Here is a 72089-nt window from a genome sequence, read left to right on the forward strand (position 1 = left end):
AATGGGGTTGAGCCCCATGGTGGGCGCCAAAAATGTGTGCAGGAAAAGTGGGTCAATGAAACTTAAAATGTGAAAAATGAAGCTCAAAGGGACTTATCCACACACCCACAGGAGTTCTTGGTGCAAGCTATGGAGTCATGAGGGATGACTCAACTTCCCAAGGTTGGTTCCATGGTTCTCTATCTCACAAGGTCCCTCAAACCAATGTCTTTGGTCTCATATTACTAAGCAAAGTGGTTTAGGGATGACAAATGCAAGAACGAGGGATGCTTTGGTTGATTTTAACATGACAATGCATCCTATCTATGCATGATTCTATAAATGCAACAAACTAGATTATAAGATGACAAGATTAGTATAAATACTATCCTAACATGCTATATTAGTTGTATGATTTAAGCTAATGATAAAGGAATTATTCTAAGATGTTTATTAGATTAATTTCTATTGTAAAGAGAGAGTAGATGTGCTAAAATTGAGCATAAGTATGATACTAAAAGCTTGCATGGATCCTTAAAATGGAGGAGGGAGAGCTCTATTTATAGTGAAAATAGGGCAATGGATGACCAGGATTGAAAGAGTTTATCAAAGGTCAAGCTTGAAAGTTTATCAATCCATGTTTGCAATTTGCACCAATGAAATGGTGACAATTGTCAACATAAGACTGGTTGAGAGGGGAGGGTGGAAATATTAAATGCCTGAGAAGACCTCATGGTTACCCTAGGTGGTAAGGGTTAAGGTTAGGTTAGGATTATCCAATGGATAAAGCTTTTACCCAAAGGATAAACTCTTGTGCAAGGGTTAAAGGGATAACTATGGTCAAAGCAATGAATGCTTGATGAGACCCTTGGGTTAGATGAGGGTTAAGTTAGTCAAAAAGTCTCTAACCATGCAAGAGGGTTGAGTTAACCATTAATGGTTTGGAAGACTTTCAAAGTTAAGTTGTTGAAGCCTTTAATGGTTTTCAAAGACTTTGAGGGTTTGAGAAGTGACTTCCCCTTGCTTAGGGATGTGACAATATTTAGGAGATGGGTTAGGCTAATTTAGAAGTGATTAGAAGAATCTAGAAGGGGGTTAGGAAGAGGGTTTGATGCAAGTGGGAGATGTAGGATTTTGCAAGTGGATGAGGAATAAAAGGATTTAATTAAAATAAAATATTTTATTTCAATTTGGTTGCAATTTGGGAAATTGAATAAATTAGATTTATTCAATTTGGGGTAAACTTTTAATTAAATATAAATTTAGTTAAAAGTAGAGAGAAGGAGTTTAATTGAATAGATGATTTATTCAATTTAAATGGCATAAGTGAATTTAACTAAGTAAATTGAATAATTTACTTAATAAAATAGAAGAATGTAGGTAATTTAATTAAATTAAATTTAACTAAATAGAGGAATTAACATAAAACATTCATTTAGGAATATGGTCATTTTTATACGTCTACACTAATCAATAAAAAAATCTAGAAGAAAGTTAAGAGCTTTTAGTTCACATTCTATTAGATTGCATGGCAAGATATATTGGTCTCTCTATTTTTTTCTTTTCGTTTTCCTTTTTTTTTTTCATCAATATATACAGTTCATCTCTTGGTTGAGATGTGGGTAATGAATGGAGAGGAAACACCAGTTTTTCTATGTCTCACATATGTTTTTACATGCATCAGGCAAGGTTCTTGTTTTCATATTCAAAACTAGTAAAATTGTGGTGATGACATCTTATTTGGGTCATAAATTTCTCTAGAGATTATTTATTAATTTCTACGAATAGGAAAAAATATTGGTGCACTACTTTTCTTCAATGTCTTTCTCTTTACATTGGTGAAATGGATTGAATCTAGATCTACCAATCTAGAATTTGATGGTTACCCCTACCTATCATATCAATTGTTTATGACAGTTTAGTCCTTTCAATACCTTTCATTTGACATTTTGAGAAAATATTGAATGTCAAAAAAGTATCCACAAATTTTTCTATCAATTCTATTCAAAATTTCCTTTTACTTGTACTTTTTCCTAATTTACTAAATAAATGTTTAAATTCATAAGGAAAATCTTGTTTACAAATATTATATTTTGAAAAGATTCTAAAATAATACATATTTATAATAAACATTGTACAATCTTGGATTAATATATATTATATATTAATATTAAATGATAATTGTTTCATGCTAAATGGGAAATAAGGAAATCATGAAATCCTTAACTATTAAGCATTCCTAAACATAAAATCAATGAAAATGAATGCATAAATGAGAGAATTAAACAAAGACACATAAAAACTCCCTCAAAGGCATTGTAGCTTCCATTGTTCTTCTTATCTTTGTGGTATGGAGCTCTCAAATATCGCGTTGATAACCTGCAAATGGCACAAAGATTTGAAGTTCATGATTATGTGATTCTAGGAAAATTGATGTGAAATGAGGTTAAATTTATAGATTTTTGAGACAGATTGGGTGAGAAATTGAACTAAAGTGTTGATTGAGAGTTGAACTGATTTGATTGATCAGTCAACTCATTTTGATTGATTTATTAACTTATTTGATTGAAGAGACAACTCAATTGATTGGCTAGTGAACTGGATAGATTGGCTACTTAACTAAATTGATTGAGGAGATGACAGATTTGACTAGTTAGTCAAAAAAAGGTGATTGGGAGTGAAAAGGGGAGATTGGAGACTTAATCAAGTTAACTAATTAGTTAACTAATTTGATCAATTAGTTATGATTTTTAACATGTGTTATAAGATTTTGAATTTGAAATTCAATTTCATGTCTATTTGGATTTGAATTTTGATTTTCGAATATTGAAATACACATGAAATTTATTGAAATGGGATGAAATTCAAATTTGGGAAATTGGAATTAGATGAAATGAGTTGAAATTCGAATTTGGGGAATTGGAAGAATAAGTTAATTAATTAAATAATTTAAATGAAATTATTTAATAGGTGGAAATGGAATTGATTAAATAATAAAGATTATTTAATTAAAGAATAAAATTACAATTAATTAAATAATTAAGATGTGAGTAAAGACATTTGGGGAGAATGAATGGGAAGTGTTTAGATGTGTTGTGTTTAACGAGAACATGGCGCCTTTCAAAAGACTGATTGAATCCGTGGATTGGTGGCTTCCTGAGCAATCCACCCGCAATGCCATCAATATAGGTGAATATGCGGTTGTGATATACCAAGCAATTGGTGGACACATGTAACTAACTTGTTGGCTAAATGTCTCTGTTTTAATTTGTGAAGTGCCTGGTTATAAGGCAGCCTAGCTTAGGTGTCTAAAGTCGTGGCTAACATGCATAGGCTAGTCTAGTATGATGCTTGAAACTATATGTAATCTTCTTTTTCCAGCAATGTAGGGAGCTATTCCCATTAATGATAGCACTTACCTTTAATATATATATATATATATATATATATATATATATATATATATATTTAAGATTTAAGAAAGGGGTAAATGATGAATTGATTAAAGGATAGAAATAGAATAATTAGTAAGATAGATGATGATGATTAGATTAGATTAGTTCAGAAGAATAAGAATAATTAGATTAATTAAATATTTTTTTAACTAATAGGATGAATAATTAGTATGTGATCAATGAGACATTTTTAGGTGTCTACATTTGCCCCTCTTTGAGAAAATATCGAAATGACGTTGTTTCAAAGAAAATGAAAAAAAAATTTGCCCTGGTATGCCCCGACAATATTAGGGTATAGTGCCCCCTCGAGAGATTGTTTGAGCATTGAAGGCATGGATGATCTCTCGAAAGAAGAAGGATGTTAGATGAAAGATGGAAGAATGGTTAACTTGATGACATGAATGAGTTTGATTGGATCACGGGGGCTTCATTTCGTGAATCTGGGTTATAGCATGTGCGTTCATAGCATACTAAAGAATCCTCCTATTTTAAAATAATATTTCCTTGAACTCCTTTTTTGTCATCCCCTCCCAATACACAGCCTGAATTAAAAGCCCCCTTATTTTCGCCAAATAATGTATTTTTTCATAGCCCAAATTTAAACCCCTATTTTCACTAATAGGCAATACATTGTACCCTCATTTTTGGGATATAAACCCCCCAAATATGAATGCATGTGATATAATATTGCCTATCCAATGAAGCCCCCATGGATTGGATACCAGAGATGGTTGGAATGATTTGTACATTAATTGATTGATCGATTAGATTGATTTCATTGATAAGATTGATATAATTGATTTGATTGATAAGATAAAGATCAAGTCTAGTTTCAGGAAGGACACATCCTGTATAAGACAAATGATAGATGAAATGAAGAATGGTTAGTAAGAAGTAAAGAATGTTAGGAAATAGAATTGATAAATTTGATAGAATTGTTGATGTGAGAAAAAGATTTGAGATGGAATTATAGATGAAAAGATTGGAAAGACTTGAAAAGGTTGATCCAAGAAAAGATGCTTGATGAAAGAATGATCTTGATTGATACAATCAAAGTGCTAAGATTGATGATTGATACACGAACTTTTGTGCCTTTATTCATAGCGTAATATATATTAATCATTGAGCCTTATTGTGTAACAATGAAACTGCATACATCGACGTATAAGGAACCAAGATGTAAATATATCTCATTGCAAAGAACAAACACATAACAGACAAGGAGTGAACCCTCCATTCTGGGAATAATGCTAGGGGTCGAGGTATGTGCGGTAGTCACAAGCATAGATATCCCTGACTTAAATTTTTGCATAGGATACTTGCTGAATGAATGTACCAATCACATACTCCCACTGGAACTATTGCCCCAGGACTTCATTGGTTCACACCACAAACAACAAACAAAGAAAAAGACCATGCCCATCACAACTCCTCTAGTCACTTGTGGACATCCTTGAGTAGCATAGTGACGTGAACTATCACCAATTGATAAAAAGATAAATACCGACTAGGACAAAATATCTGGTAGCCTTGTTGATCTGTGTCTTTGTTTTGATTGCTTGATGTGATTGTTGATAATGTCTGGTTTTAGAAAGTTTGGACCCTGTTTAAGATTGACCTATCTGGTTTCGAGTGTATCCTCTTTTGTTTAAGAAAAAATAATGATCACTTGATATGGATAGTTGATACGATTCAGAAGATAGTTTGATTAGTTTAGTTGCAGATGTTGATTAGATAGTTTTTATCTTTTGTGAACTTCGTGTGAAGTGTTTACTAGATATCTGCTAGGGTGTTTGATTCTTGCCAGACATTTTATTGCAAGTTTTTGATGTTTTTGATTTTTAGTTCAAATGTTTTCAATTTTTCTGATGTTTTTGGTTTTTCTAGGATCGTTTTTGAATGTTTTTTATTTTTTTCTTTTTTCAGGATTGTTTTTCAAATGTTTTTTATTTTTGCTTTTTTTATTTTTAGGATTCTTTTTAGGACTTTTTTAGATTTTTAGGATTTTTTTCAAGACTTTATCTATTTTTTAGGATTTATTTTTTTAGGACTTTATCTTCTTTTTAGGATTTTTCCAGCTATGCCCCCAATATACAGACCTATATGACATGATGATCTAGGCAATGCATATGCAAACAATGAATTTAGGCATGAATTATGCTAATGCAGTATGCAAGATGAAGATGCATTTTCTAAGGATGATTGCATGTGTTTTTCACTTTGTAATGCATTAATTGGATTAAAGGTGCGAAACATTTCAGAGATAAGAGTTCAATCCATTCTTAGAAGACCTAGGACCATCCAACTTAACACACTATGTAACCAAGATTTATGAATGGAGGCGCAGAAAACTTATCCATCAATTCTTGAAACTTTGATCTTCTTTCACCTGTGTGTGTGTAATTGATTTTATTCCAACTCTTATAACCATTAGAGACCTTTGGAATCCTATGTGACTAGCAATGTGAGTTATTGTGACTTGAAAAGCAACATGGACAGAGCCTCATTGCCAGGGACATCTATAGCCTCGACAAGATTATACACTATAATCTATTGAATATTGCTCCATTACCAGTAGGTGTCCATAGCCCTAATGGAGTTACTCGCATGTTTCCATAGTCAAGCTTTTATTGCACTTTTATGCATGATATTTCAGTTATATATATTTGCTCTTTTTGCCATGATGTTTTGATATTGATTTTGACATAGCACTTTTTTCTTTTATTTTCTTGCCTTGAATTGTAAGTAATGAAACTTACTTGGGTATGATGATTACAATGGCGCTAAAGCATAATATTGGATTTTTCACTAGCCACGTGACCAACTAGGTATCTATAATGACTTAGAGCATTTGATTAATGTGTGAGATATAGCAATTGATAGATTTTGGGTAAGAAGGCTCAATAGTGAAACCTCTACACAACCATGGATAAAGACCAATCACAAGGTGACATTGAAGATGAATCATTGAAGACCTCCTAAAAACTTCATGTACCATTATCTAGGAAATGAGATAACCTTCGCTCCTCTCCGTGCAAACAGGTAAATGACTCAGACAATCTCCTTTATTTATTGATGCAACGACATGAGAGAGAAATAATGATATGCAAGCAACTATGATGCACTCTGAAATGGAGATATGCGATGCAATGTAGTGAAGAAATATGCAAATGTAGTACTAAAAATTAAAATGAACCCATCCCTTAGATGTAATATCTTTTTAGGTGCATGTTCTTCATCAGGTCAAGGAGTTTTGTGTTTGTAGTTCATTGGTCTGTGCTTGAAGAGTTGGATAAACCTTTCTTTTTCAATAGGATATTCAACTGGGTGTATTTCATGTACAATTCCTTCTATAGCCTCATTATTTTTAAACCAATCTAGTTGTGGTGGATCTTCTTGCTCCTAGTCTTTCAAGTGCAGGTGTATGAGACAAAGATTTCTATCCTCATCAAAATTAGGGATTATTGATATCATGCAAGCTTGATTATCATATTGGTCTTTCAATGAATTTGGATCTATTTCCTTATCTTCATAAGCGATTTCATCATCTACTGGTGTGAGATGGTCATAAGATCTATCTATGTTTGATGTGTTGTTGCTGTGAAGAGATAGGAATTCATAGTCATGCAAATCAGTTATTGATCCTATTTTGGTTATTGAGATATTATTCATTCCTTGGATAAGATATTTTGGTCTTGTAGTTGTGACATTAGCGGGTGTTATATTTGTTTTTTTTATGCACTTGAAGAGGATGATGAATCGAACTAGGAGTTGATCTCATTAACTGGTGCTATGCTTGTTTCTATCACTTCATTGGCATTTGATGATGACACACATACAATTATTGACAATTTGCACTGTGTAGTATGATCTGGATTGGTGATTTCATTGATAAGGGGTTTATGAACAACTTGTGTAGAGGCTTTGGGATCATGAGGGGGACTAGGAGAAATGGTAGGTTCATTTGGTGAGAGGATTTTTTGTGAGGGACATGGAGGATTATGACATGAAGATGAAGGGATGGAGGGATCTTGATAAGGATCTGGAGAAATAATGGGATGTTGTTTAGGACATGAAGGTGAAGGGATACTTTGATCTTGACTTGGAAAGGGATTATTAGGAATGATGGAAGGGATGTTCAGATCTTTCTTAGGAGGTAGATGTTGGATGGGACTTGAAAGGATACTTTTTTCTTGAGATAAAAGGATATCATTATGAGTGGAATAGAAAATAATGAGAGGATCATCATAGGATTCTTGATAGGTGGGATCTTGATCAAAAATTGGGTAGGATGAAAGGGTTTGTTCTTGATTTTAATTTATTTCATGACTCATTTCTTCTAGTTTTGGATTATCCTCTTGACATGGGGAAGGAGTTTGGAAATGTGTGGGAGATTTTTGGAAGGTTTCAACACTTTGTCCCAATGAGAAAGGATTTTGAATGAAACTCTCTGAAGTGGGTTTTCTTGGAAATGGAATATATGGTGGCATCGGATCTTGAATTTCTGAAGCATGAAAAGGACTAGCATCATGACTTAGATTACATTGGATTTGTGCTATGGGTAGCCTTTGGGAGATTGTGTTATTAGATAGAGATCATGTGGACTGCTCTTGTGTTATTTCAGGGGATAATGAAATGGTGGATAGATATGGTTGATTTGGACTTTGGTTGAAAGGGGTTTGATTTTGGTTGAAAGGGGTTTTAATGTTGGGTTGATGTGTTTGATATTATTGATATGTTGGGTTGAAAGAAAAAGAAGGTTGACCCGACTCTAATGTTGGTTGAAGTGAAGTAGGAATGATTTTGTTGGAGAATGAAGGTTGGAATGGTTGAATGATCTCACAAGAGAAGTAATATTGGCACGATAATGATTCTCTTTTGATTAGAGATACCGTAGTTGTTACTTCCCTCATCATTTTTTCTAACCAATCCCTATGGTTGTTAGGACTAGTCATGTCTCTCATTTGTTGTTACAAAGTCTTAATTTATTGAGCTAAAATTTCTATGGATGACGATGGAATAGGAATGGAAGGGATGAATTCTTCACCTTCCCTACGAAATGCATAACGTTGTTCCATGATGCTTGCTTGATTGGTTTGGACTAAGATCGAGAATGTTTAAGACTATGATGATGATTAATTTATATATGACCTTGATACGTGGATATGGAGACACAAGAGGGTAAATAATGAGACTCGAAGACGAGATGATACAAATACATCTATGGGTGGTTTGGGTACTTGTTTTGATGTCCATTGTTGTACTTGTTCTAATGAGGAAAAAATATGGACCTAAGATCACAATAGATGAGATGTTTTCTCCATTTCTCTAAAAGTGGCAATTTTGTTTGAGTTGTTGGTTGTTGTTGACACTGGATGTTGCAATGTTTTTCCTTTGAGCTCTCAAATTGTGTTTGTGGTTGGAATATTTCTCACAGTACTTGATTGTGTTTAACAATTTTTCTGACTTTGTTTTGGCTATGTTTTAGATGTTTGATAGTTGAAAATATTGTACAAGACACAACAACAAGTAAAAAAAAAGTTTGAAATAATCCAAAAATAGTTGTTTAAAGGAACTTTTCAAATCCTAATTGTTGTTGGGGTCTTTTCAAATCTCATTTGTTTTTGATAAATTTTGGCCATACGATCACAAAACAATTAGGCTCTTCTAAGGTCAAAAGATCATGAATAATACCACAACCCACATCTTGATACTCTGTCATCTCAAACAACCCTATCACACCCTAGGGTGTGCTTATTTTTTTGCCTTTTTCCAGAAGTTGAACCAAAGAGAATTGCTTCTCAATTGGCTCATTTTCCTAGGAGATATATGGTGAGTGTCTTGGGGGCAGATTCTTCCCCACCCTTGCACTGTGGTATTACAAGTGTCTGGTTGCTGACTCAACTTGGCCACTAATTCCTAAAGATTTTAATGAGGATTTTGTTTGGTGCATCTGTAACGTCATAAATTGTACGCACTTGCTAAAGTAGTACAATTTCACACCTAGTTTAGCACCCGCCTTGGCGCAATTGCATTTTGCATTGCATTTCCCCTTTAGCACTTAATTAATCAAATTAATTAGGTCTAAAGGTTCTATTTCATCATTTTCCACATCATAAAGTCGGGCCCTTTCATTAAAGCGTGCCCCTTTCATTTTATTCTTCCAATACACTACTTAATTAAAAACCCTAATTAGGCCCTATTCTGAGCTTGGGGGCTTGATTTCGGGGGTCAAAACATCTCGAAATCACCTGTAACTTCGGGATTCTCTCTAAAACCATCATATCTGACGGCCCTGAAAATTTGGTGAAAAGTTGTCAGGACCGTGGCGCCCGGAATGCACACGGTCCTAGACATTTTTCCCAAAATTTTAGGAGCGCGATCCAATCATAAAATAAAGCCTAACCCCAAGAAATTGGTGGGATATTCAATCTCTAGGTCGGCCAAAAGATGAAATTACGACCTAGGGTTTCATACATAAGAGCTCTCTTTCTTCATTTGAAGGGATCCGAATTTTGTTTTCAGGAACCTCATATGCAGTGAAAGAGCAGATCTTTGAAGACTTCAACAACATTCAGCATCCCTCTATCAAGCATTTGTCAAATCCATTCATCCATTTAGGGCTTGGAAGACATTGAAGAACAATAGGAGATCACCGACTAAAGATTGGCTTGTACCTCTCCCTTGGGGGTTGGGTATGGTTTCATGTTGTTTTCATGTCTTTGCATGAGCTTCAATATATCATTTATCCATGCTTTAGATCACTTTGCATCTTGATTTAGAGCATTTACATTATCATTAACAAGCAATTAGGGTTTACTTTCTAGGTTGCTCTAGTTTGCTTACTTGCATTTTAGATCTTGCACACACACAAGGTCTGCACACACATTACTTTTACAATACAACTTGGCTATTCGTGGAGGTGGAAATCACCGAAGCGGGGGTTTGACTAAGGCAAAACCCTATATAGCCGCCCAAACATCCTTTTTTAGATATAAGTGCAGGTTTCGAGACTTGGACGACGCCGCAGGTTGCAGATCCGGAAGAAGCAGGTCGAGACAGCACCCCACATCAAATTGCAGAGCAAGATACCAGGACAGGGGCGTGGGGCACCCTGGTCCTGCCAGGACAGGGGCGCTGGGTGCCCTGGTCCCTGGGACAGAGGCGCTGGGCCCCCTGGTCCTCCTGACAGACAACATTTCAGACAGTTTCCAGAGTGCAAAATAGCAGTTTCAGGTGCAGTTTTAGGTGCAGAATCAGGACAGTGGTGCCCGCGCCCCCATCCCAAACATTTCCACTCAGATTTTGAATCTAGGTATGCATTTGCATTCTTGTGTTATCCTTGTGTTTATAGCTTTCCATTGTTTAAGTTCAATTCTGCAATCTTGTTGTTAGCTCATACTTGCATTCTAGGGTTAGGAATTGAACTTGCATAATCTTACCTTTCAATTACAACAAATGAATAGAAATCCTCATAGGTAGCTCGTGGCTCTCTCTTTCACAAAAAGAAGTAGCCAATTGTGTGATACCTCTAGGCTCTTTCGTATTTCGTAATGTGTGACAAAAGGTAGGATTAGGGCATGATAACCTAGTCTCACTTTTTCCCCCACACAGCATCAAAGATAAACTCCCCGAGGAGGCTTCCCAACCTTTAGAACAAAGTCTTTTTGCATCTTAAATATATTGGGGGAAGGCTATCAATGCAAAACTACTGTTGAACATGATTTTCATCACATCCACATTTGATTATAGTGGGTTGGATTCACTTAGGTGATTTCCCTCTCACCGACCTTATTGGCTTTGGCCTTAAAGGCTCCTCGAGAAGGCAGGCCTACTAACGGTTTTACCCTATTGCAAAATGACAGAAAACATATATGATGAGTCTAGATTTTTGGTCACTCAATTAAGGGGAGACAATATTCCTATCACCTTTGAGACACAGAAAACAAGATGGTTCTTTTTAACCCTTCACTACAATTATTTTCTAACAACTATTTGGAGGTGTTGCTCCAACAAGAATGATGTTCATTTTAATCCACAAATAAATGATGAACAACTTGCAATGAAGCAGATTCGTTTTGTTCTTTTTAAATAACACGAAAGGAAGTGTGAGTTAAACTAGGTCTGATTGTACCTGCATTGTTGAATATCATTGGCATATGATGAACCGGCATGTTGATATGATGATAATGTATGTTGTCATTGATGTCAATAAGTTCAATTGAACTGATATGAAGAGGTATGAGGAGATGTAGTGAACCGGTGTCAAGGTTTCACTAAGTGTGACTACTCGTTGGTAGTCTCCGCTCTAGGGTTATCGGTTTGGTGATCCAGCATGTGCGATGCAACCGATGATACTCTATGATGAGTTAGCTAAGAGATGTGAATGAGATCAAGGTGTCATGTCAACTTTGTGCATGTGAAGGATTTCCTTGAGGATCTTGCATGAGAAGATTGGCCGTGTTTGAAGTCTTCCTCAGGAATGATAATTCTTCTTAACGGTATGAGAAGAGAGCGTGATGGGTTATTGATTCCCATGTGTGGTGATGAATGAATGATGTAGATCATCTTGTGATCTGTTTGAAATTGTAATGCTCTATGCAATGTGTTTGGATGGTCAGGGTTGGACCACTTGTGCTGTAAACCTAAGATGCTTAGGGTTTAGGGTTTATGCTACCAACCTAAATGTTACCTATAAGGTCGATGATGTTTGTTATTGTAAATTTGTTGGCAAATGTTGTGTGTGTGTGTATTTGAGTGATGAGATACTTGCCACACCAATAAGAGGAAAGTTGTAGAGTGTGATTGCAGAGTAGAGGAAATGAAAAGGATCTGCCTTGGCATGTGGTGTTGTTATCAGATCAGAGTTTTACTTGTTGTCTTCGAATCATTTCAACAGTTAGAAAATCCCTTTACCGAGTAGCTTTTACAGGCTTATTGTAAAACCTATAATCGGGTGACTCAAGATCATTAAGTTCTTCAAATCCTCTAGCGAGGTAACCTTTAACAGGGTATATAACCATCCCTTCACCGGGTAATCTCTAACATGATCGGTTCCTAGTAGAACCTATTGTAAAGTCTTTAACCAGACTAGGCTCCTAACAGGGCGAGCTTCAAAAGAGTTCAAAAACAAGCTTGTGGGTATTCATCCCCACCGTGGTTTTTCCCATTTGGGTTTCCATGTGAAAAAAATGTGTGTTATGTGTTATGCATTTTTCATGTGATGTTTATGAATTATTTGATTGAAAGATTATGCATGCAGAGTTAATGGGTTATGGTATTACTAGTATACCACATGCATATGTTTATGGGTGAAGTTGATATCAAGTATTGATCATATTTGAAGTGTTCAGACTTATCAATTTATGGTGTTTTATGTTTTACTATGTTTAACCAGTATTGTCATGGTTAAGTTCAGTAATGGTGATAACCAGTTGTTATTGCTTTAACTAGATAAGTTGTTAAGAAATTTTTTGCCTGTACTGATTCACCCCCCCTCTTAGTACCGGTTGGGGTATTTGTTGTTCATCATTACTCATCATGCAAAACCCTATGAAAGCGTTATTTTGTATTATGGGCTCACAAGCCTAAGTTTTTTCCTTCGGTTACAGAAATCTACTTCACTATTTGTTGATGATCTGCTAGAAAATAGAATACTAAAAGACCAGAATATCAAAGGAAATGACAGAACATAGAATTTTAACAACATTCACCGAATCTGAATCAACCTCAAGTCAATTGTGAATTTCTATAAGATCGAATGCAATTTTTTGTTATAGCAAATGCGGCTCCCTGTCTGAGCAAATGTGACGCAATGTCAGGTTGAATGCAATGCATTGTCAAGTCAAATGTGGTGCATTAAAACAAATAAATAAAAGACAGAAGAGGAATCTGCACGATAGAGGATTAACTCATAATGATGTTAGCTATTACTTCGATCTCATCAAATATGTTATACTTCATCAAGTATTTATGCACAATGAAATAGTATTTGGATATAGCAATTTGGTCCTTTAGGTCTTGGATTTTTTTCTTTGCTTTGAGTATCCGCTGGTAAGCTCTCTATTGTCTTATGTCTTCTGATCTCCTTCTGGCACCTAAAATATTGAAGGTTACCTTTCCTGCCATGGGGTTAGACACATTTTATGCAAAAAAGTAACATTTCTACAATTTAAAAATAACGATGGGTGAGAAGCGCAACTAAATGAAATACAAAAGCGACAAAATAAATTTATCATGTAACTAATGCTTGTGAATGTGAATAATCTTCTAGACAAATGTGAACTAGGATACAGGCGATTGCGAATTTCTATCATAAATGAATGCGTAGCGTTATGAGCAAATGCAAATTTTTGCATGCGAATGCGTAGCATTCTCTTGTGCGTTCATACATATCCATACAAGACAGAAAATCAGATAAGAAAGGTTAAAAGTTGTGTTCACATCAGCTTCACCATTTGTTTCTTGCTTAAAATCATCATGTTGAATAAGAAATGAGGAAATCATGAAATCTTTAACTATTAAGCATTCCTAAACATAAAATCAATGAAAATGAATGCATAAATGAGAGAATTAAACAAAGACACATAAAAACTCCCTCAAAGGCATAGCTTCCATTGTTCTTCTCATCTTTGTGGTATGGTGGCTCTCAGATGTTGCATTGATAACTTGCAAGTGGCACAAAGATTCGAAGTTCATGATTCTATGATTCTAGGAAAATTGATGTGAAATGAGGTTGAATTTGTAGATTTTTGAGAGATTGGGTGAGAAATTGAACTGAAGAGTTGATTGAGAGTTGAACTAATTTGATTGATCAGTCAACTCATTTTGATTGATCTATTAACTTATTTGATTGAAGAGACAACTCAATTGATTGGCTAGTCAACTAGATAGATTGGCTAGTTAACTGCATTGATTGAGGAGATGACTGGTTTGACTAGTTAGTTAGAAAAAGGTGATTGGGAGTGAAAAGGGAAGATTGGAGAGTTAACTGATTTGATCAATCAGTTATGATTTTCAACATGTGTGGTAGGATTTTGAATTTGAAACTCAATTCCATGTCTATTTGGATTTGAATTTTGATTTTCAAATATTGAAACAAGATGAAATTCAAATTTGGTTAAATTCAAATTTGGGAAATTGGAATTAGATGAAACGAATTGAAATTCAAATTTGGGGAATTGAAAGAATAAGTTAATTAATTAAATAATTTAAATGAAATTATTTAATCATTGGAAATGGAATTAATTAAATAATAAAGATTATTTAATTAAGGAATAAAATCATAACTAATTAGATAATTAATATTTAAGAAAGGGGTAAATGATGAATTGATTAAAGGATAAAAAATAGAATAATTAGTAAGATAGATGATGATGATTAGATTAGTTAACAAGAGTAAGAATAATTAGATTAATTAAAGAATTAAAGAATTACTTAACTAACAGACGAATAATTAGTACATGATCAATAAGACATTTTTAGGTGTAATTACTAATTTATTACATGTCAATATCTTAAATATTAGATAATAATATATTATAACAAGTTTCTAAATATATATTTAAGACAATCTTATAAAAAATAAAATTAACTAAGAAAATAGAAACTATTTTAAAAATTAGAAACAATTGTATTATATAATTTCAATTATGAGAAGTTTTTGAATTGATATTTAAGGCAATCTTATTAAAAATATTTTTAAAAATAAATTGACTAAGTTTCTAAATTCATATAAAAAAATAGAAACAATTATATTCCACCATTTTAAAATATTCTAAATAAATTTATATTTTTATAATAAACATTCTAAAATAATATATATCAATATTAAATTAAAATATTATTTAATATATATTATCTATTATAGTTTATTGCGATTTACTAATAATTTAAAATGTCATATATATGTTTTTAAAAAAAAGAACATGTCAATACATATGGTCCAATAATTTTTTGAGTTGTCATATACATCATCCAAAAGTGAAAAAAAACGACCATATTAACTGTCAAATTCCAAGCCTACTACCCACAAGGTGAAATGTGATAAGCATGACAAGTGTTGACAATGTGAGAAATGATCTCTAGTTCTTTGGTTCAAAAGATGACCACCTTGAACTCAATGTTGATGTAATGTATGGACTCAAAAAAATTCAAAGAATCTATGCGTCAATGTTTTAGATATTTAGTTCTCGTCTAATCAAATTTAGTTCTTTATTTTCTTTTGTAATACACAAGATGAAGGTGAATATGATAGTCATGGGATAGTATACTAGAGCTCACAGGCTATGACTTTTACACTACTTCAGTTGTTCTTCCATGATTTTATTTGGAAACTAAAATATGTTCTTATTGGAGATTGATACAAAATCCTTATAATAAGAGTCATCAAGGCATAAGTATATTCCTATGATTGTATCTTCAAAAAATGTGGAGTCTTGAAACAAGTAAGATATGTTAGCATTCTCAAAGTACTTAGTCTTCCATCGTAGTAAATCAACATATTCCAAATGCCTCACCAAGCACCTAAATTTGGTGTTTTATTGTGAATTTATACATGAATTGAGACGTCATATTGTTTATTTTTCTTGTTGGAAAAAAATAACCCTATTCATAAACATGGTTCATAATTTCCCATCCTTCCCGCTCCTACCCCCACCTCTCCCCCCCCCTTAGCCGCCCTCTATTGGATAGATGGTTCTCTCCTCTTGCTAACCAAAGCCAAAATGATCTACTCTGCTCTTACTGATTCTATGGATATCCTTGATCACCTTAACTCCACCTAGAACCTTTCCTGGGACTCCAAACAATGGCATTCTACCCTCTCGAGATTCTGGTCTTATCCGACTGAACCAAAGAAGAATTTTTTTGTTTGGAGACTCCTTCTTCATAAACCACCACTAAAGGACAACAACGGAGACTCCCTTCTATGTAAACTTTGTCGTATCCCTGAATTTGTATACCACATCTTTTTTGGTTTTCATTTTGCTAGAGAAGTCTAGAATTTATTTGGTATCTCACTTAATAGCAATTGTTTTACTGTTGAAGATATGGCATTTGGTTATATTAGAGGTGGCAAGAAACATGCTAATCTTTTCTGGTCTGCTCTCTTTTTGGAAATTATGTGGATCATTTGGAAATATAGGAATGATGATGTGTTTAATGGAAAGAGTAAGAACCTCACTGAGTCTCTTAGGAGACTCATCTGCTACCTTGTTGCTATGCAAGTCACAGTGGTACTAAGACTGGAGGAAGACAAATTTGACAGGTGGCTAAAGAATGGATCTACTCTAGTTTTTATAAGAGAACTATCACATGGTTTCACATGGGACTGCATGGGAAGCAATAAGACTCATTTTGAACAAGCGCTGATGAGGTTCATGCAAGAGTTGGAGGCACGACAGTAGAGGGAAGACTTCATCAAGCTAGAGCTAGAAGGACTACCCTCCCATCCCTACAGAGATCAATTTGCCAAAGGGAATGTGTTGGTTTGGTGCGAAGGGGAGCTAGGTTGGACTGCATGGCTCCCTCCAGTGGGCGACAACAACGACCCTGTTTCCTCCTTTGTGTTTAGTTAGCTATACACCCCGTGATGATTGAACACATCTATCATTTTGTGTAATTTTGTAATTCAGCTCCTATGTAAATGATCGTATATCATGTATTGAGCTCCTGCCTGATATAGCTCCTGCAACTTATGTTTTAACTCTTTAGTTGGTTGCAAGGTTTCCAACCCAAACTCTCAAATTTTATAACTGTTGTTTATATGATGCTTAATACAAAAAAAAAACATGGTTCATAATTCAATTAATATTTCTATTTTATGAACAGGTATTTGTCAGTGGGTGTAAAAATTCATATTGAAGCTTGTAAAGTTATCAAATGTTCAGACCCTCGAATCTCACATGCTCCATTTTAGTTCATCTTCTAGCAAACAATAAAGGATCCCTTTGAATAAAAAGAAAAAGCATGTTTGGAAGCATTTCTCAAAAATTAAAGAAGAAACCCAAATTTAGTGAACAAGAAGTCCCCTTGAGCCAAGACTAAATTATTTAAATATTTATATTTTGTAAGAATGTTAATTATTTGGTATTCTTTTTTAGAGAAATATTCTAATGATTAATTATTTATGTAGGACCTTTTAGTTCATACAATAATTTGTGAATAATCATAAGATGAATACTTATTTACTTCAAGAAAGTCTTTTAAATATTGTTTACCTAATATAGGACAAAGAAACTGAGCCTGATCATAAGAGATTCTTTTTGTTGAAGAGAAGCATATTGGTCTAAAATGTAAAAGTCAAACAACTTAGGAACTCTTAATAACTTTTGAAGGTTGAGAGAAGGAAGAAACTACAAAGTAAAGAAATTATCATTGATAAGATTGAAGATAGTTTATGACACCTATTTTCCAAATATCCCTCAATTTAACAAGAAAGTTGTTTACCACATGTTTTTTATTAAAAAGCAGCATTAACTAGGCCGTCAACCCTTTAACATAGTCAGAGACTATCCATAAATTTTTTAATAGCAACCAACAAGGGCATACCCCAAGTACCAAAAACAAGGGAGAAAGTCCCAAACAAACAAGGTCAGACAAGAGAAAGAAAAAATTGCCTAACCATCAACAACCCAGACCCCACTCAAGGAGGGGTAGCACCCAAGCCTTGACAAGGAGGGGTTTGGGGGGCAGGGGCAGGGAGGACTTCCCCTTCCGCCTGCGACAAACAACTACCCAAGAGATACCGGTATTAGGATCACTAAGGGAACGATCAAGCGGCAAGGGTCCCTCTTGGACACCATCAGTAGATCCAACAGAGTGCTACAACGGGACAACAGTCGATTGTTGTAGAACATCAGGGGGCTATTGCAGAACAACAACAGGCTGCTGCACAGGAGCAATGATAGGCATAGATCTAGTAGGTGAAGAGAAGAGATGCAAATCAGAGGCGATAGAAGTTGATTCCACCAAGGCATGATGAGCCATACCAATGGAATCAACAGAGGAGCCATCTGAATCATAATCAACAACATGGATGGTCAAATTATCAATAGTAGCATCCTTTCACCAAGTAGAAGCACCCTTGTGGCGTGAAATAAAGCAGTCTGAAAAATATGACTCTTAGAGAAGCATTTTTTACAGTGAAAAGGGACCCCCTCAATATCCAATGGTTGAGTCTAAGGCCAATCCCTAACCATAAGAACCACATCTCCCAAAAGAGGCAAGGAAATGTCAATATCAACTAAGATGTGAGCAAAGGTGGTGTGGTCCATTGAAGACGTAGCATCATCGACCTTTAAAAAACATCCAATAGAGTTGTCGATAGCCTCATAGAAAGAATACTCCCAAAAATGAAGAGGGAGATTTGGAAGGCAAACCCAATCTGGACACACATTAACCAGTTCAGCAAGAGGGTTAAAAGAGGTTGTCCAAGGCTTAACAGAGAGTGAGTGCACTCCCCAAGCCCACTTGTTGATAAAAATGATGCATATAATTATTATTGACTATTTGATTCTTCAAAAATATAATATATTTAACTAGGGTGATCTATCACTGTCGAACTTAATCAATCAACCATAAATAACAATTTTGTCTTTTACATCCTCTCCTTGACTCTCCATTGAATTTTAATTAGCCAAATCTTCTTACCCACATCTAATGGTTAAGCTTCGCCCCAATACTGGTATAAAAATATGGATATAATTGAAATTTTGAAAAAATTGCATCACATAAAATGTGTTTGTATTGCATGGTTTTTCTTTTATATTGTGACATGAGCAACAACATACACAACAAATAACTATTTAAAATAATTTGGAACAAAATAAAAAATGTTACATGAAATATAAAAATGGAAGTTTTGGACATAATTAAATGAGGATAACACATATTAATAAATTAAAGAAATAAAATGAAGATAATTAATTTCAAAGGAATTTTTTATTTTAATTAATAAGTGAAAGGGTATTTGTAATGAAATATTTAAAAAATAGATTGTATTTATAATGAATAGATCAACATAATACATTTTATCAAAGAAAATTGTGTGGAAATGCATGTTAAGATCCCATTAAAGTTTATAAATTTTAGTATTGTATTTGTTCGCCTTACATGGTTTGCTTAGGTAAGAGTATTTAAACTAAAAATCTATTAGGGGAGAGGACCCAATAGTTGAACACCCTAACTTCACACTTCTCAAAGTTCTAAATGGAAATTTCAAATCACTCCCATTTTTTTACAACAGCTTAATTGGCAAGTCCCCTCTTAATAACTAAGGGTTCAGGGCCACATCATCAAATATGATGTCACATTAGTGTTCTTTTTGTCAAGGTGTCCAAAATAGCCCAAAAAAAGGGTGAGACCAATAGTTGTGTAAAAAGGTCCCCCATACTTGTGCAGTTGATGTGGCATCACATGATTTTTTAGCTTTTTACAACTAAGGATACATTTCATTCAATTATGGTTGTCATCATCATCATCATCAATCTTTTTAATTTTTTGAAATTCTTTAATAAAATATTTTTTTAGCTTTTCTCTGTCTTGTGGGGTCATCCCCATACAAGTCGCCAAATATTAAATAAATGAGTAAAAATTATTTAGGGCATGGGAAAATATCATAGTTAAAGTTCAAACAATACATTTCTCAATGTTGAGATAAAAAATTCACACTTTTAAAAATAGATATCGTGAAGGTTTTTAACATAGATTTTTTAAATACAAATATGCTAGTTTTAATTAGAAATGAACTTTTGATCAATAAAAACAAATATTGATAAAACCTTCTTTTAAAACTTAAGACTTCTATCTTTATTGGGGAAAAAAAATTGAATGCTTAATTTAAAATTTATATTATACCATTTCCAAACTTTAAAAAAAAAATACAGATAAAACAACCCTATAATAACTCCTATTTTCTAAAATTAAATTATTTTTTATTCTTTTAAAAATTTGCCTACTATCATTAAGCTTTAGTTAGCGTTTATTTGAAGTTAAAGTTAGTGTTTTAACGATAGATCACCTCCTCATTCAGTTGCATGAGAATCGCATGTTTGACGTGTCCCTCGCCAACTTGCTGTAAACACGCTTTTTCTTAAAAAAGTTTGTAGATTAGTTTGTAGTTTGGATATGATCAAATTGCATGGCTTGTCGATCTATACAGATCTTTATACCAAATACAGAGCCTTATATAGGGTTCGACCCTTGTTTTTTCTTCACAATTTTCTTGATTTGTCCTCGCCTGTTTTAGGGTATGGATTTTTGGATTTTTCATTAGGTATCACTGCAAATGTTTTAAAAATGATAGATTTTTTTTCTATCTGTTTAAAGAATGATAGATTTGCTTGAACATAAATAGTAGATTTTGAATTGGAGCAAATTACTGTAGATCTATGAATTGATTTTGAATTGGAGCAAAATCTGTAGATCTATGAATTGATTTAGGTATCACTGTGTTGTGAATTGAATTTAAAGGATCATTGAATATTGTTTTAAAGTTATGATGATTTGCATGATAGATTTTGGAGTGAAGCAAAGTAATTTCTAGATTAAAGTATCACATTGCATGAACTTAATAATGTATGTATTTGTAATCTCTAGATTTATGAATTGAATTTAGATATATGATTGCAGATGTGAATATGGTAGTTGGGTTGGCGATTAATATGCTAGTTGATTTTATTTTTTCTTTCCATTAAGTATTTATAGGATGCAGTAATGATCTGTTTTAAATTGGATTGCATGTAATGTTTGAATAAATGTATGCTGGGGTTTTACATTGTTAGTAAATGGGTTGATTTTAGGGTTGCAAAATGATTTATCGATTATTCCTTTGCATGTGAGAGTGTTCTAATTTTTCTTCAATTTGTTGGTCCAAGGTTTTCTTCAGCTAAAATATTCAGTATCTGACCTGTCTGTTACTGTTCGAAATTTTGTTGGTCTACAGGAATCAGTGTGAATTAAGGTTAAATCGTAAGTAAACAATGGAAGCTGCACCCAAGAGAGTTTTGACCCCAGCCTTGCCCAAGGAGATAATCAGTTCTGAGGGTGGGCGTTATCAAGTATGGCTGAGCTCAGATTTGAGTCTGCTGTCTGAAGGAAGAATTGGAGCAGCCAAACTCATTCTCAACTACCTCGGCTTTTCCTTGCCAAAGTACTCGGACTCTTCTAAGGTCTGTTATGTGCTTGGAGGTATGTATCTAGTTTCCAATCTTCCTTTTTTTTTTTCGACAAAGAGATACCATTTGTGTCAATTGAGGCTGTAACAAATTATATTGTAAGGCAAGAAACAAATCAGTAATTATATATTGCATTTAATGCAAGCCCTCTTTAGGTTTAGGATCAACTGAATGCAAGGCCTATTATTAATATGTTTTAAGGCTCTAGATCTACGGGAAAAAGAAAATCAGGGCAATTACAAATTCTATAAGAATAATATGTGTGATCAATGATAAAATATTGTTGGTTTAGATCAACATTTTCAAATATTTTTTCTGAAGTAAAAAACCTAAAATGGACTGTGACAGAAAAAAGTGCAATCCGTTTATCACCAAAATTTCAAGGATTCATATAGGGTTGCTTGTTTTACATATCTTAATTTTCTTCTTAGTATAATTTACCAGTACTAGTATTTGACATGCAACAGCACCCTCATGCAACGTAAAATGGACTGTGACAGAAAAAAGTGCAATCCGTTTATTACCAAAATTCCAAGGATTCATATAGGGTTGCTTGTTTTACATATCTTAATTTTTTTCTTAGTATAATTTACCAGTACTAGTATTTGACATGCAACAGCACCCTCATGCCTCTCAATTTTCTGTTAAAGGGTATTTTCAGGTAATGTGTATGTACTAATCTCACTCCATGGTTATTACATGCAGGATCAGGAATTTGTGGCATAGTTCTGCCTGAGGCAGACTCAGAACGGGTGGTCAAGGTTAAGAGAGGAGATGCTATTGCAGTTCCCTTTGGAGTGGTGAGCTGGTGGTTTAATGACAACTCCTCAGAGGAGCTGGAGGTCCTCTTCCTTGGGGATACATCAAAAGCCCACCGAACAGGGGAGTTCACGGTATGTGTTCTTAAACCATGACCAAGAATCATTCCATTCCATTCTAATCATTTCTGTTAATGACCCTCTACATATATCTTTGCAGGATTTTGATCTCATTGGTGGCATTTCATTCCATTCTAGTCATTTCTGTTAATGACCCTCTACATATATCTTTGCAGGATTTTGATCTCATTGGTGGCTCAAATGGGATGTACCGTGGATTTAGCAAAAGATTTATGTGCAGAGCGTGGGATCTGAATGAAAGTGAGCTCAACCGTGTTATGAGTAGCCAATCTGGAAGTGGAATTGTTAAATTAGAGGAAGGAACAAGCATGCCCACCCCTGAAGCCGAAGCAGGGGACAATCTAACACTGGTTTTCAATTGTGAGGAAGCCAAACCGGACATTGATATTGACAATGGAGGCCGTGTAGTGGTGCTCACTAGTAATTATTTGCCAATCTTGAAGGAATTAGGGTTGGGAGCAGACCTTGTTAAAATCGATAAGGTAATCTCCCATTTTAATAATACAATGTTTCTCACTAAAATAGTTCTATTGAGAATGGTACTTTTGCTAGCAGTATATTTGATTTGATTGGTGAATGTAATATTATCAGTATGCAATGTGTTCACCTGGGCATTCATCGGATTCAGCATTCCAAGTGACATATATAATTAAAGGCAGCGGAAGGGTTGAGGTTGTGGGCATGGATGGGGAGAAGGTGCTGGAGTTTGATTTACAGGCTGGTTATCTGTTCATTGTTCCCCGATTCTATATTGTTTCCAAGATTGCTGGAGATGAAGGGATGCAATGGTTCTCTATCATTACTACACCCGAGTAAGTGCCATAATAATTTTCTGTTCAACTGTTCAATTAAATTGATTTAATTCTCAGTAAGATTCCTTCTTCTAACACCAAATGTCTCTGTTGGGTATAGTCCCGTGTTTCTTAATCATGCAGGTAAGACTGGTGTGTTGAAGGCCCTATCAAAGGAGATTTTTGCAGCCACCTTCAATGTAGATGAGGAGACTGAGGCTCTGTTTCGCTCTAAACGAACCCAGGATGCTGTTTTTTTCCCTCCCACCAAAAATGAGTGACATTTTGGGGGCATTGTAGGCCCTCAATATGATATGCATTTCCATTGGTTTGGATCTTGTTTTTAATTTGTAAGAATCCTCCATTTTCCTGTTCCGACATCCCATAATTTGGACCTTGTGTGCTTTTCTATTCTGAATCTCCCAAATTCTTGTTTTGGTTGATATTCCATAATGGAAGACAATAAATGACTGTATGATTTAATTGGATAGAGTTTTGATGCTCTTTGGTCCTTGGTGTTTCTTTGGCATGTTGATTGCATGTGCATTGATTATATTGATTGCATGTGCATTGATTATATTGCTTGGATTGAGAAAATGATTTTTTTGTGCAATTCTCTAGCAGACGATCAAATAATTTTCAAATATCATTCTTATGTTGGATGAAAACAATTTATTCTGAGAATTTATAATATTGTAGCTTACACAATAGAATTGTCATTTCATATTTTGTTATGAGAAAAATAGTCTATAGAAATTAAGTATATGATTAACATACTTCAATGCCTAGAAATTATAAAATAGCATTATTAAAATTTCTACTATAAATATACATTAGTAGTTATATAACAAGAACTGCAAGCAGCGTAGTTCCTGCCAAGCACTGGCAGGCAGGAAATGTGATGTTTGGTGTGGCAAAGCAGAAGAGATGAAATCTATTTTATTATTATTATTTTGATTTAATCAAAAGTAGATTTCAGATAATTATAAATGCAACTATCAAAGTCATTCAGATAATTGCAAGATGAAATCTATTTTATTATTATTTTGATTTAGTTATAAGTAGATTTCAGATAATTATAAATGCAACTGTCAAAGTCATTCAGATAATTGTAAATGCAACTATCAAAGCCATTAGGAAAGAAGAGATATATTAGTATATGCAATATCCGCCTAACAAGTATAAGAAAGAATATATATATGTATACTAAATGTGTCGGTTTGCATTCCTTTCTGATCACATTGTCAACTGATTTAACATTAGCACACCAATACAGAGTGGAAGAAGAAGTTATATATTGGCATATATAACTGTAGGTTGGTTCTTGCAAGCAATGCGGAAGGTGGATTTTTGTCAGGTATTCTTGGAAATGCTCTGGTAGATGTGTGTGGAAAATGTAGAAGCACGGACAAGGCATGTGGACTGTTTGCCAGAATGTGTCAAAGAGATGTCATCTCATGCAATGCAGTTATTGTAGGATATGTAAACAATGAATTTGTTGAGAAGGGTTTAGAAACTTTCAAAAAATTGAATATACAGGTTCAAAGCCGAAATTTTTGCCAGCATCCTCTCTGCCTGTGCGAAAATGACAGCTTTGGAACAGGGGATATAGGTTTATCAAAGCATAATGATGGGGCGGGGCGATTGTTGTCAATCATTATAGTTAAAATGAGGTAGAGATAAATGCAAAACGTAAATCACAAACAAAGTACCCGAACAGTTTGACAGAATGCATTAAACAGCTGTCATCTCATGGAATGTAATGATAGCAGGATATGCACAGAATTGATTTTGCAAGGAAGGTCTCAAAATATTTGAATTAATGATGCACTCTGGAACATGACCAAACATTGTAAGCTTTGTTCATGTTCTAGGTGGAAGCAATAATACATGCTTAGTGGATGAGGGCTGTAATTATTTCTATCACATTAGTAACCTTGTTTGAAACATTCAATTCAAGATTTCATAAAAGAAACACAAAATCTTCTTGTGCAAAGGAAAAGCAACCATTTACTAGTGTAAATTGATTGAAGAAACTAGATGCATGTGATAAACATTACAGGGAATCCTTGCTAATTGTCACATGGAGGAACAAATAAGGGAATACAAATTTCAAAGGGAAATCTAGAAATAGCTAAAGCACATCAAAGGATCAGATCTAAAAGATGTTATTGTGTGAAGCAAAGCATAACATACAGAAAGGAATTTGAGGCATATGGCATTACCTTGAGAGGAAGCATTTGTCTAGGCAAAATCTTCTTTAATGTAGCAATTTATCTTCATACAGTCTGCAATTTTTAGAATATAATTTTAAAGTCATGCTTTTAACAAATTATGATAATAAAAAAGATTGGGTTTGAGTGTGTTACATCATTGTCTTCTTTTGCAACGTCAATAATGGAATTGTTCATTGCAATTGTGAATTATATTCATTAGCAGTGTTTAAGGCATCATGACAGCAGCCACAAAGAACAAAGGGGAAGACTAAAGGCTGCCGCACCACTTTAGCATTGGAACGCAACATTCTTTAGTTCTTTTAACATTTTTTAGTTCTTTTAAGAGCCATGGGTCCCAATTATCTGTGGAGAGCATCTATGATTCTTCAATCACTAACAACTACATTCATATAGATGTACAATAAAATTGTTTTGTTAATATTTGGGAAGTTGTTGGTTTATTGATCGAAGGGTTGCACCAGTATCACAAATATTCACTATAAAAAACATCTGATTTATTGAAGTTCAATAGCGTAGTTCTGAGATTGTATTTATGATCAGAAGTAAATTTGAAAACATTTTCATATTTTTTTTCTAGTTTTTCTACATGTTAGTAATTGGTGTTTTTGAAGGCCTTCGGGGCATTTTCAGCACTTGAAACTTGACCTGTCTTTTAGAGCATTGTCACACCTCCAACTCTTGGAGACCTTTCCAACGAGTTAAATGGATCGCGATTTCGAGTCCTGAGTAGAAAGTTATGTCTAGTTAAAGTTAGGACAAAATTTTGTATAGTTTTTTTGAAAATTTTGTAGTTTTGGATTTTATTATGTAAATAAACAAATATGACTTTTGGGTTTCGATTCTCAAGGGGTTTTGGTGACCCTTGGAATCTCATGAACTGATATATGTTGGATTTTCGAATTGAATAGATGGCTTTTTGGCTTGCTTCAATTTTGTGTTTACCTTGTTCATGTAAACAAATCCACAATAGCGCAGGTTCTCACTCAGGTGTCCGAATCCATAATTCGGATTAGTGGTATCAGAGCAAGTTCACTCTTGTATGTCATATCACATGCGGTCAACATATCAAAGATTGGGATTGGAAAAAAGAAATCCTTCAGACTACCTTCCTTTGAGGCGCACACGATCGCAGATGGCTAAGTTGCAGACCGATGATGACATTAAAGTGTCGGTTGTAGATGCATTAACAAAACAATGTGAAGAAATGATGGAGCAGTTCAAGCAAATGTTGGAAAGTCGTGGGTCACAAGCAAACCCACCATTCAAGATGTAAGTGAATTTCGATATACCCACGTTTCAAGGAAAGATTGATGCGGATGTTGTTGACGATTGGGTTTCAAAACTAGAAAGGTATTTCTCTGTCAACCAGTTTTTAGATGAAGAGAAAACAACTTTCGCTCTTCTCAAAGCTAAAAATCATGTGAAAGATTTGTGGGAAGAAAAGTTAGCAACCAAGGCAGCCGAAAATGGCAGTAATAGTGGCTTGTAAAAAGACAATCTCTGCAGAGGACACTGCAAAGATTTTCTTTGAAAACATTTGGGTTCATTTTGGTTTGCCAAATACCATTATTTCAAATAGGAACAACGAGTTTCTTAGTAAGTTCTGGTCTACATTATGGGAGAAGATGGACACAAAATTAACAAAGTCTACTGCTTTCCATCCTCAAATAGATGGCCAAATAGAGGTAGTGAATCAAATGATCATTCATATCCTATGCATGTATCACTCAAAACATCCTAGCACATGGGATGAAAGTCTTCCATATGTTCAGCATAGCTACAATAGGGCAATTCACAATTCGACTAGTCATAGCCCATTTGAAGTTTGTCTTGGTTATCAACCACTTGCACCCATGGATGTTGCCATACCACTTATTCAACCCAATCTGGTTCCACGTGTTGGTAAGGAGGAAGATAAGGCAGCACAGTTCATTGATAGAATTCATCATCTGCAATAACAAGTTCATGAAATCTTGGAGCATACCAATAAGAAGTATAAGGAGAGACATGATGAGTATCATACTCCTCATAATTTTGAAGTCGAGGACAAGGTGTGGTTGCATATTCAGAAGGAACGATAGCAGGGTGTTGATAGGAAGCTTGGTCCTCTAAGTTATGGGCCATACACAATCATCAAGCAAGTTGGTGATAATGCTTTTGAGCTCAATTTACCTCCATTTCTAGGTCTTCATCCTGTCTTCAATGTGGAACTCTTGAAGTCATATTTTCCTCCACTATTAGATGTTGCAGATGTGGCATAAACAATTTCCACTACAAAATTGAATCCAGATGCAACTTCTCTATTCCAATGTGATCGGATTGTGGACACCATGGTGAAAACACTCAAACTACAACAAATCTATCTATACAAAGTGGTTCGAGCAGGGCAAACTGCTCAACAAGGAAAGTGGTTTACTAGGGAGCAGCTTCAGCTCCGTTTTCGTCATCTCATTTAGAGTATTGATGCAATGGGGCCCATTGCTTTTCAAGGGGGAAGTAATGATCATAAGCAAATTTGAAATATTGAAAAAAATACATTTTCATTTTTTTTTCTAGTTTTTCTACATGTCCATTTTTGAAGGCCTTTGGGGCATTTCCAGCCCTTGAAACTTTGGCATGTCCTTTAGAATGTTGTCGTAGGCACGTTCTTTCAAGACTTCTCCTCCAACTTTTGGAGACCTTTCCAATGAGTTAAACAGCTCACGATTTCGAGTCCTGAGTAGAAAGTTAAGTCTAGTTAAAGTTAGGACAAAATTTCATATAGTTTTTTGAAAATTTCGTAGTCTTGGATTTTATTATGTAAATAAAAAAATATGACTCTTGGGTTTTGATTCTCAAGGGGTTTTGGTGACCCTTGGAATCTCATGAACTGATATATGTTGGATTTTCAAATTGAATAGATGACTTTTTGGCTTGCTTCAATTTTGTGTTTACCATGTTCATGTAAACAAATCCATAATACCGCAGGTTCTCACTCAAGGGTTGTCATCTGAATCCATAATTCAGATCAATTTATCCTAATTACATAAATCAAAAAATACATTTGTTGAACAGATCTATCATTTTTGATTGAATGAGGGCTCCAGAATTATAACAATCTATAGATAATTTAGATTTGTTGTAACAATTGGTTCTTTTTGCATTGGAAGGTATTCTAAGAATTGTATCAGATTGGAAGGGTTTGAATCCCCTTTTGGGAGTTAAGCACTTTGATTGATAAGGGTTTTTGGCAGTTGTCATACTGCTAATAAACATTAATTTAATAGGATTGGCACCTACATTTGGTATTTGTTTATCAATTTAGCTAGCACATATTTGAAAACTCATCTTTTTCCTAAGGTTTTCAGATTGGAAAAATTACAAAATGGCCAACTCATTCTAATACAAACAAATAGTGGAATTCAATTACCTTTAACATTCAATCTTCCATTTTGGCATATGGCTTTTCATATTTATGTGTTGGGCTTAGCTGTAATGTTTTGAGTTGTCTCTCCACTTTTGGAATGGGATTGACTCTTTATCATATCTCTCATATTGCTTATGTTTGTAAACTTAATTGGATGTATCCAAGGTTTGTGATAGTTTCAGGGGAAAAGCAAGGGTGAAGGGGCTAGAAACTTGTTGTAATAGCTCCATGTAGCCATTTAAGCAATGCAATATATGTATGTTGATTGAGATAGTGATAAGATGCTTGGATGCATACTCTTCTTGGAGTTTTTCACCCATTTAATGGTTTTCTCCAGCTGTATATGGCATTCCATATGCTCTTGTGATATATTTGTGTCATGTATTACATGTTTATGTCACATATGATGTTCTCAAACATGCATTACTATTGTTTACATGTGATTTAAGTGGTAAATAGCATTTTGAGAGTGGTTGTTGCTGAAAGTTAGAGCTAAAATCTGTTAATTGGAGTTCAAAATGGTTATAAGCCCAATGTTCACAGATTATCATTGTATGAAGATATATTTAGTTATGAATGTTGAGAATTTACATCTCTTTGAATTGTTTCTAGTATAATAAAAGACAACGTATTATTACCATTGAATAGTTTGTACAAAATGCTCGAAAGAATTTGGACAAAGATGTGCTGCAAAGCGAGGAATGGAGATCAAAGAAAGAAAAGAATAAAGATGGGCAAGGTGACTTGAAGAACCAACTACCATGCAAATCCAAGTGGTATGTAAAAGTCAAAGTGAGGGAATTGTTCCCTCACCTTATTATTTCTGAAGATTTCGGGGAATAAAAGCCTCCCTATTGGTAAGTGTATGCAGGAAAATGTGGTGACGAAAATGAATAACTCGAATCTAAAAGACCCACACACTAATGAGACTCTTGATGCAAGCATATGAACTAATTGAACTAGTTCATCTTCCCAAGGGGTGTCCCATTGTTCTCTATCTCACAAGATCCTTAAAGTCAATGTTTTGCTCTCAGATCATTGAGCAAGTGACTTGGGAATGACAACTCCAAGAACGAGTGATATTTGATTCATATGCATGAATGCACTCTAAGATATATATGATGTTAAAAATATGATGATTAAGCTAGTATGAAGAAGATGATATGATAAAAGATTAGCAAATTATCCTAGCATGAATATCTTATTATATTAAGATATTCCTAAATGCTATGATGATATTCTAACAAAGAGAGGCTAAAATTATTAGTAATTTAGGCTATAATGTAGATGCATGAAAGCTTGGATCCTTGTTTTGAAAATAAGGAATGAGAGCTCTATTTATAGGAAAAATAGGGCAATGGATGGTCAAGATTGAATAATCTTAACAAGGACAAGGACTAGGATTGAAAGTTAATCAATCCATGTTTACAATTCTCACCAATGAAATGGTGACAATTGTCAACAAAAGATTTCTTGAGAGAAGATGAAAGAGGCATTAAATACCTGAGAAGACATGAAGGTTACCCTAGGAGGTAAGGGTTAAGGTTAGATTAGGGTTATCCAATGGACAAAGCTTTTACCCAAGGGGTAAACTCTTGTGCAAGGGTTAATAGGATAACCAAGGTTAAAGTCGTGAATGCTTGATGAGACCCTTGGGTTAGATGAGGGTTAAGTTAGAGAGAAAGTCTCTAAACAAAGGTCAAATGTGAGTTAACCATAAATGGTTATGTAAGAGCCTTTAATGGTTTGGAAGACTTTAGAGGGTTAACTTGTTGGAGACATAAAGTCTTTAATGCATTTCAAAGACTTTATAAGCTTTGAGAAGTGACTTCTCTTTGCTTAGGAATGTGATAATAATTAGGAGATGAATTAGGCTAAATTGGAAGTGATTAGAAAAATCTAGAAGGGGTTTAGGAGGCAAGTGAGAGATGTAGCAAAATGCAAGTGGAGGGAAAAGGATTTTTATTAAAATAAAATTTATTTATTTCAATTGTGGTTGCAACTTGTATTTGTAGGATTTTGCAAGTGGGGGGATTTAATTAAATGGGCTAGAAGGGGGATTTAGTTAAATGTAAATTTAATTAAATGGGAAGAGGATTTTAATTAAATAAACAAGATTTATTTAATTAGATGGCTTGGGGTATTTAATCAAACCTTAGTTTAATTATTTTTTAGAAGAAAGAGGTTTAATCAAATCTTTAATTTGATTAATAGGTTAATAAGAAGAATAGGGATATTAGTTAAATCTTAATTTAATTAATTGGAAGAAATAGGGATAATTAAATGAATAAAATTCACTTAATTTGTTGTGCAACTTTTAGGTGTCTACATTTTGCCCCTCTTTGAGTTAACATGTGACCACATGTTGATTCAAATAAAAGTGTTCAATTTGTCATCAAAATTGTCAATACGATGCCCCAGATATGAAAACTTGATTTGATATGAAAAGTTGATATGAGACTGATGTGAAATTAATGTTGAGATTCGATATGACTCCCCAAATTTGAAGAATTGATTTGATATGAAGTTGGTGTCGATATGAAACTGGTATGAAATTGATATGGAAATTCGATATGATAATGCCCCCTCGAGAGATCGTTCGTGCACTAAAGGCATGAATGATCTCTTGAAAGAAGATGAATGCTATTTGAAAGATAGAAGAGTGGATAGTTGATGACATGCATGGGTTTGATAAGATTGATTTGATTGATTTGATTGATAAGATTGATTATATTGAGATTAAGTCTGGTTTCAGGAATGACACCTCTTGTATAAGACAAAGATGATCAAAGCGTCTAGTTTCACGAACGATACATCTTGTATAAGACATGATCAAAATGTCTGGTTTTAGGAAAGATACATCATGTATAAGACATGATAGAATGGATCAAATGAAATAGATTGATAGAATTGATATGATTAAGATCAAGTTTGGTTTCAAGAATGACACCTCTTGTATAAGACAAATATGATCAAAACATCTGGTTTTGGGAACGATATATGCTGTCTAAGACTTGATCAAAACATATGGTTTCAGGAAAGATACATCTTGTATAAGACATGTTGAGGTTGATCTTGATAGATGGATGATGAAGATATGAAAGTGAAGAAAGATTCCATGATGATGTGATAGATATGCATGTGATGGATGCAATGATGAATATGACTAGATGATGATGATGAGATGTATCTTGAAAATGAGATGTGTGATATGAGATGTTGATTGAAAATGAGATGTATGATAATGACATTGATGCAAGATTAAAATCATATGCAACCTAATGCAAGATTAAGATGATAATGATGTGCAGCTAATGAAAGTTTTAAAATGATATGCAACTAAATGCAAGATTTAAAATGATATGCAACTAAATGATCACTTTATTTTTGTCATTGTCATTCCTATTTAGTCACTTATTTTTGCTCTTTTTGTAATCATTGAGATTTTGATATGTTGAAAGTTAATACAAGAATCATGGTATAATTGAACCATAATGACCTGAGTAAAACTTACATGGATGTTTGATATTGTAAGATGGCATAAGTGTCGAGGTATAATTGAAACAAGACAACCTGAGTGTTGATTGCGTAATTCAGACAAGAGTTAACCATTTTTGTGTGCAAAGTGGAAAATGTCTTCAATGATATGTTTCCAATCATGTCTTGAGACAAATTTCCACCATACGACTCATAGACAAAAAAACCAAAGAAAATACCAGATTCCTTCATTGCTTCTCTAGCTCAGTGCATCTTTGAGTAGCTCAAGAGATCTAATGATTCAGAAATCAAGATACAAATAGTCAAAACTTCATGCTAAATGTAAAAAAATCATAATTCAGAAAAATTATCCATTGTGTGTGTGTGTGTGAAAGTTTCAATTGGATAATGATCATGTTTTCTAGCTTGATGAGCAATTTTGATATTGGTTCCCTAGTACATTTTGATCCTTGTTTGTTGTCTAAATGCTAAAGTGAGAGGAATGTTGCCCATAGTTATGGATATTTTTTGATGTGGATATACACATTGATCACCAAGCAATGGTGGGATATGATATGAATAATTGTTTTAGATAAACAAGGACAGTGACTACGCTAAGTATGTCCGAGATAATGATGTGTGTATAAGTGTTTGGTGATGGCTATCAACTAAGACTAGATGGATCAAAGATATGAGTACCGATAGATAGAGGAGTTGTTCTCTCACAAATAGCGCATGTTGTCGGGTTTTCACCACTTGTTTTTATTGCACTTTTTGAATTTTTTTTTTTGTATTTTTCTGATTTTTTGTATTTTTTTTCTTTTTTCTTTTTGCTTGATCCGTGCATTGGATGACTCAAGTGTAGAACTTCTTTAGATGGATGTTGTTGGTTGGATCAAAAAAGCACGTCCCCTTCTAAATTTGACAATTGATAGGCTCTTGATCCATAGGTTGATATGATGACAAAGGGTCCCAACCAGTTAGGTTCAAACTTCCCCTTCTTTTCTCGATTTTTCTGATTTCTAGGATTTTATTTTAGAACAAGATCGATGAATTTGAAAGCCCTTGGGATGACTTTGTCATTATAGCTTCTACACATCCGTTGTTGATATGCCTTGAGATGGTCATAGGCACGCTGTCATTTTTCATCAAGAAGTTCTAGTTCCTGCATCCTGTTTACTCAATATTCCTCATCTGGTATGAGGCCCTTCAAAGATACTCAGAGAGATGGGATTTCTACCTCAGGAGGTAGAATTCCTTCAGAACCATACACCAATGAATATGGTGTCGCCCCTGTAGGTGTCTGGATTCTTGTTCTGGAGGCCCAAAGTGTCGGATTGAGTTGTACATGCCAATCCTTGCCAACATCATTTATTGTTTTCTTGAAGATTTTTAGGATTGTTTTGTTTGATTCTTCTACTTGGCCATTCCCATAGTATGGTGTGGAGAAGCGATGTTGGATTTTGAACCATTCGCATAGCTCTCATACATCTTGATTCTTGAAAAGATGTCCATTATCTGTGTTGATGGAACTGGGAATGTCATATCTACAAATGAGATAGTTGAGGATGAATGATGAGATCTCTTTTCCAATTACGGTGGTCATCGGGATTGCTTTGATCCATTTGGTAAACTACTTTGTGGCAGTGATAATGAACTTATGCCCATTTGAAGAGGAAGGATGAATTTTTCCTACCAAATTGAGTCCCCATTGATAGAAAGGCCAAGATGTGGTGAATGGTTGTAGCTCCTGTGCTAGTGCATGGATAAGGTTGTCATGAGTTTGACATTTAGGACATTTCTTAGCAAATTGATAGGACTCTCTTTCCATTGTCGGCTAGTAGTATCTCGTTCTCATAAGTTTCTTGGCAAGAGTGGGACCACTTGAATGTGTACCACAGATACCTTCGTGAAGCTCATGTAAGGCAGAGTCAAATTCATTACGATCGAGGCATCAAAGAAGAGTACCATCTACACCTCAGTGGTAAAGTGTGTAAGCGGTTAAGGTATAGTGGGCGACTTGTTGGATGAAGTCACGTTTTTGGTTGCGAGATAGGCTGGATGGGAGAGTATTGTTTTTGAGATAATCATAGATCCTCCCATATAAAGGGGAATCAGAACTGGTTAGGGCATAGATGACTTGGGATGTGGAATTGTCATAGGCTAGGGAAAACAATTGCTCTACCAAGAACTCATAATGACTCTATTTATCTGGAATTTGCAGCAGTGAAGCGATAGTGGCCATTGCATCAACAACTCTGTTGTCCAATCTTGGAATTTGTTCAAAGGTGATGTGCACAAAGTATTGTTTGAAATCATGCACCATTCTTTTGTAAGGCATTAACTTATCATCTTTCGTTTGATAGTCATCGTTAATCTGGTTGATAACTAATTGACAATCCCCATACACTTTTACTTCAATGATTATCCATTCCACAACCAACTTGATTCTTGTTACCAGGGCTTCATATTCAACAATGTTGTCGGTGCATGGAAATATCAGTCTAGAAGATCTTGGAATTGTGTGCCCCTCTGGAGTGACGAATAGGATGTCGACACCTGATCCATGTTGTGTATAAGATCCTTCAAACTATAGGGTCCATTGCTTGGGTGTGACAGTGAGTACTTCCATGTCTATAAATTCCACTTGTGGTGGTTGTTGGTCTGGTAGTGGTGCTTCTACCAATTGATCTGCAATTACTTGTCCTTTGATAGCCCAACGTTCTGTATACTCAATATCAAACTCACTCAGAATCATGACCCATTTGGCTAATCATCCTATGAGAGCTACCTTGTTGAGTAGATACTTGAGAGGATCATTTTTTTCTACCAGCTTGACTATGTGGGATAACATATAGTGGCAGTTTTTTTGAGAAGAAAACACCACTGCTAACCAAGCCTTCTCAATGAATGTATAATTGAGTTCATATCCATTCAAAGTCCTGTTGATGTCATACATAGCCCATTATTTGTCTGCTAGATCTTCTTGTTCTAGCAGTGCCCCCAATCATACTTTTTTTGTTGATATATAGAGAATGAGTGGCTTGGTCGCTATTAGAGGTACCAAGGCTAGCGGATTCATCAGATCTTGTCTGAGCTACTGGAATGATTCTGCATAGTTGTCATACCATCTAAAAGGTATATTCTTATGAAACAGATGATTGAGTGGGAGACATTTGTCTGCTAGTTGAGCTATAAATCATCTAATAGATTACAACCGTCCCTGCAGAGATCTGAGTTGGCTGATGTTTTTAGGAGGTTGCATCTCCATGATAACCTGAACCTTTGCTGGATCTACTTCGATGCCCTTTTTTGATATAATGTAGCCCAACAGTTTGTCAGATGCGACCTCGAAGACAAACTTCGTAGGGTTTAGTCTGACCTTGAATTGCTCCAATCATTGAAAGATTTTATCTAGTATGCCCAGGTGTTATGCTCAGGTGAATGATTTAACTAGTAAATCATCCACATAGTCTTCCATGAAAGTATGCATCATGTCATGGAAGATTGTTGTCATGTCCCTTTGATAAGTTGCACCAGTGTTTTTAAAGCCAAAAGGCATGATGTTCCAACAATACGTTCCCCATAGATAGGTGAATGCAGTTTTATCTTGATCCTTTGGGGCTATCTTGATTTGATTATAGCCAGAGAAGTCATCCATTAATGATAACATTGTGTGGCCTGTTGTTAGATCCACAATAATGTCAATGCTTGGCAAAGGAAAGTCAACCTTCAGATATGCTTTGTTGACATCCCTTAAGGATGTGCATATTCTGATAACTTTGTCAAGTTTTGAAACTAGTACAATGTTTGAGATCCATTCAGCATAGTCTATAGGTTGGATGAATCCAACATCTAAAAACATCTTTAGTTCTACTTTGACCAATAATGCCACATGTGGATTCATCTTTCTTAATTTCTGCTTGACCGGTTTAGCTCTAGGAGCAATGGATAAGTGATGCATAATTAGATTCGGATCTACCCCTGGCATGTTAGCATAAGACCAAACAAAACTGATTTTCTTTTCCTTGAAGAATTTGATAAAATCTGGTTGTTCTTCTTAGGTGAGTGATTCTGCCAGATGTATGGTTCTGACTATTGCTTTAGTGTCGATGTTTATTGATTTAGTTGGATCAATCAATATTGGTGACCTTTCTTGATAATGTTTAGGAAGAGTGTCAAGTCTCCCATCTTTAGGTGCCTCAAAAAGGTTTTCACCTTCAGACACATCCTTTATTTTCATTTGTTTGCGATCTAATACTGCCATTGACTAGTTTTCACCATTAGATCCTTTGTTTATTTCATTTTTGCAACTGAGAGACTTGGCATCCCCCTGATTTCAGATATTGTTACATTGTTCACTAGTGGGGCACATTTCTGAGTAGACTGAGAACAAGTACTGGACAATGGATTCATCATTTGGGAATATTGGTATATAATGATGTTCGGGTTCGTCCTAGTCTATGAGATCAGGATATATGAGCGATAAGGAGTCATTTGGTGGGTTAAGATCAGTTGTAAGTGTCATGATCTCATCATTATAGTCATTTGGGATACCGGTGAGGTCTATGATATTTTCGAGGTATTCTATGGTATTTTCTTCAATATTACCTTGTTCATATTGTCACTGCTCATTCTCACTAGCCTCGTAGGTATGTCATGGTCCGAATTTAAGTGGTCAATATTTCGAGCTTCGTCCCTCCTGAGAAATGAGTGTGTATGTGTGGATTGCATCCACCTCAATGTCTTCAGTAAAATCAGAACAACTATCCCACTCATATTCATTGGAATCGGTTTCAGAATCACTGTCCCAGGTTACCTCGATGTATCTGACAGGTATGTTGTATGGTGAGAAAAGATCACTAATGATTGACACCAGTTTAGTAGTTTGTTCTGATTTGGGATCTGCGCTTTCTTGTACTCTTTGAATTTTTTCATACACTGTTTCCCTTCTGTGAGTAGAAATTTCTTTAGGTGGTGGCTCCACCTTGGTTTGATCAAGTTCTTGCATATGATGTACTTTCTTATAAGAATTTTCTTCCCTTTGAATGATGAGTTCTTGTCATTTCTCATTTTCTTGATGCTTTTGCTCCTTCCTTTTCATTTTTGTTTCTCGGTGTAGTGCTTCTTACCATGAGTCTTAATTATATTTTTTCTTTTCTCTCCGATGAGGTTTTTGCTGGTGATTTTTTCTTCTACCTAGGTGGAACATGTTGTTCATACCCAAGTCATGTTTTGTCTCTTGCAAATTGTGAAGGAAGTTGCACGGGTTCTATAATGCCTTCTTGGCACTTTCCAATAGGTCCTTTTCCTTTGTATCCCATTCATTGCATGATTTGGAACCCATTTCCAAATTGTTCTATTGGTATGACCACTTCTATGGTAGCAACTTTGACTTCTTCTTCATCCTTGTATAACCAGATAAGGGTGTCTTTCTCTTCTGATTCATCAGTCAGTGTGCCTAGTTGGATAAATTTACCATCAAACTTGGTGATGGGTTGTGTTGCATGATGTCTTGATGTGGAAGATCGTCCATAATATTTTGGTGATGTTGGCAATTTAGATAGACATAAGGGTTTAAAATAGTACTCCCCCATGCCCTGGTCCTTGATTTTCATCTTTTGCTTGGAGTCTATGGATAGAGACTTGATTTTTTCTTGATTATTAGATGTTGAGGAAGCTTGGGCCTCCTTGTTGTGTGGAACCACACTATCTTGAGCTGCCCCCATAGAATTGCAATACTGAAAAGGGTTATTACCTGCAGATATTAAAATTTCCTATCCATTGTAGGGGAACTTGATACATTGATGGTACATGGAAGGCACTACTTGCATTTCATGGATTCATGGATGACCCAATAGTATATTGTATGTCAAGTCTATGTCCAAGACTTGGCACATGGTGTCTCTTTGTATAGGACCTACCTGAATGGGCAATGTTACAGTTCCTTCAGATGATCTCTCTTCATCATCATAGGCTTTGATGGTGATTTTCTTTTTTGGATCAATAGACTGCTCGTACAAGCCCAATGCACAAATAAGCTTTAGAGTATAGATATTGAGACCACCTCCTCCATCTATTAAGTACACTCTTTTTACTCTATATTTAAAGACTAGGCCTTCGATATGGAGTGGGGTGTTATGTGGATGATTTAAAGAGACGTCATCGTGTTCAGACAAAGATATGTTGTGCGACATCGTCATATGGGCCACCATGGCTTGGAATCAATCAATATCCAAATTATTTGGAGCAGTTGTTTCGATAAGAGCTTACTCCAAGATATCCTTGTGTTTTGGTGAAAGTTTGAGCAACTCAAGTATATATATCTGAGCGGGTGTTCTCCGTAGTTGGGTAAGTGCAAGCTAATGGGTCACAAATTGGCAGAAGTCCGCACATTGAAAAACTCGCTCTTAGAAACGGGGACCCGAAGTGAAACTAAACAGGCCCCCGTTTTGTTCTCAAATGGGGGCCCGCTTGAAAATGAAATGGGGTCCCATTTTTAAATCCAATTTTCTCCATTTTTTCGGGCGTATTTTGTCATTTTTGGACAATAATGGTAATTTTAGGAACGAGCCCCCATTTTCAAAATGGGGGCCCATTATGTGAAAGTTGATTCCACAACCTACCACTTGCCTCAGGATTAGGTCTAAGATAGGCCTGGGATGGCCACACCTAAGACATGGGCCTGCAAATTCAAATCTCCATGAACGAAAGCACAAATATGAACTTCTGAAATAGTTTACATGCCTCTAATTAAAGAATTTTTATATGAAATTAAAACCCATTTTAGATTATACTCTCTAGATTCTAAATATATAATTTTTAACAAAAAAAATAGATTGTTTTAACTATTTTTCATTTAATTTATACTAAATCGGACCCATAAACTTGAAATATTAATTAATTTTGTTAATTTAATAATATTTTTATTTTAATGAATTTTGAAAAAAAAATTATGTCATTAATCTACACAAAATTATTTTCTATTTGAAAAAAAAATCCAAAAAATGTTAAGTTTATGTCAAATTATGTGGGTCGTACACGTAAAATTTTTAAAAAGATAATTACGGTCATTGAAAAATTAATTTAAAAAAAATGTTTAAAAATATGCTCATCAATCTTCAGTATGTTACAAATCATTTCCCAAAATGATTTGATAAAATAATTTTAATTGTGTCAAAAAGTGTGGGTCGTACACATGCATGGTATGGTCCCGAAACAACCATTTTTAAAACATAGTTTTTAGAACTCCATTCTGAAAGTTATTTTTTCGTTATGTGGGTATTAAAATAAATTACATATTTGGAAAGTAGACTCAAAGGGATATCTTTTATATTACTGACTTTTTCCAAGCTTCAATCTCCAAGTGTTTCAAAATTTAAGCTCAAATGAGACAAAACCTGAAAATCGGGGAAAACGCTTCCACTTTTTGGCCAAAAAGTGGACTCATCTTCTTGCACTGACCCAGTTGGTCGACCAAGTTATATGGAGTCTTGGGGAAGGTTGTCGATGTTGATGTATTCCCCTTAAAGACATATTTTTGTGCTCTTGTGGTCACATTTATTGATGCATGTTCTTATTTGTCTTTGATTTTTATGACATTTATTTGATTGTCATATGTTGATATGTGATTGACGGTGTTTTCGTATATGTGATTAGTATGAGCTCCTTTGGTATTTTTGGACGTTGACGCTCCTCCTTTGTCATAATTGGGAAGAGTATTTTCTAAAGCCTCATAGTCACCGTTGGTTTTATGGCCATCAATCGTTAAATCACCCTTGCCGATCATGTCTTGAACTAGTTCTTTAGCCTCATGCAATCATTTCTGTTATGCCCTTTGTTTCGATGAAAATCACAATAATGTGAGTCATTCCACCAAGGTCGTTTGACTTGGGGTTCAAAGTTTCTTGTGGCTAACAATGTGATGATCGTATTTGCCAATATCTCTTGAAACATTGATTCCAAAGTTTGTCCTAATGGTGTGTATATGCGTCGATACGAAAAAGTATTAGTGTTGCTTCTTTGGTTTGTGTTGTTTCCTTGGTTGGTGTTGTTATTGCCTTGATGATTTTTGTTGGTGTTTGATGTTGAACCTCCTTGGTTGGCATTTTGTTGATGAGTGTTAGTGCCTTGATTAGCAATTTTTTTATTATTATTGGATGGTGGGTATCCTGATAAAGTCAACACTGGTTGTTTAGACTTCACATTGTTGGCATCGATTATCCCATTATTAACAATGTTTTTGTTCCTTGTTCAAAATCTGGATTTGTCTAAATTGTTGTTATTGTTTTGATTGTTAAAGGTGTTATTGTTTAAAGAATTAACACCTTCCTTAAATAACTTCAATGTTCCTTTCTTGATGGAAGCTTCCTCTACTTGGATACCATTTCCTATCAATTTTGCAAAAGATGGTATGCATTAGAGTTTGAGTTGATAACTCATCTCACTATTTAGATTGTCGATGAAGATTTACATCTTTTCCTCTTTAGGCACATCTCGAGGATATCTGGAAACCATGCGCCTCCATCATTGTAGAAACGCCATGAATGTTTCATTGCTCTTTTGTTTTGTGTTACACACATCCAGCATGGCGATTGTGTGTTGGATGTTATAGGAGTATTGTCTTATGAATTTCTTTACAAACTCATCAAATGATCTGATGGGAGGTGTAAGTCTAGATAACCACTCCATTGTTTGCCCTCCCAAACTTCCTGGGAATAGTCTCATTAAGTATGTGTAGTTGTGAGAAAACTCTAAGCTCATGGTACAAAATTCCCAAATGTGATCATGGGGATCACTCTTACCATTGTATTTGTCATACTTTGGTATATCTAAATTTGGGGGAAACGTACCATGTGTCTCTTCTTCTCTTCATTTTTCTTGATAAGCATAGTTTCTCGATCCTGTTCTTGAAATTCACTCATCTATATTCCTTAAGTTTTTTGTGTCAAAATCCTTAGGAATATTGGCTTCTTTGCTAGTTAGCATGAGTATATATATTTCCTTATCTGCTTCTATAAGTTTTTCTACAAATTTTCGGAAAGATGCGTTCTCTTGACATTCTTGGAGAAGTTCTTTGATGATCTTTGTTTCTCCCATATTTGCATATTCATCAAAAGGATTGGATAGTCTACGACCCATGCTTGATTTTGGTTGTGATTCCTTCTCTTTGTTTTTCTAAGATCAAGTGACATCGGGCATTAATATATCTCTAATGTGGTAATTATTCTTCTTTTATTGGGGTTCCTAGTGGAGTTGGTGGCTTAGGCTGAGCTTTGTTATAAGTGATAAGGGATTTTGGAAACAAAGCAGGGTTAATCCTTCCTCCACTATTACGGCATTGGTTGAATGTAAGCCCTACTTCTCAAAGGCTCTATGTCAAATTCATTTGGTTTTCCTTGGATATATAACTGCATATGGTGCAAGAATGTGCGATGTGATGTAAAGAGTTGACGGTTGATATAGAGAAATGTATTCCTTTTGATAAGTGTCTTAGAACTAGGTTGTCTCTTTCAACTTAGTCTTTTGATGAAGACTTCTTCTTCTCAAAATATGAAGAGTGGTCATACACAAATAATCAAATGTTGATATTGGTGTTGGATATAGATACTTTGTTTGAAAACTCAAGTTTACTTTATTAAGTAGAGGTTTAGTTCGATTCGCCTCCATGACAAAGTGTGTCAAATGATATAAGTCAAGTTTCCTGATGTAGAAAGTTAATTTGACAACTTGAGGACCTAAGTAGGTATTGTTTTGATATGATTCGTTGGATGGTGGAACTTTGATCACTGTTGTGATACTCCTTAATTTTTTTGGATGAAATCTGATCTTTAAGCTAGTTGATGATTTGACAACTCTTTCCAAGAGTGCTTTGTTGGATTCAGAATTTTCTCACTTATGATCCTTTTTCAAATTTTTGTTGTTGGATTTGTTAGAGGACCCAAAGGGGTATCTGAAACTGTTGATAAAAATTTTCCAAAGTGATTGGTTTTCTCTTTGTTTTTCACTAATTTTGATCATGCGCTAAAGGATGTTCTCAGAGCACTATAGAATGCTCAAGATGCGTTATGCTACCTCTCCTATGCACTATTTTGGACTATTGGATAATAAATTTGTTGGATAGGTTATGAACTAATATGTCCCTTTTACGCATTGATGTTTGGTACGAAAGGGCTATTAGATGCTTTGACCATGCTAGGTTGATGCTTGTATGCGCTAGAGTGATGTTGGCAAGCGGTATCTGAAATCTTACCAATGTGATAATGATTATGCGCTAATGTGAGTGATGAAAGTGCTAGCTATTGGTTGGAATGTGCTACTAAATGTGTGAGATGCGCTAGGTTGTTTCTCCTAAATGCTAACTATCCTATTTTCTCAGTTTTGATGCTTTTGTTGTGATGTTGAGAAATAACTATTGTGATTTTGATGGATGATTTTTTCTAAAAATGACTTGAAAACACAACAGATAGAAGAGATAACAACTTTTCTATGCTAAACAAATAGTGTATGTTCTTTTGAGGATGTTTTCAAATCCCCGATGTTTTCACTGGTTTGGATTACAAAAAGACAGATCAAGCAGATTCTTTATTCAAAGGTCATCAACAATATCATAGCCCACTATTCTCGATACTTCGTCAGCTCAAACAACCTTGTCACCCCCTAGGGGGCGCCCATTTTTTTTCCTTTTGCCAAAAATTAACCCAAAGTGAATTGATTCACAATTGGGTAGTTATCTTAGGAGATATACAGTGAATGATCTTAGAGACAGATTCTTCCCCACCCTTGCACTATGATATTGCCAGTGTTTGGTAACTGACTCAGTTCAAAGTTCTAATTCTATGGTTTTTAATCAGTCTTTTGTTTAGTCTTCAATGATAAACTCCCTCGGGAGGCTTCCCAACCTTTAGAACAAAGGCTTTACGTATCTTAAAGATACTACGAGAAGGCTAATCGCTGAGTAAAACTGTTGGAGGGGACTTCTGTTAGCCTCGACATTTGATTATAGTGGGTTGGAACACTTGGCGATAAAGTTGTTTCCCACTTAGGTTGTTCCCCTCTCACTAGCCATTAATGGTGCCCTAAGAGCAACTCGGGAGGGTAGGCCTTCTAAAGGATTTAAGTACTTGAAGTAAAAGAAAGCAAGAAAGAGTGGTTTGGTTTTTGGGTCACCCAATTAAGGGGAGAGCATATACCTTCCACTTTCGAGACAAGGCAAACAATGTTCTTTTTAATTTTTAAGGCAATGATTATCTATGATCTATTTTGAGAGTTTTCTCCAACAAGCATGGTGTTCTTTTTACCCCACAAAGCAATTTGTTGTCTAATTAGGAAATTGAAATCCTGGTCAACAAAAAGTAAAGCATGTTTACTTGAAATGGAAATCACTTTGCAAAATAAATGGAAAGATTGATTGCTTTTTACCTTTGCAATAAAATGAAAATTTATTGTTCTTTCTAGAGCCCAATTTTGAGGTGTTTTCCCTAATCTTGCAAGAAAGCAAAGTGTTTGATTTGTTGTTCTTTTTACATTGCAATGAGGTTCTTTTTAAGTCCAAAAGAAAAAATTATTTGTTTTAAGCCCAAAATGAAATGAGATTCTTTTTAAACCAAATTGAAAGCTAGTAAGAAATCAAAATTCCTAAATCTAACTCCTCCAACCCACAAGAAATGATTAGTAACCTACAATAAAAGGAAGTTAGTGAAAAATCAAAACTTTAGGTGGGCTTACACAAGCCCAATTTCTCTAACTCTATTACAAACTTTCTTTTTCTCTGTCAGAGTTATGCGCTAAAGTTTTGTACAGATGCGCTACAGAATGGTACAAAAGCACTAAAAGATGACTCCTATGTGCTACTCTGATGCATGAATCTGATACACTAATACTTCTATGTGTAGAAAAAAGAAGAGAAGGTTATGCACTAAAAGGAAGTTCAAAAGCACTGGAAAATAACTCCTACGCACCAAACAGTGTGATGAATGTGCTATAATTTGCCAAAGATATGCTAAAGTGTACTCTATATGCACTAAAAGGGTACTCCAGCATGCTTGCAATCCTTAGCCTACACAAAAATGATGATGTTATTTATGGGGACGTGCCCCATGGTGGGCGCCAAAAATGTATGCAGGAAATTGCGATGACGGAAACGAATAACTCAAATCTAAAAGACCCACACACCAATGAGACTCTTGGTGCAAGCATATGAAATAATAGAACTAGTTCAACTTCCCAAGGGGTGTCCCATTGTTCTCTATCTCACAAGATCCCTAAAGTCAATATTTTTCTCTCAAATCATTGAGCAAGTGACTTAGGAATGACAACTCCAAGAACAAGTGATATTTGATTCATATGCATGAATGCGGTCTAAATTATATATGATGTTAAAACTATAATGATTAAGCTAGTATGAAGATGATGATATGATAAAAGATTAGCAAATTATCCTAGCATGAATATCTTATTATATTAAAATATCCCTAAATGCTATGATGATATTCTAACAAAGAGAGGCTAAAATGATTAGTAAGTTAGGCTCTAATGTAGATGCATGAAAGCTTGGATCCTTTTTTTGAAAATGAGGAATGAGAGTTCTATTTATAGGAAAAATAGGGTAATGGATGGTCAAGATTGAATAATCTTAACAAGGGGTAGGATTAAAAGTTAATCAATCCATGTTTACAATTCTCACCAATGAAATGGTGACAATTGTCAACAAGAGGTTGTTTGAGAGGAGATGTAAGAGGCATTAAATGCATGAGAAGACATGAAGGTTACCCTAGGAGGTAAGGGTTAAGGTTAGATTAGGGTTATCCAATGGACAAATCTTTTACCCAAGGGGTAAACTCTTATGTAAGGGTTAATAGGATAACCAAGGTTAAAGCCATGAATGCTTGATGATACCCTTGGGTTACATGAGGGTTAAGTTAGAGAGAAAGTCTCTAACCAAAGGTCAAATGTGAGTTAACCATAAATGGTTATGTAAGAGCCTTTAATGGTTTGGAAGACTTTAGAGGGTTAACTTGTTGAAGACATAAAGCCTTTAATGCATTTCAAAGACTTTAGAGGCTTTGAGAAGTGATTTCCCTTTGCTTAGGAATGTGACAATAATTAGGAGATGAAAATTGCTAAATTGGAAGTGATTAGAAGAATCTAGAAGGGGTTTAGGAGGTAATTGAGAGATGTAGCAAAATGAAAGTGGAGGGAAAAGGATTTTTATTAAAATAAAATTAATTTATTTCAATTGTGGTTGAAACTTTCATTTGTAGGATTTTGCAAGTGGGGGGATTTAATTAAATGTAAATTTGATTAAATGGGCTAGAAGGGGGATTTAATTAAATGTAAATTTAATTAAATGGGAAGAGGATTTTAATTAAATAAACAAGATTTTATTTAATTAGATGGCTTAGGGTATTTAATTAAACCTTAGTTTAATTATTTTTTAGAAGAAAGAGGTTTAATCAAATCTTTAATTTGATTAATAGGTTAATTAGAAGAATGGGGATATTAGTTAAATCTTAATTTAATTAATTGGAAGAAATAGGGATAATTCAATGAATAAAATTCATTTAATTTGTTGCGTAGCTTTTAGGTGTCTACAGTAAGTTGTGATTGAATTATGATCATTTATCATCATAAACTTTAGTTTGCTCAAGCAAACAACTCACTTATGGTTTGTATGACCAAGAAGAGCTCGAGACATGTCTCAATCATGAATTGAAGACAAGAAAACTAGATATACCTAATATACAGAGGATTGAACAAACAATACCGAGGTGAAGAAAGATTATGTGGTAGTTCTGACACCTAAGGTATCAGCAACAAAACATGAATAACCAAATAATTGAAAATTCATCACCTAGACATATCCCTCTTACAAAGAAATTCATAACAGTTCGCTAGGGCTTCTTAAGTTTGCTTGTTTATGATGTAGAGAACAATCACTAATCTACTAAAGTTTACAGTGCTTTGTATTGGTCTTGGTCTTCCAAATAACCTCCTTCTTGCAGGGATATTATTAAAATTCAGAACATTGATGAGTTAAGTAAGCGAGGAAGCCATTGCTCAACCTTGGAGATACTTTATGCTTAGGAGAAGAGGCTTTATGAAGAAGTCAGGGTATTTGTCTTTTTTCTTTTCCCTATCCCTTCTTTTAATATTTATCCCTTCAATGATCCATTGTATTCTTGGTTCCTAGGTAGTTCAGACTAAATTAGAGAGACAAAGATATATCCCATTAAATTTAACCAATTTATGGTATACTATGTCGATCATTTACTTGGCCTTTTATACCTAGCAATCTCATATGTTTTACATTTTGCTAGCGTTAAGTAACTAACGAAGTAGTTGCTACGGTTAATTAAAGTGTACGGGATACAAGGATAGAAAGCCTTTTGCAACATTCCTTCAAAGAAGATGCCTAGAACCCAAGGCAGGAGGAAGATACACAGACCTAGATCTGGATGGAAGTACGGTATCTCTTTTTTAAACAGAAGCAACAATGCTCTTAATGAGGCTGAAATAGTGTATTTCGAGATAGTTATGAAGATGATAAGATTAAATTAAGTTTGATTTTATAGTTCACAATATCAAGCAATCTACATAGAGATTTAGTTTCATTTATACAATTCAATCAACATAAAGAAAATGAAGTAACAAAATAAAAATGATTGTTTACACATATTAAGTTCATTAGATCTATATTTGATCATGAATTAAAAAAAATTGGGGGAAAAGTGACACTACAACACAAATCCACCGTACAATTGCAAGGACAAATCCAAAGAAGGGCGGTTGAGTTGAAGAAGAGAATAGTTAGAAATTACGCGATCCCCGACATGTACAAAGAAGAAAGTGGTTTCAGTCTCGAAGTAGACTGCAAGTGAGTAGAGATTCAATTCCAGTTATATGATTCAATCAACATAAAGTAAATGAAATAAGACATTAAAAATGATTTTTTGCACATATTAAACATTAGATTCAGATTTTATCATGAATACAGTAAAATAAAAAAATAAGGAGAAAAGTGACACTCATAGCACAAACCCACCGGACAATTGCAAGACAGATCCAAAAGACCACTTTTGTATCTTGTAGTAAATTTGTGCTTATTTAATAATCAATTCTGCACAAATCAATGCCCTACAGTATTACAAGTGTCCAACATGCAGGCAAAATCATTCTTTTATTAGTAATTGTTCTTTTGCCCTACATTCGACCATATTCCTTAGGTTTTGATCTCAACAAACCTTTCTTCCATCGCCATCTGTTTCATATACTGTCAAGAACCCTGCCTCTAAAGATGTACGTTTTTACTAAATCTAACTTCTGCAAAAAAAATTGTGATAGTCATCTGTTTCAGCTATTATCAAGGACTTCACTTTGACAACCCTGCAACTACCTCTAGAGATGTGTGTTCTCTCTCATTGAGAACCGGCACACAAACCCTACAAACTGCTTGTGTATCCAATATGCAAACTCCAAAAAGCTTTAGCATAATAATTCACTTAAATAATATGCATCTTTACTGAGCAATAACTAAATAATAAGAAAACTTTTGCATAAAAAATAATAGTTGATTGGTTACAGGTGTATTCAGATTAATAATGAGTTAACGGAAAGAGCCTTTGCTATAGTTTCTGGAGGCAGGAACTAATAAAAAAAAATTACATTTTAAACTAAATAATACAAGTAAGATAAAATACTGAAGAAAATAAAGCCAATTATTATATACTATTCAGTATATAAGGTAATCAAATTTGTATTTTTTCATATGTTTTAAATATTTATTAAAATCATTTCTTTTAATAATAATACAATAATTTAACGAATTTGAGAAATATCATTCAGTAATAAAAAAATCATAGCGAAAAAATGAAGCGAATGTGGTGAGCGAATTTACCTTCACGATTTCCTCTACGGAAATCTCCAGACTTGGCTCAACAGAAGTGGTTCTTCGAGCGAACCAAATATGCGATCAGGATCTGCAACCCAGGGAATAGGGCTCCCCTACCTCAAGAGCATTTGGAATGGCAAGGGGTTAAACCTAGGAGGTCTCGCAAGGCAGATATGAAAAATCTCCAATAGGTTTAATTAGTTGCATAATCTTGAGGAAGGTTTCATAAAACCAGCTCCCCAGGTCAACTCTCACTCAAATAATGTTAGAAGTAGAAGAAATAAGAATCATAGAAGGTCACTTGGTATTCAAACTAGACCTAGGGCTTCTGAGGTTATGGGCAAGATAGTTTTGACGCCTCCTAAACCCTCAAAGGCTAAGCCGGCCACAAATAGGAGCCCTATTTGAGATTTGGAAAATATTTTAGAGATTAATGACAACTTGGTTAAGAGGATTCAACAATCTTGCAAAGCCTTTGGGGTTTTCGCTAGATGGCGGGGACTTGGAGTTCCATCAGAGGTAATTGCAAACTGGTTCATGTCCTTCAAATGGATAGTAAGTATAGCTATCTTGACAAGGGGATTTTTATATATTGATTGTGGAAATTTGAGGCATAAGGAAGAATTCTTAACAGGTAAATCTCCAACTTTCAAAGGTTTTGATTTTAGTTTTTTAGATTGGCATTTGGATTTTAACCCAAACAAACTGAAATCTTGTAAGATAGATAGACTAGTTTTGATCCCTAACCTACTAGTAGAATTAATGGACATTGAAATTATTAGAAAAATAGGCAATCACCTTGGTAAATTTGTAGAGATTAGTGATAAGAATAGGAAATATTTGAATTGTGTAATGATAATTAACATGGATATTAGTGTTAAATCTTTAAAACCTATTGAAATTAAATTAGGGGTATCATATTTCTGTATCTACCCTGAATTTTATAAAGGATATCTGGATTTAGACCCTACTCCTGAATCGATCACAGAATCCCCCTCTTCTCAATCAAAATCTAGAATGCTTCTTGGGGTAGACATTAGTTTCAATATGGAGCAAGGAGGGTTTGTGATTAGGGAAGTCTCTTTGCCAAATAGGCAACCTAAGGAGATAGAAGAGGGGGAATTTATAGTAGACCAGAGTAGGGATGATCAGTTGATCCCCTCTTCTCCTCGCACCCTTGAGGAAATCTCGTTGGATAAGCTAGGTAAGGTTGCTAATCCAAAGATAACACTTGTCAAGAAGGGTGAACTTTCTTTGGCTTCTAAGGATGGGATGAGTGGGGAGATGGAATCCCTTCCTCTTTCCTCTAATCAGGTTACTAGATTGGAGGATATAAGCAACTCTAATGGCTCTCCCCATCTAAAGGAAGGCCCCATTAGCACGGAAAGGGGTGATCAAGCGAAGGATCCAGCCCGCAAAGAGGAAGAGCTTAACTGAATTATAAACTATCTATGTGACTCAATTACTAAGGAAATCGTGGACAAACTATTGGATGAAATAATATATAAGGATGAGATTTATCTTCGAAAAAAAATGCTTAGAAAAGAGATTTTGGCCTTCTCCCCCCCCCTATGGTCTCAGACATGGAGGAACTTTTTCTAGATTTAGATAACAAGGAAAATGAAACCTTGGGTATCGAACTCTGGGCAGATGACAAATCCACTCTGGATTGTGCCAAGTTCTGCAAAAAGAGATGTAGGAAATCCTTATCGGAGCTAAGAGCTAATGATGGAACTGCGGAAGGTCAGGTTAAACTCACAGACATGTTTCATACAGGGAAGGGGAAGTTCCTTCCCAAGGCATCATGAAAATAGTTTCATGGAATGTTAGGGGTTTAAATGCCCCTAACAAATAGAGGTTAGTCAAGTGATGCCTATCCTCTTACAGTCTAGAATTAGCTCTGTTACAGGAGACTAAATTAGGGAATGAAGATTTAGTTTCCTTTGGCAAGTGATTAGGATTTACACAAGTTAAAGGGGCCCCAACCAATGGGGCCTCTAGAGGACTTGCTATAATATGGGACCCACACAATATCATCTTTTCACTTATGGAATCTCACAACAATTGGATGAGCAGGAGGGTTACTAGCCTCAAAAACAATCTAGATTTTGTCACTATTAATGTGTATGGGCCAATCCTTAATGGGGATAAAAAAAAGAGTATGGGAGGAAATTGAGAATTTCACGGGCACCCTTAATCAGTTATGAATTTTAGGAGGGGACTTTAATGCAATTTTGCATCATCATGAGAAGAGAGGAGGCTTAGGTATAAATTCTCATGCTTCTCTTGACTTTGCAAATTGGATCCATCATTGTGGTATGATAGAGATTAATATGGTTAAGGAAGCCTTCACCTAGAATAATCGTAGGTTAGGGTTTCATAACATAGCAGAGAAACTTGATAGATTCTTTGTATTGGGTAGTCTCGTTAACTTTCCCTATACCCTAGATGCCTCTATTCTACCTTTCTCAGGATCAGATCACTTTCCTATTCAAATTGGCATTTAGGGCGAGGTTGGCCCAAAAAGATGCCCTTTTAAATTCGAGAATATGTGGCTAAAGGATGAGAATATCCTTGAGCTTCTTAAAGAGTGGTGGAATGCAACCAAGGTCTCTGGGTCTGGGATCTTTAAGGTTGTTAACAAACTTAAGATTATTAAGCAGAATCTCATACATTGGAATAAGGAGCACTTTGGCAATATTTTTGATAATAAGGCCCAAGTGGAAGCTGAGTTGGTAGAAGTTAATGAGAAAGTGATGAGATATGGGATTGATGGGGCCTTGTTTCTCAAAGAAAAGAAACTCCTTGTGGATCATGAATCTATTCTTGCCAAAGAAGAATTCTTCTGGAAATAAAAATCTAGAGAGACATGGCTGGAGGAGGGTGACAAGAACACCAAATTCTTCCACAATAGTGTGAGGATGAGAAGAGTCATTAATCATATCTCCAAGATCAAGTTGAGTGATGGCTTTGAGGTGGCTAACCCTAAATCCATTGTGAATGAGGTTGTAGACTTCTTTTCTCTTATTCTCAACTCTGATTGGAGCCCTCATGGCTCTATCTAGGACAAGTTTATTAAGTGTATCCCAAAGCTTCTGAGTAAGGACCAAACTCATTCTCTAACTGCTAAATTTTCTTTAGTAGGAGTAGAAGCATATCTTATGCAGATGAGTCCAGAAAAATCCCCTGGGCCGGATGGCTTTCTAACTAGCTTCTTTCAAAAATGTTGGTCCTTCTTAGGTTTGGAAGTGATGACAGTTCTTGAAGGAATGAGGAACTTAGGTAATATCCTCAAAGAAATTAATAACACTTTTTTGGCCCTTATCCCAAAAAAGGATAAACCTGAGTGTTTTGATGAGTTTCCACCCATATCCTTGTGCAATACTATCTATAAACTTTTTTCTAAAACTCTAGCTAATAGCCTTTAGAAACTCCTTCCCCTATTGACCAGTGAGGAACAAACAGGTTTTATTCCAAGTAGATCTATTTACGATGGGGTTATTATAGCTCAGGAGGCTATCCACTCTGTCTAGAAGAATGGTAATCCTAGTATGCTCTTAAAACTTGACATTAGGAAAGCATATGACAAGGTGAATTGGAGATTTCTATGTAGATGCTTAGAAGCTTTTGGATTCCCCTCTACCTGGATTAACTTGATTTTTGAATGTATCTCTATGCCTAAATTCTCAGTATTGACCAATGGCACTGCTGAAGGATTTTTTAGCTCCTCTAGGGGTTTGAGGCAGGGAGATCCTTTATCCCATTTTTTCTTCATCATTATGGTTGAATCCTTAGGGAGAGTGATTTCTAGAGCCAAGGAGAACAATCAGATGACGAGAATTAGAATTACCAGCAACCTTGACCCTATAATGTATCAGCAATTTGTGGATGACACCATGTTATATGGGCTTAGTGATTTAGGTGAGGCTTGAGCTTTTAAGAAAATCTTGGACTCTTACTCTAAGGCCTCAGGTCGGGAAATCAATCCGGCAAAATCTGAAGTCTTCTTTTTTAACACTAAGTTAAGTTTACAAAAAGACATCTGTGGCATTTTGAATTTCAATCTAAGAAGTCCCCCCTATAAGTATCTAGGTTTGCCCTTGGATAAGGGCTCTGGGTCATCAAATCTGTAGGATGAAGTAGTAGAAAAGATTAAAAGCAGGGTGGCAACATGGAAGGGTAAGTGGCTATCCTTTGCAAGTAGAGCTACTCTGGTTAAATCAATTCTGGAGGCTATGCCTATCTATCATCTTTCATGTTTTAACCTGCCCCAGTCCAAAAAGGAAGTGCTAAATAGACATCTAAGATCTTTCTTTTGGAAAGGGGCAGAAGAGAAGAAACAAATCTCCCTAATGGCCTAGGATAAGATCTGTAGGCCTAAGTCGGTAGGGGGTATTGGGATTAAGGATATTAAGGTTCAGAGTAGGGCGTTAGGGGCCAAACTAGTATGGAGAATGTTTAGATCTCCTCATCTTAAGTGGGCCCAAATCCTTTATCATAAATATCTTTGAGGTAGGGACCATACAAGCCTCTTCAATGATTCCTCCCCCCCGACAGGCTCGCGTATATGGAACTTTATGCTAGATTGTAGGAAAATCATCTTAGACAAACTATCATGGAATCTGGGCAAGGTTGATAAAGCCCTCTTTTGTTCTGACTCTTGGGGAGGTTTTCCATTCCTTCAGTAAAAAGTTAACTTGGAAACGTCGAGAGTAGTGCTAGAATCTGTTTGGAGTAGTTATGCCAAGGATTACATCACGCCTTCTTAGGGAGACTTAGCCAAGGGATGGTCTTGGAGGTCACTTGATCAAGTGAACATCCCTGCCAAGGAGAAGCTATTGGTTCAAGATATCCTTAAAAAGAGGATGCTCACTTTCAACTTAGGACTAGATACTCTTGTTTGCGATGGGTCAAAATCAGGAGAATATACCTCAAAAGATGGTTATAATCACCTCCCGAGTCAGCAACTTTCCTCTCCCACCTCTGTCCCTGTAGCCTTGTGTTGGGACAAGATGTGTTTACCAAAGGCAGTATTTTTCTCATGGTTATCTCTCTAGAATAAGATTTTAACAACAGATAGATTCAAAAAGATGAGCTATGCAGGCCCTAGCAGATGTCCTTTGTGTGAAGAGGTTGAAGAAGATAAAGACCACATCCTTCTCAATTGCAATTATGCCTCAAAGTGTTGGATGTGGTTGTGCAACAAATTAGGGTGGTCCTCAGCCTTTCCCAATACCATCCTTGGGATGTTTCAGGCATGGCAATCCTTTTCAAGAACTCCCTATATGGTGGGCTCTGGAACCTATCCCCTTCTTTGGTTATTTGGGAACTCTAGAAGGAACACAATAGGAGACTCTTTAAGGAGGAGAAGATGGAGTGGGTGCTTCTGGTGAATAAAATACAAGCCTTAATAGTGGAGACTTTAAATAGTAGATCCTCTAAATTTCCTAGTAATCTCTCAGAGATGACCTACTGGGATGAGAAGATGAGGGGGCAGTGGTTTGGTTTAAGGATCCCTCGCTTTGTTGGAATTGGCAACTCTAACAATCAGGAGTTGAGAAAGGCCTACAAGTGGAGAGCCCCTAAAAGGGGTTGGGTTAAGCTAAACTTTGATGGAACTTCCCAAGGGAATCCAAGTCCTGCAGACATTGGTTGTTGTCTGCATGATGAGGGTGGTAGGGAACTAGCTAGGGTAGCAAAACCTATAGGGTTTGTATCCAACAACAAGGCTGAAATCTTAGCCCTAATTGAAGGTCTCCTTCTTTTTCAAAACAGAGGTATTCGCAAACTAGCCATTGAAGGAGATCGGCCATTATTATTGATGGCCTCAGAAAAGGTTCTTTGTTTGATTGGAAGCTGAATGCACTCTTGTCTAGAGCTCTTGGTCTCCTTAAATATTTCAATAAAATAACCTTCAACCATATCTATAGAGAAGGAAACACTAGAGTGGATGAATTAGCTAATGTAGGAGTTGATGGGCAGTTCAGTACTTAGGGGGGGCCCTCCTCCCCTATTTTAGCTAATTGGGTTATCCTGGGCCTATGGCCTGGGTCAGCTTGGATGGTCTTTTGGAGGAGGTGAGTCTCTGCTCCCTTAGGGGGCTAACCTAAAATCAAAGATGGGAGGAAGTGTTCCTATCAACTCTAAGCTAGGGGAATTGAGTGAGCTTGTCTCTAAGCTCTCAAATTTTATTTTTTGGGCTCTCTCATCTTTTGATGGAAAGTTTATTTTCATACATCTTCTTAAGATCTCCTCTTAGAGCCTCATAATATTTTATGTCTATTAGTATGCATATGTATATATGGATATGCATATTTACCTTTTTCGAGACATCTCATGTCAGTAACTCCCCTCGATTAGTACCAACTTGACGGTATTCTTGTGGTACTGATGTGACTTCCCTTGTTGAGATAGCTAGCAATTGCTTAACAGCTCGTTCGTGTAGAGGTGACGGTAATAATTACCTTGATCATGGAGATTGCATTAATCACATCCTGACCCTTCGATCTTCATCATCTATCAGTGCCTATTGTCCCTCTAAGGTAAGATGAGTTGTATTTCTCGATGCATTTAATTCTAGTTCTATTTAAGTTTGTCTTGCCTGGGTTCTGGCTTATCTATTATTCACATAACTTTGATGGATACTTTGCTAAGACTAATAGGGCTCAAGCGGAAAATGGTTTTTGTAGGAGAAATTAAGGAGATATTGAAAGGCATCCTGGTCCATCCGAACCCCCTAGTCATCAGGGCGGTTTGGAAAACCCTGGGGAATGATTATATTATCAATGAAGACCACACTAGAGCCAATTCAGACATTGCCGCAATGTTCTTGGCAGTGGCTATGCATTTTGAGAATGACAAGAATGTGGTAATGAAACTCTATAAAAAGGTCTTCAAGAAGGAACTGCTTGGTGAATTGGAATGGGTGGTGGTCAATATTGATGAGGAGCTCACTACCCTAAAGCCTCATGACTATGATATTCTCATCAAGATGAATAACCGGGTGCCGAGATACCCAATTCTATCAATAGAGAATCTGATAGCCTTTGAAGCCTACAACCCAATTAGGTGAAGGAATCTCTTCTTCCTTATGTGGCTTCTGCAGGTTAGGAAACTGATGTGCAATAGGTGGTTGGTGAACTATCCAGAAGCAGAGAATATCGAAGTGATTTCGGATGACGTGGAAATCCCTCCTTCCCCTGCTTCCTCCCTTGCTAATTTGCCAACCAGCTTTGGAGAAAAGGCTCCACAGGAGTGGGTAAGGAGAGGTCAGGTTGGTTAGAGGGGCTCGTTATGCTTTCAGGCTTCCCACCTCTTTATGACTTTCAAGTGTTTATAGTTTGCTTTTTCCCTAGAGTAGTCAAATCTATGGCTGTTAAGTAGGTTTTTTACTCCAAACTATAGTTTTGCTTCTCTCCCTTTAGCTGGGACTTTCCTTCATAAGCTGAACTTAGTTTTGTTTTTGAAAGTGTCTATGTTTTAGTATATTAAGCTTGTCATTTTTACTCTGGTAATATTTAGTTATCTTGGGTGAATTGTTGGCCTTTATGTCTGATAGCTCGGTTCAACTCGCTCCAAGCTTTGCATTACTTGATATCTTACTTTCTTTCTATAAAGTTAAATTTAAAATTATTCTAATATATATATATATATATATATATGTATACATACATATGTATGTATATTTTCATATAATTTTATATATTTATTTATATATGTATATATATAATATATATAAGTATTTATGTAGATGGATTTTTTAAAAGTAAAATTTCTTATCTGAATGTATAGAGGTATCTGCCTGGTTTCGTCTATGTAGTGCTTGGCCTTTTCTTTCTTGTAAATGATAATGACTGATGCAATACGGTGATTGTCCTCAACTGCATTTGTAAGCTATGTTGATTATGCGAGCTTCTTTCTATAACTTGGCTTAGGGTCTTCTCCTTCTTCATCCTCTCTTGTTTGCCTATGTTGGAGAGGCGGTGGCCATCTTGGTTTCTCTTTGTAGCAAATAGGAGAGAAATGATCTAATTTTGATAAGATTTATTTCTATTGTCTTCTCTGGTTGGCTCTATCTCCTAAATAAATTGCTATGATATGGCTTTTCTATGACATGAGCTTTTATATTTCTTTACATCTCCTATAGTCTTTGAGGATGTTGCAGATTAATTGTGAAGGTTTGGCACCACTAGTTGTGTGGTTTTTTCAGGCTAACATCTCATGGAGTGCTTGCTATAAGATAAGTCTAAAGGTTTTATGCAGGTCTGGTCATGATTAGCCCTGCAGGGCCTTCCCCTTGAGGTTTCGGTGCTTCATTACTCATTCAGGGAGTCTCTTGACATTGCTCTCTTATTTAAGCTTTGTAGTGTATTTCCTGAAACTGATCTTGGTCGTAAGATCTTTTGCGGATCATAAGTAACCTGCTACTGAGGGTGTAGATCCAGGCTATCACGAATGAAGTAGATATCATTTTTAGGCTAGAGCAATTATTTCAGAACATCAAAATTCTAGAATGACATTTCTTTGTCATATAGCTCAGTTGGTTGGGATTTTCCCAGAGGCTATTGTATCTTGTTCTCATTCTTGTTTATGTGTATCATTAGATTATGATCCTCCAAGGGATCTCGGCGAGACTGAAGGTTTTCTTCCCCCCTTCTTTCCTATCGGTGCCCACACTGAATGGAATGTGTAATAATTTTCTTTAACTAATAAAATTTATTCTGGCTTCAGCCTTTTACCGATCAAAAAAATAATAATACAATAATTTAATTATTCGTTTGTGCAAAACAATGCAACTGATTAAAATGAAGATTTATAAGCTTTTTTAAAGTAACATATTATGTCAAATGTTAATTGTTATGGATCTTACTAATGACTCCTACCATTATGACTCTTACCATTAATTTAGTTTTATTTTTTTGCCTCACCATTACACAAAGATTGTCCTATGATGTACACATACTACAAAGCTTTCTGAGTCTGGGACACCCATCAGTGTCCATTCATTTGTTAATTCTAGTTCATTTTAAAAACTCAATTTACAATGAAAATTATTAGTACAAATAATGGTACATTTAATTTTTTGAGATTGGTAATTTATATAATTATAAATATCAAAAATATTTAATAATTATTTTATTCTAATTATTTTATTTGTTTTAAAATTTATCTAATTTATTGAAATTTTATTTATTAGTATTATTTATTTTCAATTTTCAATTTTTAATAAACTCAATATATTTCTCAACATTTTTTTCCCTTCTGAAATTACACTAGAACACTTGAACGCAATTAAAAAATAAATAAATGTCCAATCATAGACAAGCCACACGAGTTGCATGCAAAGTGTGGAAGCATACTTGGAACATGTGAATTGCAAAGCATATACCATTTTATGGCGTTCAATCCAATTATAACTAGGGATCTTTTTATTTCCTCCATCTTTTACCAATTTCTTTAACATTTGAGCCCCATCCCACTTGCCCATTTATACCTAGATGTTTGAGAGGAGAACATAAGTCACAACACTTTTAGGATTATTTGAGTTTATTCTAGATTTTATTTAGTTTATTGGTAATCTCAACTGTTTGAACAATAATGTATTATTTGTATAGGTTTGAACTACTAAAATTGAATCAATATAGAGGAATATCTGCTTACATAATGACTAGCTCTAGTGCATGTCATATACATAATGACTAACATATACATAATCAGAGATTGCCACATCCATAATGAGTAATTACCACCTTCCCATTGTGCATCCCACATAGAAAAGGAATGTCACTGCATTACGCACTACATCATGGAATACATTCTTTTCTCTGGCCTTTTGCACCAACAAGAAAGTGGTAAGAGGATTCAATGCATCCCATACTACACTAAGGGTCCTAAACAAGGTCAAGTATACCATTTACACACCAACATATACCAAAAATGAGGTTGATTCAACTATTACCTGCTTATTCATTAGAAACTCTTTTTCCCGGCAATCCATCATACGACTAAGAAAATAAGAACATCCATAGTTGACATGCTACTAGCCCAAGGCCCACAAACTCTTGGTGGAATTTGTCCTGCTATATATGTGGTATGACTAATTTTCCACTAGCATAGTATGCTCATTGACTAGTATCAATCTCGAGTGTACGCTCTTTGACTATTGTCAATTTGAAGCATACACTCCTTAACTACTATCAATATAAGCTTATCTATAAACAGATTAGTGAATTTAATAATTAGTGATCACCTTAGATGGAGAAGGATAGCCTAAATATTAGAGGTGCATATCCTCTACCAACATCCGAGATGTAACAACCTCTACCTATTCTCTCATAGGGCCCTTACTCTATCTGCCGCTATAGAAATTAGCAGTTGTACCCAACATAGCACTATAAGTAGAAGAGAGATTCCCAATTAAAAACAAGTAGATTGTAATTGTCTAATTTAGGATTCTATACATATAGTCTTAGAGGTTTGGGATCAAATTTCACAAGCACATAAATTCACTCAAATAAAACATGAGATGACCTTTACTCAATAAATAAACAAAAAACCTATAGACACCTAAAATTGTCCTTTTTAATTAAATAAATATATTTATTTATTTAATTATTTTATCCTAAGTCTTCTATTAATTAAATAAATTCTTATTTATTTAATTAATTCATTAATCCTCTTCTAAGCCTTTTCTAATTTAAATAAATATTTTATTTATTTAAATTGTCCATTTCCTAAATTAAATAAATATTTTATTTATTTAATGGATCCCACTTCCTTTATTAATTAAATAAATCATTATTTATTTAATTAATTCATTAGTCTTTTCTACCCATGACACATGTCATTCATCTCTTAATTCTTCTCTTACCTACCCCCTTTATCATTTAATTATTTCTTCTACCTACCCTTTAATCCTAGCCGACCATTTCTTCTTCACCTCTAAATATTATCCCTCCATATCTTATAGTGGTCTCTATACAAGAGGATGCCCTCTTCCTTTTTCAACCCTAATTGGCGCAATCTAATCTCTTATGCAATCAAGCCTTCTTGCGATCAATCTATCAACCACATTTTCATTCTTTGTTGAGCTCTTATGCACACATAAAATCTGAGAGCAAATATATCAAACAAGATCAATAGAGATAGAAATAAATTTGATTGAAACTCTACTAGACATGTGAATGGTATATCTTGTTTTTTTATTGTTTATTTGCATGGTCTTACATATCTTGATTTGTGTATGGTGGATTCTTTTCATTGTTAAGCTAGGGTTTTGTGGTTGGATCTTTTTTAGTCTTTCAATATTGTTGTTTTCATCATCCATTTTCACCAAATACAAAACCAATTATAAGGTAGTCAACCCATTCACTTCATTCAGCTCACTATTCAAAAACGCATTATGTTTCGAACATAAATTATCATATTTCCCTGACATACTCATAACCATCTAACACAGACAAATTAAAAGTATTAACTTCTATGTGCAATATTGGAGGATGATACATGTAAGCTACATCAAACTGCTTGGTTTAGGCAATTTTTGGAATGTCTAAGGACAGGGAGGAAAAAAATATATCATAGCGATGGTGAACAACAAAGTTCTCCAAACTTGATATATTTTTTAGAGCCACCTTTATCATTCCAAATGAGGGGTAAAGCACGTTTCTTTCCAGACCCTTGCCTTCTATACAATCAACTAGCCCAATCAGTTTGGAATGGAAATATAAAAAGCATCTGATGAGAGATCATTAGGATGGTGATATTGAACAACAAATTAGAAATACAAGGAGAAGATGGCGTTGTGCAGCGGCTGCGTGCGAGCTAGGGCCCGCGTGCCCTAGCTTATTCCTGCTCTGCACTGCGTGGGCTCGGCGGCTGTGGTGTCTGCTCGGGGGGGGGGGGTCTTTGTTGGCATTCAGGGTGCGCCTGGGGTGCGACCTTTGTCTTTCTCTTTGTTGGTCTTTGATTCCTATTTTCTGCTCTGCGTTTTTCTTGAGGGTGGGGTGTTCGGATCTGAGGCTGTGGGCCTCTTGTCTCGCCTCTCTCTCTCTCTTTTTTGGTGTGGATCGTGACTTTTGGTCCATGGAGAATAGGGGTTTTGCTCTGTCTCAGGCTTCTCATGGGGGTTTGGAGATGGTGGAGCCATCTTTTTCGTTGCATGCTGGTGTTACGGATCAGCTGGGTAAACCCCAATCTGGGGATGGGGTTTCTTCTTCAAAAGGGAGGTTATGAATTAAAAAAGTAAATGGATGTCTGGAGCGATCTGAGGATCGTCCAGTTTTGGTCATTCAACCTGAGCAAGTTTCAGAAGATGTTGATTATTGGTGTAATCATGCACTAATTTGCAAATTTTTGGGCCTTCGTCTATCTCTACCCATGTTGGATTCCTGGGCACGTCGGGTTTGGAACCCTGAAGGTGACATGGAGATTATTTTGGTAGCTAATAACTACTTTATGGTTATCTTCTCAAGCATGTCGAATAGGAATAGGGCTTTTGAAGGTGGCCCTTATTTCTTTAACCAGGTTGGGTTATTCATCAAGCCCTGGCACATGGGCTTCAATTCCGCTGAAGAGATCCCCTCGCGAGTTCCTGTGTGGGTCTGTTTGCCAAGGCTTCTGTTGGAATTCTGGAGAGAGGATATTCTCCACTCGATCTCTCTTCTTCTTGGAATACCTGTGGGATCTGCTTCACAAACTCAAGATCGTAAGGTAATTTCTTTTGCTCGCATTTGCGTTGAAGTCGATTTGAATAATCCGTTACCAGACTCTATGGAAATTCGCTTGGGTTCCTCTTCTTGGATCCAATAGCTGGATTATGAGACCCTACCTTTTAGATGCAGAATTTGTCATGAATATGGTCATTTACACCGCAAATGCCCTAGATTTAAATCCCCCCCCTTGGCTGCCTCTGGGCCTCCTAGGGGGGACAAGGGAAAGGATCTGATGTCTAATGAATCTAGGGATAATGAGGGTTTTATTCCAGTTAAGTCTTGTAACAGAGGCAAGGGCAAGAAGCGAACTTTGCTAGATAGACAAAATGAAGGTACTTTTAACAAGTTTGATATCCTTGATGATCTGGTCCAGGAGGAAGGTATTCCCGCTGAACTCTCTTCTGGGGCCAAGGGGTTGCATGAAGTTCCGGATGAGAATGCAAGGAAAGAGGATCAAATTTTATCTCCAGAGGTCCACCAGGTAGATCAGATGGCTATGGATTTTCCTTCTCAAGCTTAGGATTTCAGGGTTCTCCAGGGGCCACAGATTCCGAAGGGCCCGGTAGTAGTGGCCCATGATCCCCCTATTCCTAAGGGGGCCTCAGATTCTGTAAAGGGTAACAAAGCTCCTCCGGTTTTACGTTTACATCAGAAATCCTTTAAGAAGGGGCCTCTTGATAAACCGTCAAAGAGTGGAAGGAAGACTGATCAAGAGAAGGTTAAGATTATGGGTGATACTTTGGTCGAGTCTGGGTTTGTGAAACCCATTGATTCCCATTTTTCCCACCCTCATAAATGATTATTTTATCATGAAATGTAAGGGGGTTGAACAGCATCCCTAGACAAAAGGTTGTTCGTAGATTAATTGAATTGCAGTCACCTGATGTGGTTTTCATTCAGGAAACCAAGCTTACTGTTGATGGTTTGGCGAATTGTGCTTCGCGTATCTGGCCCCAAGGCAATTGGCAGGGGGTGGGTGCTCTGAATAATGCAGGGGGGGTGGCTTGCTTCTGGAACCCGAGGAAAGTTTCCCCCTTATGGTGGATGTCTAGCCGGTCTTCCATTTCTTTGGTTGCCTCTTGCTTTGCGACTGGAGAAAGATGTCTTTTATCCAATATTTATGCTCCAACTGATCTATCAGGTAAGTCAAGTCTCTGGGCTCACATTCAATTCATCCGTGCGTTGGACCCATTTCTTCCATGGATTATGGCTGGGGATTTTAATGCTGTTACGTGCTTGGATGAAAAAAGGGGTGGTTTAGCCAAGCTGGACCCTTCTGCAAATTTACTTAGGGATATGATTGGGTCCTTGAACCTCATCGATGTGAAGCCAACCAATGGTGTCTTTACATGGAATAATAGGAGATGTGGTGTTGAGGCTATCTCAGAGAGGCTTGATAGATTTCTTGTCTCTTGCTATTGGTTGAATAGTAGGTTGATTACCAGTTCTGAAATTCTTGATTGGAGGGGCTCGGATCACTGGCCTATCAAGCTCTCAGCCACTGTTTATGGTGTCACCCAGAATCCCTCTTTCAAATTTCAGTTGATGTGGTTAAGAGATCAGTCGCTACATGATCTTATGTGGGATTGGTGGCAGGAGGGGATGCCTTCCCATGGGATAGCCATGTTTACTTTTAGCAAGAGGCTCCAACATGTGAAGTTCAGGCTCAAGAGATGGAATAAACAGTAGTTTGGGAACCTTCAAGCTCAGAAGTTGGATGCCCAGTCCAAATTGGATTCTATCACTCGTCAGATTCGGGATCAGGGGTTGACCTCGGCCCTTAGTATGGCTGAGTCCTTGGCTCTGAAGAGTTTAGAAGAGTGGGAACTCCAAGAAGAGATCTTCTGGAAGCAAAAATCTCGTATTGATTGGCTTCAGGAGGGAGATAGGAACACTGCATTCTTTCATAATTCAGTTAAGGCTCGAAGACATGGGAATTCTATCTCCTCTCTTGTCTCGCAGGATGGGGCTCAACTCTTGTCCTATGCTGATATTTCCAGGGAGGCAGTCAATTATTTTTCAAACCTCTTTTCTAGGGAGAATCTTGCTGCTTGGGCTGAGGAGCAGGCCATCATGGATTGTATTCCCCACCTGGTCTCTGCTGAGAAGAATGGGGTTCTCTTATGTCCTATCTTGTTAGCTGAGTTGGAGAAAGTGGTTTTTAATATGAAAAAAGGTAAGGCCCCTGGTCCAGATGGGTTTCCAATTGAGTTTTTTTAGGAGTTCTGGGAAATTATAAAGTTTGATCTCCTTGAGGTGGTTCAGGAATCTCTTAGGAACAAACAGATGCTCAAGTCTATGAATTCTACCTTCTTGGCTCTCATACCTAAGTTGGAAGGAGCTAACCGGTTAGCTCAATTCAGGCCTATTGCGCTATGTAATGTTGTTTACAAGATCATCACCAAATTGATTGCTGAGAGACTCAAACCACTCCTTGGTACTTTGATCTCGGCTGAGCAGGGTGGTTTTGTTGAAGGGAGACAAATTTTGGATGGTGTTGTGATAGCCATGGAAGCTATTCATTCTATGGCTAACTCTAAGGAGAAGGCTATGTTTATTAAACTTGACATGTCTAAAGCTTATGATCGGGTGAGCTGGGAGTTCTTACAGAAAATTCTCTTGGCTTTTGGCTTTGTTGAGGAATGGGTGAACTGGGTTCTTAGTTGTGTGACCTCTGCCTCTTTCTCAGTTCTCATTAATGGGGAACCTTCAGATTTGTTTAGTGCTTCTCGGGGACTCCGGCAAGGGGATCCTTTATCTCCTTACTTATTCATCATCATGGCAGAGGGTCTTGGAAGATTTATTAAATCTCAGGCGAGACAGGGTCTTATCCGTGGTTGGAGCTGGAACAACCTTCTTCCTTCCTACTCTCATCTTCAGTTTGTGGATGATACTGGGCTAATGGGCTTGGCTAGAATTAGTGAGGCGGTGAACTTCAGGCGTGCTTTAGACATCTATCTGAAGGCTTCTGGCCAGTGTATTAACGATGATAAATCTTCCATTTACTTTTTTAATACTCCTCAGTTTATTCAGAGTAGGATTGCTAGGATCCTTAGGTTTCAGATCGGTTCTCTTCCCTTGATGTACCTTGGGATCCCTTTGGCTTTGGGAGCCCAGCGGAGAGAGTATTGGCAGAGAATTTTGGATAAATTTCGGAGTAAGGTTAGCCATTGGACTTACAGATGGCTATCTTCTGCTGGGAGAGTGATTCTTCTTAAGACTGTGGTGCAGTCTCTCCCCATTTATAGGTGTTGTGTGCAAGTTCCCCTGTCCACCTTTGTGCGAGAATTTGATGCTTTGTCTCGGCAATTTCTTTGGTCTGGCAACCTTCTTTCCTCGAAGTGGAGCTTAGTCAAGTGGGAGTCTGTTTGCAAGCTGAAGCATGCTGGGGGCCTCGGTCTTAGGTCTATGGCTCTTGCTATCACGGCCTTGGCTGCCAAGTTGTACTGGAGGTGGTGTAACAATCAAGATCAAGATTGGGCTAAGATTCTGACCCACAAGTATCTTCCTGGTGCTGATTGCCTCAATGTGTCGCGTCTTCCTTTGCAATGTAAAGGTTCTTGTATTTGGGATACCCTTAAGAAGGGTGCTCAGCTGATTAAGGAGGGTCTCTTCTGGATCTGTTATGGAGGCTCTGATGCTTTGTTTTGGCAGGACTCTTGGGATGGCCACCCTCCCATTCTTTCTAGTTTTCCTCAGCTTCAGCCTCTTTGCCATATTTTTTCTAAGGCCGGTTGGACTAAGGTGGAGCATTTTAAAACTGTCAAGCATATTGGGCAGGCAGTGGTGGCTTGCTGGAAGGACCCACAGGAGTGGCCCTTGGGTGGTTCTGATGAGGATCATGTTGTTCTCTCTAAAGTTTTGGAGACTAGGCTTTGCAGCTCCCTTAATGGGAGGGATGTTCTGGCTTGGAATCCTAGTCCAAAAGGTAAATTTACGGTTGCCCAAGGCTATGCTATGCTGGATAGGAACTTACATGGTTCGGCTGAGGTGCACTGGTGGAAGAAGGTTTGGGACAATTTCTCTTGGCCCAAATGCAATTTTTTCTTATGGTTGGTTGCTCAGAGGAAGTGCCTCACTTGGGAAAATCTGCGCAAGCGGGGCTTTCAGGGACCCTCTATTTGCCTTCTTTGTTCTCACAGTGAGGAGTGTACCTCCCCCCTGTTCTTTCTTTGCCCTTACTCTAGATAGTTATGGCACAGATGGTGGGAGGCTTGGCATCATGGTTGTATTCACGCTACCTCCTTGATTGACTTTTGGGAAAGTTTGGGCAGACCTCCAGTGAAGAATCCTTTCCTGCAGGTGCCCTGGGCTATTGGGCCTATTTTCATTCTTTGGAACCTTTGGTTGGAGAGGAACCGTAGAGTTTTTTGTGGTTCCAATTTGGAAAATCTTCAATTGTGGAAGAAGATTCTCAGCAGGCTTTAGGAGACTATTTCGGCTAAGTGTGACATGCCTGAAAATCTTGACCCAGGTGATCTTGATATTGTGCAGAATTTGAGCTTGGGGGATAGTAGCAGGAGATGCTTTGCTGGCAGAAGACACCGTCTGGTTCGGCAACGGGTTTGTCGTGATGGGAGGTGGATGCCTCCCCCGGTGGGGGTCCTTAAGATTAATACTGATGGTTCTTCTCGTGGGAACCCTGGTCATGCTAGTGTGGGGGGTATTGGTAGAGGTAATGATGGTGGTGTGGCATTTGTCTTCTCTAGTTACAAGGGGCAGCATTCTAATAATCTAATGGAGGCCCTTGCTATTAAGATTGCTGTTGAGCGTGGATGCTCCTTAGGTTGGAGAAGGATCATCTGCAAGTCGGATTCTCATATTGTTGTGGATTTGTTGAACAACCAAAGGTTGGATGATGTTAGTTGGCAATTGGCTTCTGTGGGCAGACAGATTTTGAGTCTTTGCAGTGCCTTGGATTTTGTCTCCTTTTGTCATATCCCTAGAGAGTGGAACAAAGTGGCCGATTGTTTGGCGAAGTGGGCCTCCGAGAATGTGGATGGTTGGGATATTAGTGGAAAGGACGAGCTTCCTTCTAATTATCTTGGGACCCTAGAGAGGTTATTAGTGGAGGACATGAATAGGTAGCGTGGTTGTTGGGTGGTCTGGTGGTGGTCTTTTCTGGTTGGCCTCTGGCCGTTGCTTTGTACTCTGGCTTTGATTGAATAAAATTTTTACCCCTTTTTTTTTTAAAAAAAAAGGATGGTGATATTAAATAAATACTTTAGCAACAAATTCCAGATATTTATGACCATTCAATATGCAATTGTATATATCCTCCAAATTTTCTTGCTAGCTTTTAAATGATGGTAGTACCAAAACAACTGTAAACTATAGTCCCATTCACTCTTTAATTTCAATGAACTAAGCACACGAACGTAAGTTCTATAAAAACAAGTAGCATATTATGAAAAAATAAAAAATAAAAAATTATTCTCTACAGTGATGCAAATTGTCGTTAAATGATGTCAGCGGTACACATATTTGTCATCGACATGCATAGATTCATAAGAGTGAAGCTTACCATTAGCTACGTTAAAGAACAATCATGTTGTCAATGCCCCCATCCCAATCTAAACTACAAACAATATATCATGTATTGTTCTAGATCAGCACAACAACAAATCTTGCACGTTATTTCACAATTTGGGTTGGCATGAAAGAGAGATTTCAGATAGATTGCTAAAACATTATACCTGTGATGTTTATGTTCATAAATACTAATACAAAAGGCTGATTTTCAAAGTTCTATGCATGTATTTATGTGCTTTTTAGTAGACTAAGCTTTTACTTGATATCAACAACAAACTCTAAGTTGATTAAGGGACCAATAAATTGAATGTTATTCTAGATTCCCAAATGATGACACTCTACGTCTAAATATGAACATTGAGGAAATAATAATAATAATAATAAAGTTTAGTTTTTTATACTCAAAGTTGACCATGGGATAAAATAACTAAATGAATATAATAAAATAATTATAATAAATGATTAAACATCATGGATAGTAACTATTTAGAATGATGTATTAAAATAATAAAATTTAAATAAATAAATAAAGATGTTTAGTTGGAAAAGTGATGTGGATTTTATGTAGAAGATGGTTATAAATGATTTGCGTAAGAGTGGTATAATCTATGTAAAACTTTTTGGTATGTTATCTCATTATCTCTAATCTTTATATCATTTTTGTGTAATAATGAATTCCTATCTGAGCTTTATCACTAATAAATATAGTTTTTACATTATATGGTTTTGTACCCTCCAATATATTATTCAAAATATATATTACTATCTGCTAACCATTGCACCTCATTTGATGCAAGTGCTAATACATAAACTATGAGAGGTTTGCATATGTAAACCAGATAAACATATCTTCATATAGTTGGGACTATAAAAACAAAGGATTGAATAGATGTCATACGATAGTTTGTTTTAATAGAGACTTTCATTTGCATACAATCCTAAATTGTTTGACCTGCTAATTATGTTTAGGCCATGGAAAGCTATGACATTTATATTGACCCTGTCTTAGGTTGATTTTTATATTTCAATTGATCAATAGGTACTTTTTAACAATTGTCCACATTTACAAAGAATCAACTATATAGGATTATTGATTTTAGGGTTAAATTTTAAGATTAGCTTCAGAAATTGATAGCTATCTAATAAGTCATAAATATATTGGAATGTAAAATCGAGATTATCTTTGATGAATTTTACAATCTATTTCGATTAGCATAGGTATTGCTAAGCTTTCAGTGGCAAACTATGAATAGTTTTCCCGAAAAATGTTATATGAAATAACAATTTAGCAATTATGGAACAAAAGATTAATGTGAACTAAATGTAGGATACATTATATAGATTATTTGTATTATTTTAAAGGATTTTATATTATCTACAATTTTATTTTATTTCTTAATACAAATCTATAACTATAATGATGACATCTTTTTTGTCGTCAAAGACTAACGAATATCTATTTTTATAAAACTATCTACTACACAAACCCTTATATTATATCTGAAACATTAAAAGGCTAATACATATTATGTAGTAATTTTCTTTTAATTTTGTGTTTATGGACCCGAAGGGAAGCTCTAGCCAAGGAGCTAGACATCAAACCTCAAAAGCTAAATAGATTGGATTTAAAATAAGAGGAAAAGATAATAATCTTCAACCATATAATAGTTCATTTCATCACATTTACTATAATTATGAGTATCAGGAGATTAATTTATTTCAACAAAACTTAAGGAACAAGTTGAAGGCTATGGAATACATGCTAGAAAAACCACCATCACAGGTGATGGGATTTCTTGTAGCAAGAGTAATGTTATGAGTGCTGAAAAATCTTGTTACAAGAAATCACATCACTATTGCAGGAAATATTATCACCAATGGTGGCAACTTTTGTGGCTCCTGTTCACAACCTTCGACATATTCCTACAAGTTTTGTTGAAATAAATTAATTTCTAATGTTCATAATTATATTGAATGTGAGGAAATGAATTATCACAAATTTTGTCAAAAATTTCAAACTATTTCTTTGGCACATTTGCAAAAGCTCAGCCTGATTTGGCTGAGGCTTTTAAAGAAAGTACAGTATTTTTAGAAAACTTTTTAATTTGACTAGTAAGCCAACTAAAAAGCTTTACATTCCTGGAAATTCACTTCCTGCATCAAACTCAAAGGCTTTATATTGTACTCATTTCATAAACATAAAGAAATTTAAATCTAATGAAGAAAAAAATTTAGCGTGTAATGTTTGAAAGGTCCTAAGAAAAAAAATGATTTTGTGAAAATTGTGGAAACAAACTCTCACATGCGTTGAAGATCTATCTTGCACACAAATTTATTTCCCCCAAAATGATCTTTTTCTCCAACTTTTGGATACCTAAGAAGATATTCATACATTCAATTATGAACATTCTACTAGTTATATATATATATTACTATCAGCGTACCCATTGCACCTCATTTAGGTGCAAGTGCTAGTTTATTCTTTTTTCTATGTCTACTAAATGGCTTTTGAATGGTGGCAACATTGGCAATGATTTATGTTATAGTACATATTTGATTGTTTGAGTTTAGATTTTGATGATAGGATTTGATTGATAGTGTTTCATGTTTGGATGATTTATATTATACAATTAAGTTGAGGTTTTTTATTGCTCCACTCATTTTCTTTCTAAGATCTGATAACACAACAGTTCATGGATCATATTAAAGACAACTCACATGAATAGTGCTTTTAGGAATTTGCGGCTTACAAAGAAACAAAACTGACATGGACTGTGAAAATTCATTCCAGCAATTTATGGTTTTCTTTGATATGAATCACTTAATACATGATACTTCTATTTTAGTAGATAAAATGTTATTCATACATATCCATTTCAATACAATGGCCTAGAAAATAGATATTATTGAGGTTTAGAATGAAACATATCATGATCTAAAGTATGATGACAATTCATATGTTTTAAAGTGAGGGTTGTCATTCAGCATTGCAGTTTTAAAGTTATAATTTTATGAAAAAGAGCTCCTTAAAATATTTCAAAAGGGTTAAATGTGAGGAACTTTTAGGAGCAATTCATTAGTAGATGCTCTTAAAGTTTGAAAAAAATTGCTTGCAATAGTCTATGCAAAAAAATTAATTGATTTTTTTAAAACAATAATTAATGGTTTAAAATGTAAACTTAATATTAATAGTAAATAAATTTAAGTCTTTAATTGTTTGTGCCTACATATTTGGAGTGCCTTATTTGAAGTGTAAATCCATGTCACTTGTAGTCTATATTGTGGCAAGTGTAAGGCTCTGTAACGCCCCACCAAGAAACCCTAGAGGAATAGACTAACATTTCCAAAAAAAAATTAAAAAAATTTAAAACTATTAGATGAACATTTTATAACATTTGATGAATAAAATTAAACCATAATGCACAAGCGGAAGACAACTACTAAATTTTCCCCTAAGGTTACTCAATGGTGTTACTTTACTTTCCTTAAAAAGTTAATTAAATTAAATCTATCTTACTAACATTTGAAACCCATTTGAGCTTAACCATGATAACATTTAAAATAGTCTGACTGCACAAAATACTAGAACATGAAACTATTTTGCATTTAATTAACTTCTAAAACTAAAACCATTGAATAACCATAACAATAGTTTCTACAATCATGTAAGGTAAGGATTAAAGTACAAGTACATATTCAATTTCATAGCATCAACATTCCATGATCCAACATAAAACTTATCATCTATACCTTAATTCACTAATATCAATATTACATCCTAATTACAACATCGTTCATCATGATTACATCATAGATACATCATTGGCCTCAAAAGCATATACATAATACATTTACATCAGGTTTAAACATACACATAGTAAGATAGATGAAAGATATCTACACCCAAACCACCGAGATGACCATATCCAAGAGAAGCAACTGGAAGATGCACGAAGCCAGACCACGCAGAAAAAGGTCCAAAATCCTTGATGGAAGAAGGCAACTACCAACGGACCATGTGGAACCCGAAGGACCACCCCTGTGTTAGGAAATAGACATAAGGCCCTCAAGCACACAACAAAGGATAAACAAAACATCGTCTAAACACACTTCCATCAAAAAATCACAACAAACAAGGTACACATAGATGAAACTAAAAACATGAATACTCCAAATGGGTATACTCCAGATGTTGTAACCATAGAGGAAGGACTCTAGTACTCACAAGGGAAGAGTGTCATCGCATAGCTTGATATGGGTTATCTTGGTAGGTCTCCATAGGCCCCGACCCCCATCCTGGGTTATCTTGGCAGACTCTCCCGACCCACGACCCCCATACAAGTCTCATGGGGAACCAACATACCTTTAAAGAGGACACAGAAGTTGATCTTGCCATTCCAAGCCTTCCATACCTCATCTTGACCCTAAACGAGCACTCAAGCCATGAGCAGGGCATCCATTATCTTGTTTAATGTGTTTAAAACCCAACCCCCCAGTTCATTAATTAGGTTATCACTTATTAAGGAAACTTCCAATGGGTTATCCTGGAAGCCACTTTGGGCCCCAACCCCCACTTGGAAACCACTCCCCCTTATGACACAACATAATCAAAACCAACCATCACCAAATAAATAATCATAAAATAATCTCATGATTCTCATAAAAAGATCGGAAGCACCATAGACCAAATAATGAGATCCAACCAAAACTGGAATTACATCACATCTCAACCACATAAGCATCAAATACAAAAGCTTCCATCAAAGAGCTCAACATAGTTCAATCCCATAAGAAGAGTAATGTTACAATGCGAAAAGATAGATAAATCACCATAGCCATCCATAAGTAAAGCCCACGCAGAAAAAAGAATGTGATATTACTGACAAAAGAGATAAGGCTCAAAGACCAACCTCTGGAGTCCCAAAAAAAACATTCGAGCCAAAACAACATAAATAACAAAAAACCCTAACACCTATTGGTTTAGGTTGCTTAAACAATAAAGATCAAGGGTTGATTTAATTGAACATCAAAACAATGACCACTACTAGAAAAGAGGAATAAACTAACAACTAAATAAGGATTCATGAACATGCATGAATTAAAATGAAATACATCACATAGATTATTATTAAATTAACTTCACTAAATTGTTTAACATCATTTAATAAAACATATACCATAAACACACACATATGTCTTCAATTATTTATTTACCAATATAAGAATATAACTAATTTTATAATTAAATAAAATAACTAACCAATTTAATTAACCAAGCGAAGTTTAATTAAATTTTCCTATTAACAATTACCTAAATTCATGCTTCCGGAGAGGAAATCCACAAAAATCAAATTTAAAAGGAAAAGCAAAAAGCCACTAATAATTAAATTGTCGACAAATTAATTTAATAATAATAATCGCTGACAAATTGTACTAGAAATTCACTTGGCAAACTAGTTTAATTTTAGGGCAAAAAACTCATAATAATCCAATAATTTTAATTTATTAACAATTTTAATAAAGATTAAATACTAA

At 35.6% G+C, this 72089-nt stretch overlaps 1 protein-coding gene across 4 annotated transcripts; it reads left to right on the plus strand.

Moving 5' to 3' along the window:
* The first annotated feature begins 20428 nt into the window (after positions 1-20428).
* Positions 20429-23811, plus strand: LOC131044141 (11S globulin seed storage protein 2). 4 transcript variants are annotated; one of them, XM_057977402.2, is made up of 6 exons: positions 20429-20510; positions 21379-21623; positions 22316-22503; positions 22665-22991; positions 23101-23321; positions 23422-23811. In XM_057977402.2, exons 2-6 carry the CDS (start codon positions 21416-21418, stop codon positions 23579-23581), a joined length of 1104 nt encoding a protein of 367 aa, XP_057833385.2. In that variant the 5' UTR covers positions 20429-20510; positions 21379-21415; the 3' UTR covers positions 23582-23811. The 4 variants fall into 4 exon arrangements, with proteins under 4 accessions (XP_057833385.2, XP_057833386.2, XP_057833383.2 ...); XM_057977403.2 differs by having other exon boundaries at positions 20467-20534; XM_057977400.2 differs by lacking the exon at positions 20429-20510 and adding an exon at positions 20542-20683.
* Positions 23812-72089: the final 48278 nt, after the last annotated feature.

Source organism: Cryptomeria japonica, chromosome 7 (genome assembly GCF_030272615.1).
Source record: "Cryptomeria japonica chromosome 7, Sugi_1.0, whole genome shotgun sequence".
NCBI lineage: Eukaryota > Viridiplantae > Streptophyta > Pinopsida > Cupressales > Cupressaceae > Cryptomeria > Cryptomeria japonica.

What these genes read in the sequence shown, in the direction of transcription:
- LOC131044141 (XM_057977402.2), top strand. Translation starts at nt 21,416, where the DNA reads ATGGAAGCTGCACCCAAGAGAGTTTTGACCCCAGCCTTGCCCAAGGAG. An exon ending in GGTCTGTTATGTGCTTGGAG is followed by an intron (nt 21,624 to 22,315) that starts GTATGTATCTAG and finishes TATTACATGCAG; the next exon opens with GATCAGGAATTTGTGGCATA. An exon ending in ACCGAACAGGGGAGTTCACG is followed by an intron (nt 22,504 to 22,664) that starts GTATGTGTTCTT and finishes ATATCTTTGCAG; the next exon opens with GATTTTGATCTCATTGGTGG.